Below are 72,089 nucleotides of genomic sequence, written 5' to 3' on the forward strand. Positions count from 1 at the left end.
TTCAGAAAGAGAAGCATAGCAAGACTTGAGATTGTAGGGGTAGGAATTATGTGCTAGATGATGGAGAACATTATAGGGCTAGGGTTTTGGAACTTACTTGGAAAGCAGTTAGGTTCTACTAAAGGAACAGAGTGAAGTGTCCAGATTTATGGTGTTTAAAAAAACCAACTCTGATTTTCAAACCTGCATGTAAGATTCATGAAGACAGAGAATATTTTTCTGATACATTGAATCCTCAAACCCTAGCACAATGCCTGGCACATAGACACTGAATAAATATTTGATACAAGAATGCAAGGTGGGTGGGTGGGTGGGTGGGTGGGTGGATGGATGGATGGATGGATGGATGGATGGATGGATGGATAAGTGGCTGGCTGGATGACTGGATGGATAGATAGATAGGTGGAGGGATGGGAGGAAGGCATCATATGGGCAATGGGTTGAGACAGAGTAGAGTGGATGTGGGGGCCAGTTTGGATGCAGTGACTGCCCAGATAAAAGATAATGGTGACGTGGAAATGGTGGGATAGGTGGTGGCAGCAAAGCTAGGGTAAAGTGTACAGATTTGGGGAATTTTAAGGAGGCAGACTCAACATGACTTGTCAGTGAATTGGGTAGTGTGGCTTAGAAAGAGGCATCAGTGTTGACTCCAGTTTCTGTTATGAACTCTTGGGTCAATGGAGGTGCCACTTATTAAACCAGTTAGGAGAAGGTTTGAAGAAAGATCTTAAAAGTCTCTAATGAGCTTTTCCCACCTTTCTGCAGAGAATGGAGTAAACACAGCCCGATCTCTCTCTGAAGGCTATGCAATGTGCTGAGCAGAGCAAACTCATCGGGCTCAGCAGAAATTCAACCCGGGGCTGTAGCTAGAGCTTCCTGGGCAGTAGGCATGAAAGCAGAACCTTTCTTTGGAAGTTTACAAAGAAAATTGTAGCGCTTATCTAATGAACACATTTATTTTAAAGTGAGGGGCTTATCCTTAATAGCACATTGTTTACTTAACAGATTTGGTTTTCCTTCTCATGAATTACCATATGGTATGATTCTAAGATGCAAGGATCTTCACAATTGAACATCTTGGAAGTTGGGATGTGTCTTATTGTTCATGGTGTCTGCCTGAGACTCGCTGGAGCAGCTGCAAACAGGTAGTTTACTTGGGAATGGGGTTCCAGGGCCCGATGGGGGTGAGAGAACCGGAAAGGAGAGAATGGCAGTACAGGTAGTGTTATGATTGGCCAGGGCTGTGACTTGTCCTGGACCTTCTGTGAAGAGCCTTATAAATGCGGCTAGAATCACATGCCTGAGGGCATTGTCTACAGCTGCTTGCAGGTTGCTCTGTGGGGCATGACTTCCCCACACTTTTTGTTGCCAGTATGCAAGTACTCACATTGCAGGCATCTCACACTGCAGTGTCGGGGAAATTCTGGGCATAGAGAAGAGACAAGTTGGCCAAAGACTGAAGAGAACTATGCGTGCCAAGTGGTGCACCAGGGCATCTGTGGCTTAAGGTTCAATGGTGGCTCTGTCCTTCTTCCTTAGTGCTACGTTCAGTAATGTTGTATCTTATAATTGATGACATCTTAGATTTAATGGAACATGGTAGACCACTGACCTTGCTAAGATGACTTTTGTTGAGGTGAGATTTGAATAAACAACGTTTATAAAATTAAATTAAGCTATGGGTGTCTACAGGCAGAGCTTACAACCCTTCAAGTTCTCGGGCCCTTATCCTTATCCCTTGTCCCTAACTCCTCTGTCCTTATCCCACATTGGAACTGTACAAGGAAATTTCCACATCCAAGAAGTGACCTACTAGGGAAAATACTGCACCTGAAAAGGACAAGTAGAATGGTAGCATGATATCCTGCCATAGATGGGCATGGAGAGCAGTTTTCAGGTTTGTTCCCAAAGAATTGAGTCCTCTTATTTTTCCCCCAAATGAAATATATTAGAACCCTATGTCTGCTTAAAATGGATAAAAATGGACGCATACTGATTGAAAGAGGGTATGAGGAGCCGAGGACCCCGCAGCAAACACGACTCCTTGTCCTCTCTGTGGAATGTCTGAGGTTCTTCTGTAGAACCTTAGAGCTCTGACCACAGGAGTGGGAACCTGGGGTCCACAGGAGACTTGCTCCCCCAACCCTCAGTGCATTTACTTAGTGTCCCTCTACTCTTATTTTAGACACAGTTGTAACTGGCTTGATTATTTGGTTTCCCAGCCTATAACAACTCTCTAAGCAATAAAGGACAGAGAAGGAGTAGCTATGCAAGGCTGGCATAGCGACATTCACACAGAGCAGAAGTTGAAAGTTAGGATTTTAGCTGCAACGCTACTGAAAGCCGCTTAAGAAAAGGACAGTGTTCAGGAGTATCTAGCATGTGGGCAGCAATCTAACACCTATCAGAGTACTACGGGAATATGGAGGACATAGAGTTCTAAGATCCCATTGCATCCTCTATTTCAGTGGTAGCCAACCTGGTCCCTACTGCCCACTAGGGGGCGCTCCAGCTTTCATGGTGGGTGGTAGCGGAGCAACCAAAGTATAAATAAAAAGATAGATTTAACTATAGTAAGTTGTTTTATAAAGATTTATTCTGCCAGACTTGGCGAAAATCCAACATAAAGTAACTTGGTAAGTAATTATTATTATATGCTTTAACTTGCTATAACTCTACTTTATAAATTTTATAAAGTAAAGTTACTTCCCTACTTTATAAATCACCATTACTGTGGAACTGGTGGGTGGTTAGAAAATTTTACTACTAACAGAGATACAAAAGCGGGCGGTAGGTAGAAAAAGGTTGACTACCCCTGCTCTATTTGGTATAATTCTTAAGGTACCCAAGTATATAATAGATAATAATTCTCATTAAAAACAGCTTAATTTAAATAGATTTGACACATAATGTGTCAAGTTTCAGTTAGATGGGACATTTAAGTATTAGGTATTCTTTCATTGCTAAGCGGTAGAAAATCTAACTGAAACTGGTATATAGACAAAGGAGGTAGTTGCAGTCAAGAAGCTTCAGGTGGGGTTTGATCCAGTAGTTTACTCATGTTGTTAGGACCTGATTTCTTTCTGTTCTCTGTTTTGCTTTTCATATTCCCTGTAGGGCTGCCCATTTTGTGGCCACAAGAGGGTTGGTTGTTTCTTCGTTCGTGTCCAACAGAGGTGGGAAGGAGAGCGTTAAAAGGAGAGAGAGAGAAGAGTTAGTTTTCCTTCCTCAATCTCTAATAAAGAGTCCTCAGTCAGACTGGAACAACACAGTTCATGTGCCAATCCTTGATACAATAACTATAGCAGTAAGGATAACATTACGTCAATTATTTTGGCTAATCAGGCCCACCTCTTAAGCTCAAGATGGCATTACGTCCTGTGGGCCCCATGGTGACATACATGGAGAGAGAAATGCCTGGGATGGTAATAGACTGCACCCACACTGTTGTTTCTAACGCCAAGTATGATCAACTGACTAAGCTCAGTAAAGCCAGGATCCTCTTTCTCTTGTTCATTGCTCTAGCCCCTACATGGGTTACGAGGCCTATCATCAGAAAACCTTAATAAATACTTATTCATTGCTAAATGAACAAGGGAGTTTTTTTCTGTTTGGAGAAATGCACAAGATACTAATTTTATTTTTGTGCCTCCTGGTGCTCCCTAGTTGCAATTGTAGAAGGAGGAAGTCTTGGGATCAGTTGTTGCACAAGAAACATTTTCTCCTAGGTTGTTTAGCACTATTTCCAAAGCAAAAGAGAATGAAACCATTTGGAATAAGGAAAGATTAAGTCGATCACTCATCTCCTCGATTATGAGTATCAAAAGGAAGAGAGAGGAGAAAAAGAAGGTAAGAGGAGGGAGAGGAAAAGAGAAGAACAAATGAAGGAAGCACAAAAGAAGGAAAGGAAGAGATGGAGGGAGGGAGAATGGAAGGAAAGAAGGAAAGAGGGATGGAGGGAGGGGGAGGAAGGGAGGGAGGGAGGTATGGAGGAAAAAAGAAAGAAAAGAAAGAAAGAAAGAAAGAAAGAGAAAGAAAGAAAGAAAGAAAGAAAGAAAGAAAGAAAGAAAGAAAGAAAGAAAGAAAGAAAGAGAAAGAGAGAGAGGGAGGGAGGGAGGGAGGGAGGGAGGGAGGGAGGGAGGGAGGGAGGGAGGAAGGAAGGAAGAGAAAAGAAAAAGCTATAACTAGAATCTGGTTCCAGGGCAAAGACACTGAGACAGCGGTTATTCTATGACATGATTTTGCTAAGTGGGTATTTGTGTGTCTCGTGTGCATGTTTTTCTTTTTTGATAGAGTAAATGTCAAGCCTAGTTTGAGGCTTTAAAATTTACTAAACAGTGATGAGAAAGTAGATAGCAAGTTATAAATCACCCAGTCACTTGGGTGTGGATAAAAGTCTTGGGCCAAATACCTGAGTGTCCACTTCATAATGAGAATAATAAGGCTATTTGAAAACATGACCCAGACCCCAAACTATAGTTGTTGTTTTTTTCTAAGAGGACTGTCTGACATGTTTATATACACATATTAGAATTGTATCCAAGGGGAAAGAAAAACAGTTGACTTTCTGATTTTATTAGTCTGTCATTGACTTTTAAGGTATTTCATGAAATGAAGTAATAACTTCAAGATCAAGGGCATTTTCCTTTGGGTCTTCATCAATTATTTTACTTTCTCTTGGCAATGGCCTCCACCCACTTCTTCCGAAATATCAACCACCAGGCTGACATTGCACTGGAAAAACTTACTCTCCCTCTCTCGCTGCCTTCCTGAATGTGTGTTTCATGCATTAAATTGTTTTAATCACTTCAACTTTTACTAGAGTTTGGCAACCGGTACTTTGCAGAATTGTGTGTTCCCAATTTAATGCTTTTAGAACGTATTTAAGTAAGTTCCAATACCCTTAGTCATTGCTATTCAAATGAGAGAACCATATTTCAAGGACCAGAGCTCAGGGAGAGAGATGAGGTGAGTAATGGGTAATAAGTGAAAACCATCTATCAAGACACATTGGAGGCTGAAACAGATGGTGAGGAAAAGCCCCCGAGTCCATTCCCCCGGCCTCAGAGGGCCCATCAGTTTTATTTCCAGCAAACATACACCTTGGCTGGCTTCCCCTCATAGCTTCTGGCTGATCTTCCCTATTTTAAGATCTTGGAGAAAGTAGGAAACTAACTTGTTTCTCAGACCTAAACTCATGAAAACGGCAGCCCCATGGGGAGCATAAAGGCCAGTCTCAGGAGCCCCGAGCAGGTGCTGACATTTATAGAGAGAGGGCTGGCAGAGATTCCATCCTCAGCACTGGTTTCTAATGGGCGTTAGTGGGAACAGGACAAAGGAACAGCTGAAGGCAGAGATATTCAACGTAGCTAAAGCTTGTCTTCTTCACCCCACTTTGATGACTGATCCTCCAGGTGCCCTGGCATTTTGTGACCCCATGACGCCCAGGTTTCAGCCTAAACTTCTCTCTTTCTTTGAGAAATTTACCCAGCTTTTAAGCCTCCAAGTTCTCACATATAAAGTGAACAGGATGATGCCAACTTCTCAAGAATGGTGTGTGGCTGGCCCAAGGTGATGTGTGTAAGGAACAGTGCAGGGCCAGGCACACGTTAGGTGTATTTTCTGGCCCACAGCCTTTCTGCCTTGGCCTTTTTATACAGAACCTGGGAGTTACAATGAGCTGAAAAGCAGGGAGACGACATCCATAACTTGGTGTCTCAGACTTAAAATGTGAAAAATAATGTCTCGGGCAACTCAGCAATTCGTATCCAATCAGCGGTGAGTCAGCCAGCACAAGCCTGTCTTTTAGGAGTTTGTCCTAAAGAGACCATCACCCACGTCCATAATATGTGTATAGAAGGACCCATGTCACTTTACAGTTTCTAGTGACAAAGAGTTACAGGCCACCTAAATGACCATCAAGAGGCTCCTGGCTAAATATGGTGCATCCATGTAGTGGAAGAGTGTTCAACGTCTAGAGTGATGGGGTGATCCTGTTTTTTTGATGCTAACATTGGTCTGTATCACACATTGCAAGGTAAAAAATGAGTTTACAAGTCAGCAGGTATACTGTGCTGGCACCTGTGAATGCACGTATCCATAGCTGCCACATGCATACTTACAGCTCTGCAGGATCAGACACCACAGAGAGATATCGGGAGGGGTGCTAAACAGGGTTTCTACATTGTTTTATCTCTGAGGAGTGGCCTTTGAGGGTAAATTCTACTTTTTCCTTTGCACTTTTATACCCAGTGATTTAAAAACAAAACAAACAGACAGACAGAAACAATGGGCCTATGCTGTATTTATCCCAAATGCTAAGACTGTGTGTCCCCTGAACATTTCTGTGCCAGTGTGCAACCCGGATCAGAGATATTTCTATCCCAGTCTGCGCTGAACTGCGCCTCATCTGCTCTCGACTGCGGTACTTACCTAAGTAGCTGATTATTTTCCCATGAGACTGCAGTCTCCTTCAGAATCTGCATTTTGCCTTGACCCCGGTCCTCAAAGCCGCACACCGCTGCACGAACTGATACTCAGTGAGTGTTTTCAATTTTCAAATCTAGAAGTCTGGTGATCTGGAAGCTATTCCAGATTCTGACATTGCCAGGCAGTGAGGTCATCACGGTCAACACCTTCTCCAGAGAAGGCTCATCCTGAAAGAACACTGGGATGCTCTCGGAGGTCCCGTCGACTCCTGACCTTGTCCTTCTGAAACTGAACGTGCCCAGTCTTCACAAATCTAATGAAGTCAAACAAGACAGCATCCATAAATCAGCTTTGTTGACTCTACAAAGTGCTATAAAAATGCAATGTGGGATTACAGATAAAAAACAAACAATACCAACAAGAATAATAGTGACCCATTATGTATTGATGCCAACAGAGAGAGCAGATTTTAGTAAGATCTAAATAATTTCAAATTGCCCTTCATCTCCCCCTGCCCTCGCCACTGAGCCTGAGCTCCCTGGGGGGTTGCCACCAGATCCCTGGTTTGGGGATTAAAAGAGGCCCTGACCTGGATTTGCTCCGCATCGCCCCTGCCCTAGATTGAAATGTTAAAGGACTGGGAATAAAATAGTTGCATTTGCAGTAAGGGCTTCACGGTAACTGGGGAATTAATGTCAGCCAGGCAGTGATTTCCCAGTGGTTGGGTTTGTAGCAAAAGCCTTCAACTTTTATGTGTGGCCTGTTTGAAGGTTGAAAATTGTTGTTAGACTCTCCAAAGTTGTTTGAGGTGTCACTCATCCTTCCCCTTTGTGTGGGGCGAGAATGTGCAGCACGGCGGCTCGGAAGAGTTCCGTGAGTGCCACCCCAAGGCAGGTCTCTGCCGGGGCCCAGTCGAGCCCGTCTCCTGGGGAATTCAAAGCTTTCAGTGCCATGCGGCCCTGCATCCCTGTGCAGCCTCGTGACCCCCACTCCCTCGCAGGAACCTGCGCCCAGGAAGAGGGAGGCTCCCCGGCCCCCGCGGCGTGCCGTGTTCGCTTGCACATCTCTGTCAGTTTTATTCCACGTAAATTTGCACTCCCGGGATGTCCTTCTTCAGAGAGGCAGCAGCACAGGAAATAACAATGATAACAACAGTGACATAGCAATGGTAATAATAATGCCAGCAGTGAACACATTATTTAGCACGGATGATAGGCCAAGAATTTACATAAGATGGTCTTGTTTGATTGTTTTGGTCACCCCATCGGATAGATGCAGTATCTCTATTTTATAGACGAAGCAATGGAGGCCCAGGGAGCTGAGATGAATTAACCAAAGCCATCCAACTAATAACCTGTGATAGACATCCTTGAGTCTGACTCTAGAAGCCCTGTGCTCTTTGTCATTGTCAACACGTAGGAAAGCACCATCTTAGGAGCAGAGAGACCTGCCTTCCAGTCCTGTCTCTTCTACCTATTGACGTCTGACGTTGGTCAGGTGTTTTTACGTTAACACCAGGGCACCCACACCTACAAGATGGGGTTTCTACTGTCCCTCTTGCAGGGTCGCTGAGAGAATCAGAGGTAACATATAAGCAGATGCCTAAACAATGAATGGTAGCCACTATCATTGACCATTATTCATTCATTCTAACCATTTATTTTTAGGTTGTGCCTAAAATAGTCATTTGGTGCCTAAAACACTCAGTCATTTCCGGCTCCTTCCTCTTGACCTTGTGTTACTTAGCAGTGGTTTTTTCCAGGGGTGTGCAAAAGCAGATTTATAGTTTGGTTTTGTTTTTTTTTTTTTGTATGGGAAAATATATAATACAAGAATCAACTCTGTGTTTTGTGTACTCACAACTGGAAACCTAGTTTTGTCCACGCCTATATTTATCCTTAGCACAGACAAAAGGGCTATGATGAGTCCACACCTACCGCTTAGGTGTTCCTCTGCTAATGAGCCTAAAAGAACCACATATCTCAAGAACTGTGGGCCTGAGAAGGTTGGGAATTACTCTGTCCCACACAGATGCCTGCCAATGTAGGGTACGGGAGCAATTCAACTCCTGGACTTTGAAGTCGGGGGTTAAACTTTGGCGCTTCCAGGCTCTGGGTGAGGCAAATAGCTGTTACTGTAAGACGGTGCCTCGGCGCCAATTCCAACGCCTTGCTAGTTTGACAGTCCTCCTATAGAGCTTGCCCAGACTCCCCCGCAGTTAGGGCGTCAGCGGAAGACTCAGAGGCAGCACTGAGTGATGGGAGGTGGTAGCTCCGAGCAGGGGGGCAGATCTTCACTGGGAAGGACATTCCATTCTCTTCAGACAGCTGTGGGCCCCTTCCCAGTATCCAGCCCCCACAGAGCCAGACCTGCTGATTGGTGGACAGTGGAAGCCATGGTGCAGGTGGGCCTGTCTTCTGAATGAGCCTGCACCTGGCTGGTAGGACCCGAACTCAGCTCTCTGGCCCTCTGTGAGCTTCCACAGCTGTCTAATATCTTTTAATAAACCGTTCCCGCTAGAACCAGCTGTGCAGGCTTCTGTTTTCTACAACAAGAATCTTGACTGATACAATAGAAGTGTCGCCATGGACTGGAAACTTATTGTCTGTGAGCCCCAGTCTCCTCTTCTGCCGAACAGTGATGATAAAAGGACTGCCTCAGATGAAACGGTGCATGTACAATATTTATCCCCGTGCACGGTCCGAATGAGCTCTCGCAGAACTTACAGGACAGTAGTGAGGACAGGCAAGTAAACAGAAAGTTACAGTTAGGTAGGCAACATAGCCAGGGCTAATGGAGCTCACACAGAACCTTGAAGTCCAAGGGAGGAACCCCAACCACGATTGGAAAGGCTTTTGGGAAGCAACAGAACAAAACAACAAAACAGTGTTTAGGTTGAGGCATGACTATAAGAGAGCTCTGGGTGGGGAGGGTGGTGTGTGGCCAGGCCTGCCTATCCCAGGAAGAAGGGACAGGGCATATGAAGGCCCACAGAGAGGAGACACACCTTGCTTAAAGAACCGAGAGACGTTCATTGTGGCTGTAGTGGAGAGTGTAAGGAAGAGATGAGGACAGGGTGTAGGCAGACCGCAGACAGATAGTAAAAAGCATGAAAAACAGCCTCAAGGGGTTTGGAATCCATGGGGCTTCCCCCAACATATCACGTGAAAAACACTCCTTTGTGGAATTCTTCATTCTGCTTGTTCAAGTCACTTTTTTATAAGTAACCACAAACTCAATCCAAAGGGACTGGAAGCTTCCAGAGGGTGGGCAATGCATTTTCTACTGTTCAAGGCCAGTGTCTTGCCCATGTAGCTTCTCCGCACATACTTGGCAGTTGGACTTGGTGTTCAGCAAAGTTTAATGTAGCATGTACTTTAGCCTGGAGTACTTGGCGGAATAGCAAATAGCTTTCTATTTGGGTAAGGACCTCTGGGTCCCACCCAACACTCATTTGGAAAGTTGTTCCCTTGAACCAGCATGTGTTTGGTGTGGTGAGAGCTGTTTACAAAGTGAAGGACTTATGGACAAAGTCCCTCTCTCTTTGACCTTGTTTGTTTTTTACTTTCCAACTATGACATTAATTATTTCCTAGCTGCTTGAGGGTGGTTTTTTTTTTTTTTTTGGCATAGAACTCATACCATAAGGTTGAAAGAGTCATGTGCAGATTTTTTGTTTTTGTTCTGTATTTGACTCCTAAGACTTTTGTTTCATAAGATGGTATTTCAGCATTCCAAAGAACACTCGAGCTCAGTGAGATCTTTCTGATTATGACTATTGTCCTGTGGACTTTTGGGGACATCCTGGAAGGACTTTGTAGATTCCTATGGAAGAATTTAGACTGAAATTAAGAGGCATTTGGTGGATACTCAAAATGTTGTCATTTCTTAGGCTAAGTAGAAAACAGAAACACTTTGGTCTCCAATAGTGTGCTAGAGCTGGCTCCCAACAGCTTGTAAAAACAATGATTAAGCATTCAGGAATTTTTCGAGCCTGTCAAACCATTGGTAGCTTGAAGTCATCTACAGTGGGAGTATTTACACCATTGAAATTGGCAAATGTTATGAATGAGGGGTTCTTCCTTCCCTTCCCTTTCTAGCCCCTCAGAGCTGGTTTGTCTGTACACCACTGGGTCTAGCCCATTGAGAGGAGCGGTGTTTTGTAGATCCAGACAGAAAGCCTGTGCTTGGAAGCACTGGGGGGAATATGTGGTGGTTTAAATTCCACGTGGGCAAGAACCCCGTGTGTTTCCTTGTAGAATACTTCCTGGAACAGTGCATAGCCCTGGGCCTGTCACATCATAAGTGCTCAGTGAACATCTATTGAATGGTTACAGTACTGGGGGCTGCTAAGCACCTTTCAGCAGCATCCGGTCAGCCCAGACCGGTCTCCTATAGGCATCCGCCTAAGCCACACATTCTGCAGAGTCGCTCGGGAAACCGGATTGCCACTCTTTTAGAACACTGTGCCATTTACTTTGTATAGACTTGTAGCTCTGTCAGTATATCCAGCAGCCACAGTAGACTTTAAGCTCTCAGAGGCAGAACTTTTCTGAATCCATGCTTTTAACATAGCAGATGCTCAATAAAACTGCACAACTGGAAAAAGCATGAATAATAATTTGGGTGCGGGCACGACACTTCATGGTTTCCAAAGTATCTGATGACTGTTGCTTTGTTGTTACCATGACATCCCTGTGAATAGACAGACTAGAACCACGGTCTTTCCCAATGGCCAAAGCATGCCCGGCACGTTGGGGGAACTAAACAGTTGTTGATTTCATTATTATTTAGTCATCCATGTCACAGCTGAAGAAACAAGCTTGAGGAAGTCACCTGAAATAGATCATTTTTTAGAGAGTATAACTTCTATTTACACTATTCGGCCTCTATTTTAATAGTTCCTTAACTTTTAAAAATGCCTTTTTGCATATTCTCCCATTTATTTTTCTAACGGCTCTCTCAGAATGGCAGGTATTTTTATTCATGTGGTAGGAGTGATAATACTGTGACAGGTTGTTTTAGAAACACGCTTGGGAAACACAGGGACTTGAAAGTAAAGGCAGTATTAAAATCAACGTCGTCTAAGAATTGTTAAGCTCGACTGTGCACTGTGCATTCTACTGTACTCACTCATCCTTCGAAGACAGAGAGATGGTCACGGTAGGCTAACAAAAAGCACTATGCCTCAGCCCATGCAGAAATACCTTCTAAATGTCGTCACAGGTCCCCCAAGCTGGTCCCTATACTTGAAACACCTTAGAACATGCTGATGATGAGAATTTGTGCTTTGCCACTTAGGTCTCCCAAAGACTGAAGTTGAAGTTTCAACTATAAATTACAGGAAATTACCTACTTTCTCTTTTGTGAATGGAATTTCGATTTTTTTTTTAAATCATCCGAGAAGGTTCTACTTTTCCACGAATATGGAAATTCCATGGTTTTTTCTTTCCCTAGGACTCTAACATTTCAAAATGGCCACAAGACCTCCTGTATGAATTACGAAAGGGATCCAGAATTCAGCATGATGACTTTTAAATTTATGTTGTAAAAAGCCGATGTTATTTCCAGCACAGTGCCTCATTTCCGAGGGAAAGCCCGCTGCCAGCTCCCCATTCTCTCTGTGGCCGGTCTCACCACTCAGTTTCTAAAGCCACCAGACACTCATAGAGTCACGCATGATGTCGTTTTGCAATGTGGGGGGAGATAATTTTGGAAATGGGAGCTAGCTAACGTTTCTAAAACATGTTTTGTGTGTGTTTTTATAAATCCCTGCCTTTCCCTTTTGACCTTCCTGAGGATGCATGTGGGTGTTAAATTGTTACCAAAGGGAGGGGCTTGCAACGACAGCAGGATCCACACACAAAGACACACTTTCCCACACACAGGACTTGGCCGGGCTGCACGCTCATGGAATGCCGCATGGAGAAGAGGCAGGGTGTTTTTGATCTGCAGGGAAACTCAGCCAGGAGAGCGTCATCATTTTTATTTAAACAGCCGGATTAACATTCGAGTTGGAAGGCAATGTGTGTGAGAGGTGTGGGTGTCACTGGCAAATATTTTTCCTCTTTTTAAAACCTATAAACTGAATATAGCCCGTTTATAAACACTTAAATAATGAAGAGGAAAAATAATAAAGTGAAAAGTAGACATCTCCCTTTCCTCATCCCATCTCACTGCTAAGAGTGACCGTTGAATAGTTAGATGTTTGTACGATGTGTCGAATTTTCTTCTGTTGGTTCAAGAACCACGTATTGAGATTCTGTCATTCATGTTAGTTATCTCATTTGAGGGCAAGAATTTGGTCCCCCAAAATGTACCTTATATACATTTTATTCTACAACTTGCTTGCTTTTTTTTTTTTTTTTTTTCATTTACCATTTTATTCTGGGTATTTTTTCTGTCAGGATAGACTATGGCCATTATTTTTTAGGGCTGTGTAATGTTTAATTGTATTGGCTGTGCCTCCTTTACTATTTGTTAAAGTCCATTCTCTACTGAGGAGCATTTGGATAACTTCTAATTGTTCCCCATTACTCAGTGTCACTTTGAATCTCTGTCTTCACACAGTGGAGTTGGACTTCTTTAAGACTGTTTGCTGGGAGAGGATTTTTTGGAGGGTGCAGATTACTAACATTTGTAATTTTAGGGGAGAACATCTGTTTTTTAAAAAAAGGGAAGAATTTTCATTGAGCAACACAGAAAGACTGAGTTGCATATAAGACAAGACGAGCTCTAAGATTTGTTCTTATTACAATGTTCTCAATACTGGTTCCTCACAAGATTAACTTAGGAGAGGAAGAGCCTGTTGAAGCAAAGCTGTACCTTATATCTAGACATTACCCTGCCAAGTTATATCAGAATCTCCGGTGCTAGAGTTCAAGTATATGTATGGATTATTTTAAAGCTCCTTAGGCTAGGCCCTGGCCAGTTGGCTCAGCGGTAGAGTGTCGGCCTGGCGTGCGGGGGACCTGGGTTCGATTCCCGGCCAGGGCACATAGGAGAAGTGCCCATCTGCTTCTCTACCCCCCTCTCCTTCCTCTCTGTCTCTCTCTTCCCCTCCCGCAGCCAAGGCTCCATTGGAGCAAAGATGGCCCGGGCGCTGGGGATGGCTCCTTGGCCTCTGCCCCAGGCGCTAGAGTGGCTCTGGTTGCGGCAGAGCGACGCCCCGGAGGGGCAGAGCATCGCCCCCTGGTGGGCAGAGCGTGGCCCCTGGTGGGCGTGCCGGGTGGATCCCGGTTGGACGCATGCGGGAGTTTGTCTGACTGTCTCTCCCCGTTTCCAGCTTCAGAAAAATACAAAAAAAAAAAAAAAAAGTTCCTTAGGCTAGATTAGGAGCCACTGCTCTAGTGAAAGTACCCCCAACATAGCCGTGAAGGTGCTATTTTTATTGTTGTATGCCTGTCTACATGTATGTATGTCATGCTCAAACACATACAAGCGTGTATGTTTTAGGTAATTAGGATACTAGGATTTTTTTTTACCTTTCTTTATTATTAATTTTAATGGGTGACATTGATAAATCAGGGTACATATGTTCAGAGAAAACATCTCTAGGATTTCTCTACCTTTTGCTTGGCTATTTGGTACATGTGGCCTCAATTGCCATCAACTATCCTAAAAGTATAGTGTCAGGTACAGTTCTGCATACAAATCAGGACCAGGAGGTGATCACAGAGGCAAATGAGAACTTTAATGAGGGAATGGTGAGAAGTCCTAGATGTGATTAAAGAGAAGATAAAAGGACCATTAAGCAACTGTGCAGAGTAATTTTTAGACTGAAAAATTGAAGATGATCCTGTGTAAACAGAATCCATACAGGGCATTAACTACCGAGGGAAATGACCCTTTGTCGTCTTCCCCTCTATTTCTTCGACTTGCAGAGTTTGGTTGGCAGATGGTAGGACGCAGGCTATCTCAACGAGCGCATATAGAGGGAGAGAGGTGTCTTGTGCGGGACAGGAGCTCTTAGGACAAATATTGTACTTTATAAATTTGTAGTTATACTTTAAAATCAATGAGTCCCTAACGTACATTGTATATGTGACCCTCCCATCAGTCTTGGAGAGAAGAGGATGGTACTTCCACTATTCAGAAGAAGGAACTGAGGCTTAGAGGGAAGTGATGAGACCCAGACCCATATGCCAGCATATGGGAGAGATGGGATAACATTTTATTTCTAATGCCCGTCTTCATTGGACTAGCACCTAAGGGTTCTGATTCCTAGTCTGTGTTCCTTATTCTAGCATAAAATGTCAGTGGGGTCTTCAATAGCAAGTGGTGTGGACTGTGGCAATTAAGAAAGAACATGCCCTGTCTAAAGGCATTCAAATTTAAAATTTTCAAATACTGCATGAAAAAACAAAAAACAACCCTTTGGGCAAATACAACAGAAAGACTTTCAATTTGTGACTCTAATTTTAGAAAGACTAGATTTTGTGTAATAGAAAACTAAAAGAAGAGTGTCTTTGAAGGCAACAGCAGTATTTCTCCTAAACACTGGGTGAAGGTTTTAAACATAGATGATTTATTTGTAATGCTCCTTTCCTCCAACCTCCTCTTTGTGAGAAGACCTTGACATTGCTGAGCTCGGTTCTGTCACCCTGGTATTTTCAGGTACGTGACTTCCGCCGTGGCCCAGGGATTGCTGTTTGTTGCCTGGAGAGGAAGCATATCCTGACCCATTTCACCACGAGTTTGGATTGTTTCCCCAATTAGTCAGTAATCATCTGGCTGAGAAAGAACAGGTCATCATATTGGGATAAGGGACCAGCCATTGAAGAAGTTCTGGGGACTGAGAGGGAGGGAGCAGCTTGAGGTAGGAAACACTTGGGTGGGCACAGCGAATGCAGCATCCCCCAAACCAAGGTGGAGAATGGGGGAGCCCAGTGGACACAGCCCAGGTGCAAAGGCTGAACTCTGAAGGTGAATTCTTTTACCTTGACACATCAAGGAAGCACTTTATATTTTTCTCCTTAGAATTTTCTCAGCCATCCTGTGAATTCAGTGGGGGAAGGTAGTATTAGCTCTAAATTTAAGATGAATGGCATCAGGAAATGGTTCCATGACTTCCCAAGGGTCAGGGTATGGCACTAATAGCACAGCTGAGACCAGAACTCGGGACTGTGCAGAAACCCCATCCCAGCGTCTCATACTTCCTGTTACACAACTGGATAGGGAGGGGGAGCAGATGGCTCTGTGGCGAGTCTATCTGGTAACAGACTCTTCAATAAACAAAAGGACCTGTCTTCGGGCTCGCATTTGGGACCTTGAAGAAGAAGAGGAAGTAACTGCTTCAACTCAGCAGGTGAAGAGAAAATGACAAATGAGCTGAAGTCCTCTGAGTGAGGAGAGAGATTTATTTCTCCCAGACTGCTGGGGAAGGGAGGAGGGGAGGATAACAACATGGTGTGGGTGTGGACCTGGAGCTTGTATTATGTTGTTAACCAAAGCTGTTTGTAATCTCTGAGACTGTTTCAGGAACGAGAGCCATGCCAGAACGCTAGAGGCAAATAAACACGTTAACGATTAAAAAAAAAACACAAAAAAAAAAAAACACCAGAAAATTCTGGGAACTATAGACAGGAACTTAATTTTAACTACTCTTGACCAAATTCTAGGAGAAGCTGTTGACTAAAGAAGCTTTGAAACTCTGAGCAAAGAATGTGGCAAATTATAAGAGCAAACACTGGTTCACTAAAAATGAAGGAAACAAGACTAACAAATTTCCTTTAAAAAAAAAAAGTATTACCACATTGAGAGATCATGGGATACAATTCAAGGTGATCTAAATTTCAGTAAAGCTTTTGTCAGAAGGGTTTGGGGGGAAAGTATGGTGGACTACATACCAAGGATTCATTCTGATGCCTTGTAAACGTGCTGAGTACTCGGCAGTCTTAAATGAGTCAGTGGCCACGTAACTGAATTCCATTGGGGCTGCACTTTGGACACGTCGGTGCATCTACACCGACGGTGAAGCTCAACATGGGCAGTCGCTTAGGACACTCCAATACTATGCGAGTAAAAATGACCTGGGTCAACCTAGAAGACGGTGTTCATGGGCACCACATGATTCTATCACTGATTCATTTCCACTGAAAGTTTTAGCAAGTATCTGCATAAACGGGCGCTGATGAAATTTTCAGACCAAGCAAAATCTGAGCGGACTACTGATATGATGTGATAGAGGATTGAGTTATCAGAAATTACTCATAAGATTTAAAGTTTTTAATTGATTATTTTAGAGAGAGATAAAGGGAAAGAAAGAAATATATAGAGAGAGCAATGTGTTATTCTACGTATTTATGTATTCATTCTTGTATGTGCCCTGACTGGGGATCAAACCTGCAACCTTGGTGTGTGGAGACGGTGCTCTCACCAACTGAGCTCACTAGCCAGGGCTGCTCATGTGATTTTAAATAAGAAAATAAGTTAGAAAAAGAAAAAGAAATGGCGTGTCTGGGGGAAATGGACTATCTGGGACTTCGCACACTTTCCTCTGTGTGGAGTTAGGGATCTGTATTCTGCGGCTTCCACCCCCTCCCACTCCCTACCCCACAAGCATCCTCAGGTTGCCCCGTGTGGCTGCAGGCAGAAATCTTAGCGGGCACCTTCAGCTGAAGGGCAGCAGCGTGATGTGGGGGAAAAAGAAGAATATCTGGGGAGAAAGCCGCATCGTGGTGCAAAAGCATTGCAGAGAGGAAGAGAGTGTAAGAAGTCAGATAGAAGACAGATTTGAGCAGCTGTCCCGAGTCAGACATTTTGAAAAGGAAGACATTAACTGCAAAGAACTTTAGAGAAATGTTTTACACACTACTACCTTTCCAGAAACTTACAGTGAGAATTTTACCTAATTTCTCAAGAATTTGGAGTGAAACTGTTAAATAGTGGCATGCTCCACAGAACCAAGAAGGCCATGTGTGCGTCTCAGTTAGCTCCGGTGTATGCTATTATTGCAGATAGCAACACTGACTTTCATGAGGATATGAAAATGGGAGCACCCCAGGATTGCATCCTGCCCTCTTATTTTCTCTTCTCTTCTTAGGCAGTCTCCTTCATTTCCATGCGTTTAGCTCCCAAGACATATACCAATGACACTACTTCTATTGCTCTGGCCCAGACCTCTCTCCGGAGTTCCAGCTTGGAATTCTAACTGTCCACTGGACGTGAGCATCCCAGCCACCTCGAGCTCTGTTAGGAAAACAGTAACTCCACCTACTTGGGAGGGATGGCTGCGGAGACAGGCACACTCAGTTCTCTTAACAGTAAAATGAGAAACCTCAGTAATGAGCTCTCTAAGCTACTTTTCAACTGTAAGGTTTCATGAGAAAATGGGATAGTTTTGTTCTTGGTTCTGGAAAGGTCAAGATAAAAGTTGCAAAGAGGTGGATTTAGATTTCAGATTAAAATGTACAACGTTTCCAATAGAGCTGCCTCTAAAGGTGGTGAGTCTACCATCATAGGAGGTAATTAATTCAGACTAACTGTGGAAATAGCATGGGGTGGATTTCTCCCTGCAAAGAGGATTACACTGATGGCTTCTGATGTCCCTTTTGGCTCTAAAAGTTTCACATACTTATATATGTTTGTGTGTGTGTGTGTGTGTGTGTGTGTGTGTGTGTGTGTAATTTAAACATTTTTTTACATAGTTATAATTATGCAAGTTTCTCATGTAAACCCATTCTACTTGTATGGTAAATTTTATAAATTCCTAATTATCTTGTTAATTTTCTCCCCTTTTGACAATTGAAAAATATATATACTGTATATTCCATCACATTAAACCTTTCAGGCTACTCCATTTCTAAATGTTTTAACAATTCTGCACAACAAAGTAGTTCCTTTTATTAACTACATCCCCTGCCAAAGTCACTAATGGAGCTGTTAAAGCTGTTTCTGCTGCCGCTGACGTTGGCACCATGGAAAGTAAGGAAGGACATCATGTTAACCAGTGCAAGCCTGTCCCAAGTAACCTTGGTCACAGGGTCTCATTAATCACAATCTATTTTCCATAGCAATGAGATTGTGCATTCAATAAAAAGAAATTGCTCTTAGCAAGACTGAAACCCCAGGAGATGGAGCAGGAGAGCAGTATTTTTTATACTAGCTGGAAGACCTACATCCTATTAGACGAAAATACAGGAGGGAGAGTGCGGTATAAAAAATGATGCCTTCCTGCGAGGGGCGCCGGTGGATAGCTGAGCATGCTGGCTGTGTGTGGGAGGGGTTGTGCTTTCTGTGTCTTTCTAGGTAAGGGGAACAGCGATGTTCAGAGGTCCGGTGATTGGTCTGGTCTGTCACATGGCAGTGTCTTACCCTAACATTGCAGTGAGAAGTAATAATTGCACTAGTAACAGCTGATAGCTTTTATTGTGTCTACTGTATGCCACACTATATGAAGGTCTTTGACTCCAGGACCCACACTTCCAGCCAGTTGGTTATATTGTCTTCCCAATCCTGTGCTCCAGCTTATCTCTGACAACAGAGGAGTCATTGGTCGTTGGGGGGAAATCACTATTATGATCGTTATGGTCATTATGTCTCTTTAAAATTCAACTGGCGGTTTTGAATCTTCAAGTCAAAACTCTTGAAAGGGATTGAAGAATGTCAGTACGAATAGACCAGAAACAGTCTAGTTGTAAAACATGGCCTCTGGCCTAAAAATCTTAGCATAACCTATTTATTCTATATATGCAACCTGATTGGAAACTGGATTTTGTGGTCCAAATCTGAAGAACTCAGAAACAGTGGAGTTCAAATTGAGCTTTTTAAATGGAAACTGTAATGTGTCCTCTCATGCCTCTATTGGAATATGTACTGGATGTGTAGACATTGGCTAGAGGCATTGACAGGTGCATCTTAGGGGATGGAAGGAAAGATTGCACATCAGGTTGACTCCAAAGTCTGGGCAGGATTTAGACACGTGTGGAGACAGGACTGCAGCTTGGAGTTGATCCATCTGCATCTGATTTGGAACAGGGATATGGATCTCAGTTTGGCTACTGTGTACAGTTTGACTAGCTGTGTAATGTGGGGCAGGTCATTCATTCCTCTGAGCATTCGTTTCCTCAGTCTTAAATTCATGATTGTAATTTCCATTCTGTTGAAAGAATAAAATGAGGTGATGTTCCTCTCTAGCTCTGCTCCTGGCTGAGTCCTCGTCCTTCAGGTATCAGACCATATCAGCTCCTCAGAGAGAACTTCCTGGGTTCCACATGTCAACCCTTCACTCCGGTCCACACCACTGTCTGCTCCATTGCCCTGTTGCATGTGATTCTGGTATTTGTCACTCTCTGTGCCAAACATATTGATATATTTGTTTATATACATATATTCATTGGCCTATCTCACCTAATAGAATGCAAGCTATTTGAGGTTGGGGAGTTTGTCTTTTTGCTCACATATACGTCCCCAAGCTTAGAACAGTGACTGCCACCAGTTAGTACTTAGTGAATGTTGATCTGACACATGATTGAATGAATGAAAACATAGAAGCCAGAAGAAAATTTGTTAAAAATACAGATGCCCCCTGCCTGACTGGTGGTGGAGCAGTGGATAGAGTGTTGACTTGGGATGCTGAGGACCCAGGTTTGAAACCCCAAGGTTACCAGCTTGAGCACTGGCTCACCAGCTTAAGCATGGGATCATAGACATGACCCCATGGTCACTGGCTTGAGCCCATAAAGTTGCTGGTTTGAAGCTCAAGGTCACTAGACCGGCTGGAGCCCCCCACTTCCCGGCCTCATCAATGCATGTATGAGAAACAATCAATGAACAAACAACTAAAATGACACAACTACAAGTTGATGCTGTTCATCTCTCTCCCTTCCTGTCTGTCTCCCTCTCTCCCTCTCTCCCTCTCTCTCTCTCATCCTCCCTCGTGCTCTCACTAAAAAAAAGAAAGATCCAGACGCCCTTGAGACTCTAAGTCAGTGGGTCATTTGGGGGGAGGACAGGAAATGAAACTTCTACAACATTCTGCATGTGATTCTGACACAGCACTGGGTTTCAGAAAGATTATATTTTAAAAATCACCTCTGACTTCAAACAACTTTCAGTCTTCAAGGACAGATAATATCACTGTTTAGGGAAGAAAAGCAAAACATCCCCATCAGTTGGATCACCACAGGCCCACACCTGGACTCCTTTGGCCTTCCTGAATTACAGAAAAAAAAATCTAATCAAAAGAGGAGCAAGAGAGAGAGAGAAATGCTTAAAAAAAAAAAAAAAAAAAAGGAGATGGTGGAAATGGGAGGAAAAAAGTCAAGACGGGGCAGGATGAGTAAGTACACATTAAAACACCCCCCTGCAGCAGCCTGTTAGAACAATGATAAAGAAATAACAATGAAAATGCAGAGGAAACAGATGTAGCTGCCAGAAGTTAAATACACATCTGTTAAGAATGCTCTTCTCATATGCAGGGTCAGAAAAATATGTACAAATGTAGCACCTCGCTGATTGACAGAGAAACCTCAGTTCTGGCTCCGGGAATCTTGTTTTCTTGACAGCACTTTGTTTTAAAGCTGGAGGCAGAGAAATGTCTTATGCATGTCCTTAAACTGGAAGGCCTTTTGTTCGGGACACTTATACCATTTGCAGTAATGATGTGCATAGCAGTTTCAGCTGTCTGCATATGCATTTTTATGTTTTTTTATGACAGCTCCGCGTACTGAACTAAAAGGCCATTTAGAACTGTCAGGCACTGACAGGCATTACCCTTTACATTTACAATTCTGTTAGCGTGCATTGTCAGGTGGGCTCACCAGACTGCAGAAATGTGATTTCCTTTGAAACCTATGTATGACTTTAATTTAATACAGCAGCCTCAAAAAAAAAAAAAAAAAAAAAAGACTGGGAGCCCAAGAGAGCTTTATTAAGTATTCTTTCTCCATTAATCTCCTACTTTTTTGTGTTTTGTTTTTTTTTATAAGACCATTCCTTTCTTGCTCGTCTTCTTTCTTCCTCTTTCTCTTCCTTCTTCCCTCTCACCACCGCTTCCTCCCCAGCCACCCTTCTAATCCTCACGTCAGGCAGGCAAGAAGCCCGTCTAGGAAAATCGACTTTACCTGTCCGCGCCACCCAGGCCAGCTGTTTTCATATGGCCTGAGGTTAATTTTTAGTCAAACCAATTTTTAAAAGATGTTTGACTCAGTCAAGGGCTGGGCAAACATTCAGGACGTGGATGGGGGGGGGGGGCACGGGAAGCATCAGCTTTGTCCAGCTGATGACACAGTGCCTGCCAGGGCTGCCACCTGTCCTTGGGAGTCCTTTCCCCCACTCCCAAACACTCACTTCAGCAGCTTGGAGAGCCTGTCCTATAAAAGACGCTGACACGTGCTCTCTGAGGGGCACGAACGCGATAGGAAACGGGGTTTGCACTGTAGGATGTTACCTGTATACAAAGTCCTGCACCTGGGGTGGCCGGCCGCGTGCGCGTGCAACAGTGACATCTCCACTCCGACGAGGCTGCCCTGGAAAGCTCACCTGTGCTGTGCTGGTGGAACAGGGGTATTAAAAGGCGATGAAGCTTGAGCCTCTGCAAGCTCCTCCTGCCTGCCTGACGGGGGTGCGCCCAGAAGTGGTCGGGACTGATGGGAGTTGTAGGTGCAGAGGGGGAACTGAGTCGCAAACAAGTAGTCATTTTATATATATAAACATTTCTTATAAACTGCTTAAAGAGACCACTGGATAAAGAGGGCTTGTTATCTCCAGGCCCCTGTTGGGAAGCTAATTTTGTACCTGTGACCTCCTAAAGGATTCCCATCTTGTATAAGCCTCAGGACCCATCCTCCTAGACCTGTTTCTGGGGGTTCATGAAGCACCGACCAATGTGGTTGGGTCCTCACGGTCGATTTTCTTTAAGAAGCTTGTCTTAACCTAGCTTGTAATAAAGCATGGGATGTAGTTGGGTACAAGGAGGAGTTAGGCCACCATCAGAGATTAAAGAGTGTCAGGAAAACACTAATCTATACATAAAATGTTGAGGACCAATGTTTTTGACCACAGATAATTTTTTTTAACTTTCTGAGAATGAGGTATACCCAAAGCACAACACGTGCCAATCTTTATCTATTTATCTATCTATCTATCTATTTATTTATTGTTTGTTTGTTTGTTTGTTTTAACTGCAAGGAGGGGAGATAGAGAGACAGACTCCCACTTGCCCTGCTGCACCCCCTGACTAGGGTCAACCCAGCAACCCCATCTGGAGCCAATGCTTGCAACTGAGCTATTTTCAGCACCTGAGGCAGAGGCTCAATGGAGTTATCCTCAGTGCCCAGGACCAATGCACTCGAATCAATTGAGCCACTGGCTGTGAGAGCAGAAGATAGTGAGAAGGGGGAAGGGGGAAAGGAGGGGAAGAGAAGCAGATGGTCACATCTCTTGTGTGTCTTGACCAAGAATCAAACCTGGATATCCACGTGCCAGGTCAACACTTGACCACTGAGCCAACTGGCCAAGGCCAATAGGCATCAATCTTAAGTGTGTGGCTGGATAAATTTTATGGTGCTTGAAACCATGGAACCACACCCAGATTAAGATGTATAACATTTCTAGCTGCCCCTAAGTTTCCTGACTTCCAAATATAAAATCCATAATCCCCTCGACCAAGCGTTTCAGACAGGCAGGGAGGGGTACCAGGAGTGCTAAATTTGGTACCAGCAGATCATAAATTTTACGTTTACCCACTAATGCTATATGGCAGTTCAGAAAAAGAATTCAGTCTGGAAACATGGGGTGAGGGGGTTACCTCCCCTTCTTTCTTCATCCTAAGACGTAGAACACCGATCCTGACAGCAACGTCCAACTTTATGAATGAGTAGCAAAAAAAAAAAAGTTACCTAGTATCTAGACAGTGACCTGCAATGTCACTACTGCCTTCAGGTCCCCACTGGGGTCACAACTTTGGGTTAAGCATGGCTCTTTTTGTTAGGTTCTTAGAAAAATCGTATTTGCTACATTCAGTCTGTGAGGGGCGTTGCATTAAGTTCCAACAGATTTCTTTTAATTTGCTACGCAGTAGCTTTCTTCTTTGGCCAAGAAAAGGAGGGGAGCTCCTGATGTAGTGGGGAGGAGAGAAGAGCTGTACGGGGAGCAGAGCAGGGTGAGGGGTGGTGAGCATGCGTCACAGAGCCATGGCCCAGGCCGCTGCCCCCGCCCCACTGTGAGCCAGGCTGGTTCAGACCCGCTCCTGGAGGAGAAAAGGTAAAGAAAACAACACACCAAAATTCATAGAGTGTACTCCCATCGGCCCCTCCTCTGCAGTCTCCTCTGTGTCACTAACCTGGAATGCCCTGTGGGAACCAGTTACAGTATCCTGATGAGTGCAGTTTCCAATAGCGGCATTGGCGGGTGGGTTACCTCCTCATCCACGAGCTAGCCACTGCCACCTCATCTCACACCACCTGCCTGGTGCTTGCTGGCTGCCTGGGCATCTCCCTGCAGAGTCACCAGGGACAGAGGGCCACAAGGATGGCTATGGGGACCCTCCTGTTGGCAGAATGCAGAGGACCCTGGGCCAAGCCAGCAGGGAAATGTATCAGCCAGTTTGGGGGCTTCCGACAGGCACAGTTCACCTGCTTGAGATAGTCTTGGGGGACTGAAATGAAAAGCCACTTTTTAAAATAGCCCCTGTGACCTGGATGTGATTGTAGAGCAGGGGTGACGAGTAGTGGTCAGGAGCATGAACATGGGAATTAGGAAGAGTCACCTGAGATTAATCCACCACTGTCTAGCTGCGTGACCTCCAGCAAGTTCCTTAAGTCTTGAAATGAGCCTCAACCTAACCATCTGTAAAATGGTGATAATAATAGCCCCTACCTTGTAGGGTGGTTGTAAATGTTAAAGAATAGTGTATGCAAAGCTCTTAAGCGTTTTTTTTCCTTGGCTCACTGATGAAAACAAACCTATTGTTATTCTAAAACAGGTTGGTCTGATCAAGATGGGAATAAGACGATCTGACTTTGGGTGATGGGTATGCAACATAATTGAATGACAAGATAACCTGGACATGTTTTCTTTGAACATATGTACCCTGATTTATTGATGTCACCCCATTAAAATTAATAAAAATTTATAAAAAAAAAAAAAAAGATGGGGATAAGACCATGGGTGGATTCTTGTCATTCACTGGAAAAGCCCTGCCCCCTTCTCCTGGCTCTGCTATCTCTGCCCCAGCCTGGTCCCAGGACTACTGTGGGGTCCCCCTCTATTCTGTAAAGCCATTGCAACGCACTGGTACATCTCCATGGATTTGGTGGTAAACTCTCCCAGACTTACCAACTGGGAAAGATACTTTTTTTTATTCACGACATAACATTCCTAATCAACGCGGAGGAATGAAAATGCATAGAAAGGCATTGACCACAGTCTTCCTCAGGTGGGACGTGGGAATGGTGGAGGTGGAGCAGAAAGGAGATGATTTCGCATTTAACTCTGACTGCTTCCGGATTGCCCACCTCTTTCAAAACCAGAATGTGTTCAAACATTTCCTGTCAATTAAAAAATAAATAAGAGGCGTTTGTGTGGTCCAGAGTTAAAGGTTGTGGTGTTGCTGGTCAGGGTCTTAGAGGTTCTTCATACTCTGCAGCAGCCTTGACCCCAGCCCTGAGCCCCCCCCCCCCCCATACCTCCTACAAAGCAAGCCACGACCCTCCGTCACGCTGCCACTTGTCACAACTCCTTATTTCTTGCAGCTTTACAGGAGATTGTGTCATTAAAGCCTATGACCCTTTACCCATTGATTGTAAGGATTTTGGAGTTTAATAATCCTTTGAAACATTTTCCAGAGAGAGAGAAAGAGATTGCTTCCAAATTGCTTGTAAAGAAAAATCTAGATTTCCAAATAGAAAATTTGGAAACTGATTATTGCAGTAACATTGCTTTCACTATTTGGCTCCCTTATCCATGGACACATCAGCTTCCTGATCATTAGTCCCAGGAAGCAGCATTGGTCAGTGCTGGCAATCAAAGATCAATACCAAATGCCGATAAAGGCCCCCAGTGCCGAGCCCAGTCAATGAGAGCCAGGAATGGGTCTGCAGATTTCTGAGGGGGACGGATGATGCACAGTGCTTCTCTTTTTGGTTTGCAATCATACATTCCAAGTCAGTAGAGAAATCAGCATCTGTCTTAAAGAGTCTGTGGTCTGTCTGACCCTCTAAGTATGTGAAAAACCACAAACTTCTTAAGGTGCTTGTCGTATGGACGGGAGAGAAGACCAAATCCACAGAGCGTCAGTGTGACAACGGTGGATGCTTTGAGGGTAAGAAGCTGAACGCAGAAAGCTAAGGAGAAGATGCCAGCCTTCGATGAGTGTCTGAGCCTGCGGAGAGTAAAACAGAGAAACAGAGGCTAGCTCAGGCGTGGCCAACAGTTTTTGCCCCCGGGCCAGATTAGAAAGAAAACTTTTTTCACAGGCCTGACGAAATATTAAAATTAAAATATGTTAAATACAAAAATGATTTGTTTAAGTAAACAAAATTTTATTATGTAATTTGTTTATGAATAAATGTAAGTGAGTGAAAAAAGTTTTAATATACAATATTATTTTAATAAAAATATAATTACATCCGTATAAATATCCAAACTGTATCGCAATCAATCGAAACAATATTTAATTAATAGAATGAGCTTGAAGGGGTTATATCGCAAATAAAACAATTATTTCGTTTTACAAACAGCCTGGACACGTTTTCAGCTATCAACTGCAGCTGTTGTCTATGCTACAATGCCACTTGATTCAGCACACCTGACCACAAAAATAATGAATTGTTTGACCTTGGGTGCGCACTGGCAAACTCCGCCTAAAAGAATGTGGGTTTCACATTGCCTCTAAACGTCAAACAGTTCATATCGAGTACAGGTGAGTACAAAAGTTTGTAAATCTTTTTATAATGAAAATTTTTTTAAAAATAAAGAAGTATCACGAATCTATTCGACCAATTATTGGAAGTTAACCCTAGATTAGTCACACGCAGAATTCTTTTCTGCATATCACTATATTCTTAAATATCTCGATTTCCAATAATCAAAGACGCTTCCACTTCTGAATAGCTGAAATTTTAAAGTAGCGGAGAATATTAAAAATTTAATCGCGGGCTGCATAAACTCATTAGATGGGCCGGATCTGGCCTGCGGGCTGTATGTTGGCCATGCCTGGGCTAGCTTCTCCCTACCTCGTCCTCCAGCAGCCCTGCCTGCCTGACCTAGCAACTTTGCATAGGCTGTTCCCTACATCTCCAACACTGTTCCCAATTCATTGCCTTACTGAATCCTGCTCTCCCCTCAGGTTTTAACTCCTAAGTTTCCTGCTCAGGAATGTTACCCTTGACTACCCAAACACCCACCCACTTATAAATTGTTCCTTTGTTATTTTTTCCTCTCAAACCCAAGTTGTTTCCCTGCATAGCACTTGTCAGTCACAATTTAGAATCGCATATTAGTTTGTCAGATGGATTTCTTTAATGTCTGTCTTCCCGAGACAGATTCTTTGGACATGGGATTCTTAATTGTTTTTATCTTCCTGTTAGCACTTAGTACCTGGAGTCTAGTAGATGCTCAATAAGTTCTTGTTAGATGAAAGGATAAATTAGCCAAATAAATGAATCAACCAATTGCTGTAGGTATCCCATAGCAAATGCTTATAAGTCTTTACTTTCTGTGCTTTATCTCCCAGAAAGATCTTCTCTGGCTTCTCTATTGATTAAATGCCCCTCAGCCTCAAAACCCTCGCTAACAATGACTGGTGGTAAGGTTGATGATCTTAAACACCTCTGGACCCTGTCCCGACAATATGATTACATGTGATCTTATTCAGCCTTCATAACTCTATTGTTATTGTCCAGGATCAAAGCACAGGCACTCAGGGATCTTCCAGGAACGTATCCTGCATCTCAGAGCCCAGGTGTGCAGGGTGGGGGTGGGGGTGGGGGTTGAAACAGTGAGGACCACGGCCTGGCTCTTTGTAATTTGCACGTGGAGTCTCTCTCGTGTGTCTGTAAATTAAGCTGAAGGGCAGTGCTGCAGCGTCCTTGCCTTTGTCGTTCTCTGCAGCACTCTGGGACTGCTGGATTCTGCTGAGGAGTGCAAAGCAGACACAGACATGTGACTGCTTTCCTGATGCTTTTGGTCACTGGGTCCTGGGGCGGGGTACAGGTATGGAGGAAACCGGGGATGTGAGGTGGCCCTAGCCTATTAAGATATAAGGTGGGTGATGGAGAAAGTTGTTTGACTTGTGAAGCAGTAAAAGACATTATTCCTACCCCCTCATTCATGGACCCCACCTCCACCTTTACCACCAGCTTCCTGAGTACCGAGGTGGCAGGGAATGGTGTCCTCAGAGGCCAGTCTGCTGTGCACAAGCAGCCCTGGCTGTGGACCTCAGCATCTACACTGAGAGCCTCAGTCTCCTCATCTCTAAAATGGACGTGGAATCATTCACATCCCATAAGGCTTCATGAGGATTCAACAAAATAGCGTGTGTAAAACCTTCGCATAGTGCCTGGTACAAGGCTACATTTTCAGCAAGTGTTAGTTATTATTTGTGTTGTTTATTTATTAAGTGCCTAACGTCAAGCATCCACCTAAATTCAAAGTCAAATCTTTCTGATTCCTGTGTTCTTTTGGAATCACCCCGACTGCTGACGGGACTGTTCGCCTGCACTGTGAACGGATAGGGGAACAGGCAAGATTAATTAAGGAAGAGTTGTAAAAAAAAAAAAAAAAAAATCACTGAATACCGAACGAGTGTAACATTAACATACATAATTACTTCTCAACTTCAGAAGCTATATCAAAGATAAAAATCATGTCAACTTCAATCTTTTTCTCATTGTAGATTCAGACCATTACATTAATGACTAACTTTCTGAGCTGTATAATTTCCTCTTGGAAAGATAACTTTTTTTTTCTATTTGGAGCTAAGCACAGAATCCCATTCCCAGGCACACCCTGGACTTAAGGGAGGAAGGGGAACCTCCCTGTGGAGCTACTCCCCTCCCCTCCGACTGCTGTGATTGTCAGCGGGTCCACGCCCTTGGTGAGGAAACAAAGGCAATTAATCACACGGGCAGCCAAGTCTTGCCTTGGCTGTGCTGTGCTGTTGGCTCCCAGGACTTCATGGGAAGCCGGGAGCCCCCCGTGAGTGACCCCATGAGGGTCCGTGCCTCAGAGGCCGCTCCAGGCATAGCCAGCCTCTGGGCGTTGCCTGGTTCCGAGAGAAGAGGTCCCCAAGAACTTCACTCGCACCTCTACCTCCTCGGCCGTCTGGCCCGCACCTTCCATCTGGGTGACAGCAGGACTGTGGGAACCACAGTGTGGAACTCTCTGGAACCAAGTCGGTGCCTCCTCTTGAGAGGAAAGAAACGAGAAGTGTCCTGGGCCTCTTTGCCATGTAGGATGCAAGCCTAGCATCCTCTGGGTCCTTCCCTTCTTTTCAGGACCTCAGAAGAGAACTGGGGAAAGGGAGGGGACCCTCTCTCTCAGACACCATGTGAAGAAGCTCACACAATGTCAAACTTGCTACTAAATGGAGCCAGAAGTTAACAGCCCTCTGAACCAATGAGCGGAATGGGAAGTAAAGAAGGTGGTTTGGTTTCTTCCTTTTTATTTTATTTTTCTTCTGGGGTGCATCCCTCCTTCCAGCCGCCCTCACTCCCCCTTTCATTCAGTCCCCACTCTGTCGCACTGGCTGCTCAGAGCACCCCCTTCCCAAGTAGCATCTTTTCTCTGGACCTTTCTCCCCGATCCTTTGCCAGATGCAGTCTTTCTACTTGTCCTCGGGTTCTTTGTTTCTGTTAGCTCTGACTTAGCCAACTAGTACGGAGGCATACATTTCTATTTGTTCATCTGTTGCCCCATTACAAAAAAAAAAAATGCTGATAATGTTTAAGATGGGCTGACTTATCATGAAGGCTACATAAAATGAAGCCCACAAAAGATTGGCAAGATTTCTGAAGAGCAGCTGAAACAGGTTTCTGAAGCATTCTGTGTGATTCCACTTGCTCCAGGGATGCTCTGAATCCTGAGCTGTTCTGCACAGAGAAAACAAATAGCACCTCTTCCTCCACTCAAATCAAGTCTATCCTTGACTTGGGGCAAGAGGATAAAAATGGAGACCTGGCCCTGGCCGGTTGGCTCCATGGTAGAGCGTCAGCCTGGCGTGCAGGAGTCCCGGGTTTGATTCCCAGCCAGGGCACACAGGAGAAGCACCCATCTGCTTCTCCACCCCTCCCCCTCTCCTTCCTCTCTGTCTCTCTCTTCCCCTCCCGCAGCCAAAGCTCCATTGGAGCAAAGTTGGCCTGGGCACTGAGGATGGCTCTGTGGCCTCTGCCTCAGGCACTAGAATGGCTCTGGTTGCTACAGAGCGGTGCCCCAGATGGGCAGAGCATCGCCCCCTGGTGGGCATGCCAGGTGGATCCCGGTCAGGCACATGCAGGAGTCTGTCTGACTGCCTCCCCGTTTCCAACTTCAGAAAAATACCAAAAAAAAAAAAAAAAAAAAAAAAAAAGGAAACCCAAGTACCGTATGTCCCAATATTTAAGTTACAGCTTCAGTTAACTATTATCATACTTCCTTTTCCTAATTTGACAAATACATCTTTTGGAATCACCCCGACTGCTGACGGGACTGTTCGCCTGCACTGTGAACAGATAGGGGAACAGGCAAGATTAATTAGGAAGAGTTGTAAAAAAAAAAAAAATCACTGAATACCGAACGTTCGGTATTCAAATAGCATCCTATAAGGTACATTCTATTTTAGAATTCTTGGACTCAGCATGGAAACATGGAAAATCCAGGAGAATTGACCCATGGTGCCTCGTCCTCGGGGCCCTTCCTCCACTTCATACATACTCCTCACCCCTACTGTGAAGCCATTATTTAATGCTGCCCCACTGTGGGGCCTCGGTCTTAGTCGGTTACCCAACAGCTGTCCCGCTCAGACTTCGTGCTGTGTGAGTCTGTGCCTGTGTTCCCAGAGGAGAACAGAGGAGAACAAGCCTATTCAGCTTCTGAAAGAGGACTCAGAGGAATTTGGTTAGAAAATTCCAAGGATTTCAATTCCAGAGTATGTTCTAGAGGGAGGCTTGGTGTAGGCTCCAGATGGGCACATTTCCATGACCTTGTGGGCAAGGTTTAGGAAGGCACCTCCTAAAGCTCAGAGCCTAGGGCAGGATTCTCCTTACCCAAGACTAATGACGGTCCGCGCCGGGAGGGCTGATAGTCGCTGTTGCATGCATGTATTTGCAATCAAACTGCTTCTCATATGAGCAGCCCCGTGTTGCATGCTCTAAGCCGTTTAACTCCAGAGATTTGTTTTAACAATGGTTAATGAGACTTCTGGGCAAAAGGTTGAGGAGCAAATGGTTCACGATAAGATAGGTGACTCTCCCTGGATAGCACTGACCAACGCATAGTAGGTATTTAATAAATGTCTTACGTGCGAATAAATGAATGACCTACCCCTGGAATACTATAGAATTTCCTCTGTGAGAGGAGTGACCGCTGGTGGAAATTTCAGACACTAATAGCAAACAAAAGAAATTTTGGTTGATTTGGAAACTTTAAGAAGAACCTGCTTATCAGAGGTGAAAACAGAACCCATTTCTGCACACTAAGTGTTCGTGGCTGCACCCAGCACCCATGGTGCTACCGAATCACAGATGTTTAAGGCAGGATTTCTCAACCTATTGACATGTGGAGCGGGATCATTCTTTGGTGTGGGGGACAGTCCTGTGCATTTTAGGATGTTTAGCAGCATGCTTGTCTCTTTCCCACCAGATGCAAGTAGCATTGTCCCCCCCCACCCACCCACCCAAGTCATGACAACCAAAAATGTCTCCAGACATTTCCATGTGGTTTTTCCATTGGCAAGTGTTCCTGGAGGACAAAACCGCTCTGGGTTAAGGACGACTGTTCATAGAGGAACTGAGTCTAGATAGCTTGCAGTCATCTGCACCCAGCCACAGTTCCCACCAAGCAGAATCGCATCCGGCTTCGGATGCACCCAGATTTATTGTCGAAACAAAACGAGCATCAGGGGAAGCCAAACTCCTGCCCTGCCGCCATTTGCTTTGTTTCATTGCTCTCTAGGCTAGTATAGCAAATGGCGATTGGAAGCTAAAAAAATGAAAATGAGGAGTAATGGTGTTCAAATCTCTTAGAGCAATCGCTCTACTAATTTCTGTTCTTTGTGTTGTTAGTGCTAGAGAATGAGCCAGTGTGAATGTGCTAAATGTTCAAACGCAGAATGAGATAAACACAGAATGAGAAACTGGGTGCCCAAAGCATCTCTCCTTTCTGCCTCACAGAAGCTCTTTTAGGGAATTAAAGGGTTACTTTATACGGAGGCAGTCCCCCATCTCCATGAATGTCCTCTTGGCCTTTTTCCTCCTGGTCCTCCCATCTCTGCTACTTCCTGTATCAAAACAGGAAGTGGTGACTTAGTGGTGTGCACATGTGTGCCTCTCATTGAAACTTGGACTTCATGAAGTTTCAGCCCGAGTGGCTATAAATGTTATTTTGGGTCCAGGAATCCCCCCCTCCGCCCCCGCCATGCAATTAGGCGTATTTACTCGTGTGGCAAGGACTAAAATTATTTATGCATGAGAACACACAATTTTGCCTCTTCTCCACTTTTTTTGGAGCAGGAAAGGATTGCTTCCTGCTAAGTGAGCTTCCAGAATCTTTTGTTGTCTTTGAGAACCTAGTTAGCAAAATTAAAGAAGGAGCTAATTTAAACTACATAATAAAGAGCAGGAGAGGGTAAAGAACAGAAGGACATGCTTGAAAGAAGACAAGGAAGGGGAGAGAGATTTGGGGGAACAGCTGCCACACAGATGGAATATGCTGTCAATGGTCAAACATTTTTAATTTAAAAAAATTTTAACATTTAAAATTTTTAAATTATTTTTAGGCATTTCATTGTATATTAAGACTACTTGGAGTAAATAATAGAAGTTCTTTAAAATAAAATAAAGATTAGCTACAGGATTGAGGTTTGTTTTTGTGGGGTTTTTTTTGTATTTTTCTGAAGTTGGAAACGGGGAGGCAGTCAGACAGACTCCCACATGCGCCCGACGAGGATCCGCCCAGCATGCCCACCAGGGGGAGATGCTCTGCCCATCTGGGGCGTTGCTCTGTTGCAACCAGAGCCATTCTAGTGCCTGAGGCAGAGGCCATGGAGCCATCCTCAGCGCCTGGGCAAACTTTGCTCCCATGGAGCCTTGGCTGCGGGAGGGGAAGAGAGAGACAGAGAGGAAGGAGAGGGGGAGGGGTGGAGAAGCAGATGGGCGCTTCTCCTGTGTGCCCTGACTGGAGATCGAACCCGGGACTCCTGCACGCCAGGCCGACACTCTACCACTGAGCCAACAGGCCAGGGCCAGAATTGAGTTTTTAAACTTGAATACTACAGCGCCAAGTCTGAGCCATGGGGGCTCAGGGCTCACTCATCCTACACTTGGAAGTGCCTATAGTAACTTGCGGTCAAACTACTCCTCACCCCTACTGTGAAGCCATTATTTCATGACCAATTCCTCTCTTGATTTGGTGCCTTGACAAGAGGCCTTAGGAAAGATCTGTCAGTCAATCCACCATATCATTAATTAAATACAGATTCATTAAATGACCATGATGATGATGTCTTGTGAGATTCTAGTGACACCTAGGAGAGCTTACAGTCTTGTTTATAAATAATTTGCTAATAAATATATATGGCTACCCACCAATAAGCTAAATGTATGTTGTTAAAGAAAGCTGGCATTTTCATAACAATAGAGCTCATTCCAAAATTGTACATAGCCTTCTGTAGAATCATTAGATTTGTAGAATTTTCCAACCGAATTAGATCAGTGTATGCAAAGTGAAGAATTTCATTAGAACTCCTCCAGTGTTCCCAGTTTTTGGACGGCTCTAAAATAACAGGATTCCGAAAGATGTTTACTACATTCTGTACTTTCTCTGCTGGCTACATCTGATATGGCTCCAGCAACGAACAACACATCTTTTTAACATAATGACTCAGACTCTCAGAGTCAACACAGTTTCAGAAGCAGGACAGGCAAGATGAGAAAATGCCTCAGCCTGCTGCATGCCTCCATTGTGTTTCAGCCTGATGCCGCATCAAGCTCAGTCTCTCACTGATCCTTAAACTAGCCGTGGGAAGGAACCTTCTGTCTATTTCCCCCTCTGGGTATGGGGATATTCTATTCTATTAGCAGTCGCTCTGATTTTTCATCTGAAGCTCTTCCCTTGCCTTGGATACAGGCTAACATTTTCCACTGGTCAGAAACTTTGTTTATACAGCTGATCAAGTTAACGGTTCATCTCCTCTGCTCTGTTGGGGCTCCAATTCTACCGTCATCGTAACTAGGATCGGCTATTTTACTTGGCAGAATTATTTTGGTAATACAGGATAACCAAATTGGATTGGTGATTGATCCATCGTTTGTCCAGTACTCATTCCACTAAATGAAACCAACTGGGCTCCAAATGGTTGAATTGTTATTGCAGGGGAGATACAGTGTGATTCAAAATTTAGAGTCCTCAGGGAATTTCATAAAATGTTACCCCGCAACCAGATGATTGTCCTGTAATATAGACCGTACAGCAAAGACCCCATACATTTCAGCCTGTCTCAGTGGCAATAGCTAGTTTTCTGTGGATGCATAGATGAGAAATACCACCCTTAGAAACCTGTGGGACTCAGGGAGGAACCCAAGGGTCTAAATGCTGTTCCTCCAAACTGGTTAATAGCTGGCTCAAGAGTCCCCATACTTTTTACACAGGGGGCCAGTTCACTGTCCCTCAGACCGTTGGAGGGCCGCCACATTTCAGTGCTCCTCTCACTGACCACCAATGAAAGAGGTGCCCCTTCCGGAAGTGCGGCGGGGGGCCGGATAAATGGCCTCAGGGGGCTGCATGCGGCCCGTAGGCCATAGTTTGGGGACCCCTGACTGGCTCATTTTGCTGTTTTTGTTTCTGTGTAAAATGGCAATATGGAAAGAATTTGCAGGGTCATCATAATTTTTGCATTGACAAACACAGAAGACTGAGTGTTGAATCATAAATAAATAAATCTAATTTTTCAGTATCTTTTGAAGAGAAAAGATGTATTCTTTAAAAAAAAAAAAACTTGGTAGGGACCTCACAGACTATTACATAAGATGTAACAGAGAATTTATCAATATACTTCAAAGTGTGTTTTTTTTTCCAACAAGACAAAATAAAATTCCAAGTGTTAGAGAGAGCTTTGCCTCTGGTTTGTTATGTGAACTTAAAACTTAACTTGTTCTGCACTTCATTTCCAGTAGAGGAAAAGTAATAATTATGGTTCCCCAGAGTTATCATGAGAATCAACTAGAACATTGCCTGGGGGGGGGCACTTTAAGAAGCCTTAAAGAGGTATGAAAAGTGTGGACTGTGAGCAGGGCCTCCCCAGTAGTGAGCTACATTTGAGGAGAAGAGAGGCATGCTGCGGCCATGTTGAGGGATTACCTTTAGGAAACAGACATTAAATAGTGTAAAAGTACCTGGTGAGAAAGTTAATCCTTTTCCAGTTCTTGGGCACCCTTTCTGATTCCTACAGAAGCAAGTCTTAACTTGAGGGCTAGCACGTCTCCACCACCTCTTCAATCTTGCTAATCTCCCTTTCCTTAAAGAGGGACCCGGCTTCAAGCATGAAGCCTTGACTGGACAGATGTATTTAGCAAGATTTTAATAGCAGGGCTTAGTTTTTCTTACTTGTGTGTGTTGTTTTTTGTTTTTGTTTTTTTGTGGTAAACTGCTTAATGGCAAGTGGTAATTAATGTTTTTTCATTGATAGCAGTCAGATGAAGTTTTATTTCGCTGCAACTTTACCTAAGAGGGGAAAAAAAGAGCTACTTTAAAGAAAAATATTAAATAATAGTGAAGTGATAAGCAAATTTGACAAAAATTGTGAACGTGAGGTGAACAAACCTCTTTGACGTTTGGGGATATATGCCCTAGTTAGAGTAAAGCACTGGCCAAGACCGGAAGCATTTGTCTGCGAGGTAATTAACAGCTAACTCTTTTTATGTTGCTGCGGTTCATGCCTTAGCATCCGTACAAGAAAACCCTGGGGGGGGGGGGGCAAACGGAAATTGGAACTTTCAGCTGCCATTTTAACTTTGGCTGATAAACCATCTTTTGAGAGAATCTAGGCACTGGAATCCCACTTAACTCTTCCAAACTTTTCAACATTAAAAATTGGCAGTGTTGACTGTGCTACAGAGACAACCCCTTCCCCAAGAGTCCAGCTTGTCTCATTAACCTTGGAGGGGGCGCCAGGCACAGAGACCGACCTGGCACGTTGGGACACACATGTGTAGTATATCAGCCTCCTTCAGAATGGGCTTCAGCACTCGGATGAATTACATCGTGCTCTAGAGACCACACAAATCCACAAATAATTATAATTTTGAAGCAGTTGTGGGTAAGCTTAACGCCTGTGATCAGAGAATTTTCTCATCGTTTTTCTGTTCTCTCTCTCTTTCTGTCTCGCTGTCTCTCGATCGGGAAGGGAGTAGAAAACCCTTGACACAGTCGTGCCAGAACAAGGAGGCCATTCTCCGGCCCGGAAAATTTGGTGGTGGGTTTTAAAAATACTGTTTCTGCAAATGTATGGATGAGCTCAATTTAGAAAAAACGGGGAAAGCACACGATGACACCCAGGCAGCTCGGAAGTCTGTTTTTCTCCCCATATAATGTTGTGCTGAATAAAATCCCAAAGTAATGATTTCCACTTGTTTATAAATAATTCTTACTTGAAGTGAGGATGTCTTGAAGGAGAAGAAATAATAATAAAAAACACCTCTGGGATCATCGTTATGTCTTTGAAATATGTTCAACTCCATCTAACCCAGGAAAAAATAACTGAACCCCTTATCCCAGTATGTAAGGCTGCCTCTTGTGTGAGCTGTTGTTTTTTTTTTTTTTTAATTGGTCTATCCTTTCTCCTATAGTGTTCTAGCCTGTGTTTATGTAATTATCATTGTGATGTAGGTAGTTGACACATTAATAACATATTATTGCCCTGGAAGGAAAACACACCCTCCTATACTACTCTCCTCGCCTGGGTATAAGAGCTCCCCTTCAGAGCAGATGTTCGTTGCTGTTACAGAAGGGCTTGAGAATGCTGGATTCAGATGAACTTGGAGGCGAGCACCACTTATGTCATATGGTGTTGGTGCCCAGTTACAGCACTAATAGGACCAGCTTTTCTATTATTTTTAATTTTTTGGTTTTAATTATTACCATGTATATACTTCAAGGCTCTCATTATGGAAAGCCAGAATTAGAATAGCTTTTTTTCTTTATTATTATTTTTTTTTTGCCTAAACAGGACAGGGCATTTTTTTCATAGTCTGATTTTAGGAGTATCAAGAATATCTTTAAAAAACAAAACAAAACAAAGACTACAAAACAACAAAAACCTCCCCTATCGCCTACTCACTGGTGACCGAAAGTATATTCTTGATGTCTGGCATGCATGCCATATTTCCAGTAAATTTGGATTGCGGGGATTGATTAAATAAATAAACTAAAACTATTTTCTAGTTTTTACTCAGTTCAATTATAGGCCTTCCATGCAGGATCTGGAAACATTTATATTTAGATTACCTTTAAAAAATGAAATAGTGGCTCCTTCATAGGAGGGCTTTTTAATCTCATAATATCTGTGTTCTTCCCCATTCCTATTATCGTGAGTGTACCTTGTGTAGAAATAGTGGAAGTAAATGTGTTGGGAATTTGGTGGTTTTATTTGGGGGTTGTTTGTTTGACTAGAACAGGGGTCAGTCAGCCATGGCCCGCCATGCCGACTCAGTCCACTCCATGATTTTTGTAAATAAATCTTTTTTGGAATACAGCCATATCTGGTAGTTCATGGTAATTGATGAGAACTTTGGCTCCACGGTGACAAAACTGAACAGTCACTTCAGAGACCAGATAGCCTGCCAAGCCTAAAATAATCACGATCTGGTTTTTTATAGAAAAAAACATTTTCTGACCTTTGGACTAGAGTAAAGGGAATTTTAAGAGGTAGATAGGGAGTTAGAATAGTATTGTATTCCTCAAATTCTATTTAAAGTGTTAATTCCATGTTTGGCTTTCTATTGACTCCAAGATAGATATGCTTGCCCTTATAAAGTCTTACTATAGCTTGAAATATATCAGTTTGTTAACATTAATTTACTTTGCTCCCATTTTTTAAATAATAATGCAAGTAATAATAATTGTGACAATTTGATGGATTGAGAGGATAATCTTTCCCGGGGATCAATGAGGTAAAATTTGCATTCACACAAGTCACCTACCTTCCTTTGCATCAAGATTAGACCAAATGTATAAATGTCACAAAGTCATTCAATTTGTACCTTCCTTTCTCCAAATGGCTTAATTTCAAATGGCAGCATCAGAGGGTCTCAGAAAGAGCTGGCAGTTGTCTTGTTTCCTGCTTCAGTGCTATCGTACTTGCTAGAAAGCATAGCAAAGTGTGGTTTGTGACCACAGTACTGCTGCTGTCAGAGACCTGCTGGCTTACTTGGGGAGCTCAGCTGCTGGGAGAAGAAGTTATGTGACAAGGAGGATGCATTTGGTTTTCTCCACTGCTTCCCAGCCAAGGCCCTGAGGCTGTGTGTCTCTACTCACCCTGTGTGATGCCCCTGGACCACTGAGCCTGCACTTTAACCCTTGTGCCATGCATGATTTAGACATAGCACGGAAAAGAAAAGTAAGAAATTTTGTCAAAGTGCCCAGCCAACTCATTCAAGAATAGAGTAATAATTAATGACCATCTTCTTTGTGTCTAGTGTATGCCAAGCTCTGACCTAACTAAATCTGCCTTGTAACTAACAGCAGTTCATTGAGACCTGTGCACAATCCAACAGTATATGGTTATCCGCATTTAAAAATAAGGAGACTGAGGCTCAGAGAGGTTAAGTAATTAGCTCAAGGTTACACAGCTGGTAAGTGGCAGAGTAAGGATTAGGCAGTAAGGACACTGTTCTTTAAAACGCTATGAGAGGGACTCTTTTGCAGAGGATTGTGTTTCATGAGTGGATGATGTCATTTCACCCCTGACCTGGAGTTGTTCAATATAAAAACCACCTCTTCAAGGAAGTTATACTAGACGACCTCAGGCAGAAAGAATGTTTGCTGTTTTAAGTCTATGAAAGTTCTCCCTGTCCATCTGACTGGGCTATCCTGGGAAGCAAGGAAGTTAGTGATCCTTCCCCAATTAGAGTCAGGCCAACCCCAGCCCTGGTCCTGGGTTCGATCCCTGGTCAAGGCACATATGAGAAGCAACCAATGAGTGCACAACTAATGGAACAACTAAGTGGAAGAGCAAGTTGATATTTCTCTCTCTCCCTCTCTTTTTCTCTCCCTCTTCCTCTACTTTCCTCCCCACCTTGCTCTCTTTCAAATCAATGGAAAAACTTTTAAAAAGAGAGAGAGAGAGAGACAGTCTGACGCCCTAATATGAGAAGCACCACTGGACTGCCTGCTTTTGACTATACAAGAGCTCAGGTCAGAGGAGCGCGCTCAGCACTTCCCAGCTTGTCAAACAGATGGTACAGCAGCCCCAGAATCTCCGACTCAAACGCGAGAGTTCTTAAACCTCTCCAAACTCTCCCTGAAAACCTATGGGTCTGCTCCTCCTGCTGGCAGGGCATCGAAATGGGGAAAAAGGAATTAGAAATGGTGCAGGCTGGAGGGGAGTCGCACACACCACACACCACACGATAATGCACACGCACACATCTCACACACATGCACGCATCCCGGATGTGTTAGATGAACACACACTCCATGTTAGATGTGTTAGGTGGATCAAGGAGCCTTTGCTGGAGCACTGGCCCAGGGGTACACGGTCAAAAAGATGGGCAGTGCTCACCTGCACAATATCCCAGAAGGCTGGGGGCTGGGCTCATTCCTCCGACTCCATGTTTGATTCTGACCTGTGTCCCGGATCTCGGGAAAGCTGTGATTTCAGAAGGGCTCTCAGATATTTTTGGGTCTCTGGGAGAGATCATCACAGAAGCTGGGGGTCCTCTGAAAGGCCTCTCATCTCCAGGATTGAGATTTTATTTTCCAGAAGGAAGAGACACAGGCAGCCCCTTTCCCCCAATAACCATTACCACTATGCATCACAAGGCACAGTGATCCTGATCAGCAGTGATTAGCCGGCATTTAAAGATCACTGCGCCAGGCAGCACGCTGCACACCTACGTGCATCCGCCTGTGAAATCATCCCAAAGAACCTACGAGTTTTGTGCTGCTGTTCTGTTCATTTTAGAAAGTTATTGAGGTCCCGGGCCAGCAGAGCAACCACTAGCCCTGTGTGGCGTTTGCACACTTGAGATATTCTGTGAGTGTGAAACGCACACAGGATTTCAAAGACTTAGTACGAAAAGTAAAAAGAATGCAAATGTCTAATGGATACATTTTAATATGTTATTTATTGACATGATAATATATTGAATATATCAGATTAAACAAATATATTATTAAAGTGACTTTCTTTTGAACTTTTCCTAATGTGGCTACTAGAAACATAGAAGTTACATAGGTGTCTCACATCTATGGCTTGTGCTCTATTGCTATTGGACAGCTCAGGTCTAGGGCAGAGCTCCGCGAACTGCAGCCCTCCGGCCAAGTACAACGGCAGCCTGGTTTCGTGCGGCTTACAAACTAAGAATGATAGAAAGGTTTTTACATTTTTAAAGGGTTGTAAAATTAAAATGAAAACACTATGTAACAGATATTGTGGCCTACAAAGCTGCCAGCCCTTTACAGAAAAGGTTTGCTGCCTCCTGGTCTAGGTAAATAAGGACACTCTCCAGCATAGGATCACTGACTCAAAAATCATGCTTCATCCACTTTGAGCACCAGATGTGTGCCAGATGCCAGACGTTGAGTGGAATCTTTACACACAGTGCCTCATTTAGTTCTGAGATTAGGTAATATTAATTAATAATGTTTATTAATCATGTTATTATAGTATTATATAAGGTTAATATTGCTATATCCATTATCTAGATGAGCAAGTCTAGGCTTAAAGAGGTTCAATAACTTGTCCAAAGTCACATAGCTAATCAGTGATGGGACTTGGACTTGAATCCGCTTGTCTCTGAAAGGTACAACTGTCGACCCCTGGATAGGCCATTTAGCCTCTTCGTTGGTGGCACTAGTCACCTGCTCCCTGAGTGTTTATCTGTGGCAGTTTGGTCTTCCCTGGTATGGTTTAATCTAAGGATTAACAAGCGATGGCCCACAGGTCAAATGTGGTCCCACTTTAAAAAAAAAAAAAAATCCTTTTGTTTACACATTGTGGTGGTTTCTTGCTCCAACAGGAGTTCACTGATTACACCAGAAACCAGGCATCCCATGAAGCCAGAAACATTTACTATTTGGGCCTTTATAGGGCAAGTTTTCTGGCCCCTAATCTAACTTGCTTAGGACAGGGACCACATTTGACCCACAGTGCCGAGTACGGTGTGGAGTTAGCAAGGGCCCAGTAAACATGGAGTGGGCGAGCGACAAAGTGAGTGAGTAGTGAGGGGGGGGAGGAGGCGGGAGGGAGAGTTGGGAGAGCTCTCCCCCCTCTGCCTCCCAGTGAGTGCAGGGCCTGCTTTGTCACTGCACACATGCAGCCACCCTGAGACGTTGCCATCTCTCTAATCGCTGATGTTGGGATTCTCCCATACTCTTTCCCCACTTCCTTCCACAATAGTTACTTGACCAGGAACATGTGGATTAGATTTCACTTAAAATACACAGGGAATTTAAAATTAGAGGAAAACATGTTTGGCAAAAACTAAACTACTTTGCAAACCACCTGGGACACTCTGGTGTTTGTACTGGAGTGGAGGCCACTGTCCTCGTGCAGAAGTGCTTCTCATAAAACCCTCATTAGTTTCAGGACAATGGGACTCTTCACACTCAAGTGAAACCAACGGGAGTGTGCACTGTTGGCCTCACTATGGCTTGGGAACGGAATTGGCAACCAACCGCATGTGAAACAAAGGTGGTGATTCAAGAATATTTCGGGGAGAGCATGGCAAGAATTGTTGCAGGAGGCTGCCATGTGCCATTTCCAAACTCTGTACTAATAGCTACCATTACTAAGTATTTCCTATGTTCCGGGCACTTCTCTAAGCACCTTCTACCCTTTACCTCAATTAATCTTCCAACAACTATATGCAATAGGTCCTGTTACCATTTGCATTTCAATCCGAGGAAACTGAGAATTAGATGACTTAATATATTTTCCCCAAGGCCATGCAACTAGCAAGTGTCTTAACTCCAGAACCATGACCAGCGAACTCCAAGGCCTGTGCCCCTTATTATTATTCTACATGGAACTGCCCATACGTTCCACTAGCTATGTTCCCCATGCCTTGTGAGCTATGACAGTGCCAGTCACATGGTAATCACTCAATAATGACTCATTTCCTAATTTGTATATATATATTTAAACCTACTTTATGCCAGGCATCATGGTAGATGATAGGCATTCAGTGGTGAACTGAGACAGATGGTTATAAATAAAATATACTAATAACAAAGGAGGAATGGCCCTGGCTGGTTGGCTCACTGGTAGAGTGTCGGCCCAGCGTCTGGATGTCCTGGGTTTCATTCCTGGTCAGGGCACACAGGAGAAGCCACCACAGGAGAAGCTAAGGATTTGAAAGAGCTTCTCCACCACTCTCCCTCTCCGTTCTCTCTCTTTCCCTCTCTTTTTCTCTCCCACAGCCATGGCTGGGTTGGAGCAAGTTGACCCTGAGCATTGAGGATGGCTCCATGGCTCTGCCTTAGGCACTAAAATAGCTCGGTTACTGAGCAACGGAGCAATGGCCCCAGATGAGCAGAGCATTGCTCCATAGGGGGCTTGCCAGGTGGATCCCAGGTGGGGTGCATGCGGGAGTCTGTCTCTCTGCCTCCCCACTTTTCACTTAAGAAAAAACAAACAAACAAAAACAAAGGAGGACCTAGCAGCTACTTCTGTTTCAAGAGGAGGCAAAATGCCTGGAAGTTTTGTGTACTTTTTTCCCTTGCTTATCTGTCTGTTCTTCCTTGGAGGACGGTTTATGTTTCTGTCTTATTTTTCTTTCTTGCTCTGCCCTCGTCCTCCTCCTCCAAAAACCCCAGCCCTCCCCCCCCCCCAGAACAGTCTACGTATTATGGAAAAAAAAAAAAGATTTCTTCAGCTCACAGGGGTGATGTAACTCCAGGCCTGTGCTTTCTCTCTCACACACACATAATATTGGATATGAGTGAGATTTTTAAAAATTGGTTTTCAAATGTGATGAAAAGAGTGTCCTTTTCACCAGAACAAAACAACCCCTCACCCTGAAGCCTCCTTCCTGATATGGTTGGTTTCCAAAGATGAGGAAATCCGTGCACTGGGCCACAGCCTCCAACCAAGTGCAAGGGGACATGGGGAAGCTAAGGGTTGGAAAGAGCTTCAGCGTTGAGAGCGAAGCCGGACGGTCCCTTTGGGCTCCAGAGGCCGCAGTGAAAGACACAGCCCTGTATTTAGACAGGCCGCGGCCCAGAAGGCTCGTTCACGATCCAGCTGATATGACAGGGGTTTTGCCATGGAAAAGTGTTTGCATCGGGCTGTTTCTCTGCATGTCACTGGCCATCAATTACTTAAGAGTCAGATCTTGGCCAGGGGCCCCCCTGTTCCACAGAGTATGTCATTCTGTGTTCACAGAAATGGGGTTTACAGTCCTGCCGCTAAATTAAAACTGGTACTTGCAAATTAAAAGCAGACAGGACAGATGTGCAGGGAAGAAACGGAGACTCACATCTTTTGTGAATCAGCGCATCACAGTGCCAGAACTTGAAATCAGCTTTTCCTGCTGAGGCCTCAGCTGCACCACACCTATGTAAACCGCATGAAATGAGGTGGAATTCACATACTTACCAGAGATTTCTTTCACTCTCCATCTGGGGAAGGATAAAGGGCCCAGGGAAGTCCCAAACCTCAAGGACTCTGCACCATGGGAACACGGGGTCCACACCTCAGCGTGGCCACGGCTAACTTGTCCCCCCCCCCCCCCCATTGAGCAGTACAGAGCCATTTAGGACACACAGGAGTGGATGAAAAAAGCACGTGAAGACAAACAGGCCCCTCGTTGTGACAAAGGGCTCAAGCACTGTCCCTCAGCTTTCCACTCCTCAGGGGACAATGATGAAAACTCAGGCTTTCAGTCCGCTGCCTGCCCCGTTAACCTAGTTAGGATGGAAACATTAGCTTTCATTTATTGAGCACTTATTATATAAAATTTGAAAACCTTCAGTATGATCACATGACTCCTGCTTAAAAGCCTCGGGGACTTCCCGTCGCCCTGACAATAAAGACCAGCATCCGTTTGGGGGTCTCCAAGGCCTGGGGGTCTGGTCCTGCACCCTCTGGTGCTGCTCCCTCCATCCCCATGCCCCAGACGCATTGACGGGTTTCCTCCACGCGCCACATTCTCTTCCATGTCTAGGGATTCCCTCTGCTGCTGTGTTCTTCCACCCTCTTCTATTTTTCACATCTTTATGGAGAAATAATTCATATACTGTAGATTCATCCACTTAAAGGGTGCAATTCAGTAGTGTCTAATATACTCATGGAGTTGTGCAAACATCACCACAATATATCTTAGAATATTCTTGCCCTCCCTAAAAGAACCCCCCTCTCCATTAATAGTCACTTCGTATTCACCCCCTACCTCCTCCACCTCCAGCCTTAGGCAATCACTAATCCACTCACTGGCTCTGTTCTGTCTTCTCTTGTGGGCATTTCATACAAACGGAATTACCAATCTGTGATCTTCTGTGTCTGGGTTCTATCACTTAGGATTTCTTAAGGGTCCATCCATATTGTGCTATGTATTCGCATTTTGTTCTTATTGTCACACAATATTCCATTGTATGGATATGCCACCTTGTGGTTTTCCATTAATCAGCTGATGGGCATTTGAGTTATTTCTACTCCTTGGCTATTATGAATCTTAACATACAAGCTTTTGTGTGCTATGTTTTTATCTTCTCAGTATATTCATAGGAGCAGAATCATTGAGTCATACTCTCACTCTGTTTAGCATTTTGAAGCAAGCGTCATCTTTTTGACCTAATATAAACTACTGCTTATTTTTTATTTATTCATTTTACACAGGAGAGAGACAGGAAAAGAGGGAGAGAGAGAGAGAGACAGAGAGAGAGAGAGAGAGAGAGAGGGAAGGGAGGAGCAGGAAGCATCAACTCCCATATGTGCCTTGACCAGGCAAGCCCAGGGTTTCGAACCAGTGACCTCAGTGTTCCCGGTCGATGCTTTATCCATTGCGCCACCACTGGTCAGGCAATTACTGCTTATTTTTTAAGCCTCAACAAATGAATTCCTTTTCCTTGACTCCCTCCTGAGTTGAGTGCTCCAGTTATGTATTTCCCTTAACTTTGTCTTTTCCTCATTGTACTAGTTAGTTGTTATATTCAGTGTGCATAGACTAGACTATCTGACTAGTCTAGTCTCTCTGACTAGACTATGTTAGATGGCTCTTTATCTCATCACTGCATCCGCAGAGCTCATGAAACAATACTGTGGTAGCCTTCAAGATGGCCCCCAAAGATCCTACCTCCTGGTGTTCATACTCTTATGTAATACCTTCCTCTTGAGTGTGGCTAGACTTAGTAACTTCTTTCTAACAAATGGAAGAAGGTGGAACAGACAATATTTTTTTTGAGGGACTGGTCTCTCTCTCTCTCTCTCTCTCTCTCTCTCTATCACTTGCTCTGGGGGAAGATAGAGATTGTATCATGAGAGCACTATACAGAGACCCATGTCATAAAAAACCAACATCTCTTTCCAACAGCCATGTGAGTCAATCATCTTGGAAACAGAGCTACCAGCCCCAGTCGAGCCTTCAGATGACTACAACCCCAGTCCATGCCTTAATGGCAGCCCCACTAGGGATCTTGAGCCCAAACCACACAGATAATTCTTTAAATTCCTGACCAACAGGGATTGTGAGATGATAAATGTTTGTTGTTTTAAGCTACTAAGTTTAGAGGGTAGTTTATTACACAGCAATAGAAAAGGATTATAGTTATACCCACTGGAACATATGAAGAGGACAGCAAATGATGAATGAATGAATTAATTAATTAATATCTTAGTTTTCTTAAAAATAAAGATATTAAGATTTTCAAATATAATGTTCTAAACCTGAATTCAACATCTCTGACCCTCCCCACCGACCTGCTCTTCCTCTTCCTCCTGTGTTCTCCATCTCAGTGATGGATGTCACCAGGTCCAAGGCAGAAATCTGAGCAGCTTTCTCATCACACCCCCCCCCCCGCCCCTACATCATTCACATTCAGCCCCTTTTATCTTCTTGCTGGAAAATATTCTCACTGACTTTCCCTCTGTGTCCGTATGTGTGCCGCAGCAACTCTTTAAAAATAAGCCAACTTGCTTACGATCCTAATTAACAACAAACCAATGAACCCTGCTCACCAGGCCTTCCCTAATCCAGTGTGTGCTCTTGCCTGAAGCTTCTACAGTTCACCACCCTCCACTTGAATTGTTAGCCCAGTGGTTCTCAAAGTGTGTGCCAGGCTGCACTGGTGCACCCTAGAAGATTTCCAGGTGTGCCCTATGGTATTCCAGAGAAATATGTGCCTGTTGGGGACCAAAAAACCAACAGTTTTTGGAGTCTAGATTTTGGGGGGACAGAGGTGTGGGGAATTGGCTGTAAGCTGACAGTCTGTCCAACCCCCCACCTCACTTGTCTGATTAGGTTGCAGAAGGCTGTTAAGCTGTGGTGCTGGATTGTTTACACTACCCCCCATGTTCCCCAGAAAGACTAGAGGTGAGTTTCTTCTATCCCCTGTTTGGTGTAAAGTTAAGATGATATGTATGGTGGGGGGTTTTCTGCACTCAACACAAGAGTAAAAAGAGAGGAATTCTTCAATGTATTGATGAGGAAATGAGAGTTTGCCTTTCAAATATATACCCAAACATTGAAGAAATCACTAGGACACATCAGGCTCACATTTCCCATAAACACAAGGATGAAAAAAACTTAACACATTTGCACCAGGACCTGCCAAATTTACTAAATCTTACTAAGAATGTATCTATATATATAAAAAGGTAAATTTTTGGCATTTTTTTTATTTTTTAATCTCTTTTTTACAAATTCTAAAAAGCATAACTCAAAAAATGTAACATAAAAGTGTTTTTTTAATTCATTTTAGAGAGGAGAGAGAAAGGGAGAGAGAGAGACAGAGAGGGAGAGAGAGAGGAGAGAGAGAGAGAGAGAGAGAGAGAGAGAGAGAAAGTGGGGAGGAGCTGGAAGCATCAACTCCCATATGTGCCTTGACCAGGCAGCCCAGGGTTTCGAACCGGCGACCTCAGCATTTCCAGGTCGACATTTTATCCACTGCGCCACCACAGGGCAGGCCATAAAAGTGTTTTTTAATGTCAGAATAAATTTAATTTTGTCATGTTTATTTCATTTAATCACCATAAAAGCACGCTTGGACTTTATATTTTTTCTTTAATATTTGACTTAATTATTATAACATATTTCTCAGAAATTTGTATATAGTGCACCTACAATTATTTGTAGGATTTTAAATTCGCCCTGACTTCAAAAAGTTTGAGAACCACTGCTTAGCCAAATAAGCTTCCTCTCTTCCTGGAAACCACTGTGACTTCCCGTCTGCTGTTCCCTTTCCCAGAACACTCTTCTCTCTGTTATCCCTTAAGACAGCCAACTCCTGCCCTCCCAACTCTACAAAAAGAAGAAAGGAAGAGACATGTTAAAAGCTGCATTTATTGAATGTACTCCCCAGATTTGTTTATATCAGAATCTCATTTAATGGCCATGTCATCCCTCAATGGTACAACACTGACCTGCATTTTACTGGTGAGGAAACTGAGGACCAGAGAAACTAGGAATAAAATTAGACCTGGGTGACAGCAAATCAGGGAAAAAAATCACACCACCCTGCCACCTGGCACAGCAATTTCTTGAACCATCGAGGGACATATATCGACAGTCATTCCAAGACCTGGAGTCAGATGAGGGATCAATGACATAGACCCATAGTATTACACTTTCAATACTTTTGTTTATTAATTTATTTTTGATATTTTTTTATTGTTGAGGTGAAATTTATGTAACATAAAATCAACCACTTTAAAGCATACAATTCAGTGACATTTGATACATTCTTAATGTTGTACAATGATCACTTCCATCAAGTTATAAACTACAGGGTGGGGCAAACACAAGTTTATAGTTGTGAGTATGCAAGACACAGAGTGTATTCCTGGGTTATTATTTATCAGTTACTGTAATATGTTCCATATGAAGAACTGTAAACCTACGTTTGCTCCACCCTGTATATTAATTTTTTTAGACCTTGAGTGACTCAGTTACACTTCTCTTAGTTGTCTAATGACTATCTTATTGTTTACCCATGCTTTGGTTTATAAAACCCTCATGCCCTTTCCAACGCTGATCTTCCATTTTTTCTCAACATTAAAAAACAACAGCAACAGGGCTCTACCACTCATCTGTCCTTAAAGAGGAAGCTTTGCTTTTAAAGAAAAAGTACTGAATAACGAGTCAAAAATATTTTGTTCTAAACCAGGGGTCCTCAACCTATGGCCGAAGGGCAAACCCAGCCCGCGGCCTGTTCTGCAAATAGTCTATTGGAACACCGCCACTTTCAGGGGTTTGTGTATTGTCTGAGGCTGTTTTCTCACAATAAGGGAAGAGCTGAGTAGTTGTGACAGACACTGCGTGGTCCACAAAGCTGCCATCTTGCCCTTTCCTGACAAGGGCGGCCAAGCCCCGCTCTAAACCACAATCTGTCACCTAGAACTCTGTCTGATCATTAGGCAAATCTTTCCACCTCCTGGGCCTTAGTGTTTAGTTTCTGAAATTGAGGCCATGCTACCAAAACTAATTTTTAGTTCTCTTTTTTAATTTTCTTTTTTACTTTCTCTCTTCCTTATGCAAAGGAGCATTTTTTTTTCCCCCAACAACACATGCATGGGAAAACCCAGTGTGGGAGACACAAAAGTGACAGATCGCTGGTAGAAGCGGAGTTCTGCCCGGCTGGCCTCCCCCGGTCTATCTCCCCACTAGCCTCTGAGATGCCATATTGATATTCCAGGGCCTTGGGGACCCCTGGAGAAAAGAAACCTGCCTCTTAGAAACTTTCAACACCACTCCGCTCTGTGGCATCCTCTTTCACTTCCGACACTTTTCTTGTTTATTAATTTATTTTTGAGGTTGTTGTTGTTGTTGTATGGTTATAGGGAAAGTGATAGATTTTGGAATTAGTTTAAATTCCAGCTCTGACATTTGCTGTGTGGCTTCAGCCAGTCACTTGAACCTCCCAAGCCTCAGTGTCCTCATCGGCGTGAGAAAATGAGGGTACAGAATCTTGACATCACATGCTGCCTGTGAGGATGTAAAGTAACAGTTCCAACCCTCCTGCCACGGGAGTCTGCACTCAATGAACCGGGGCCACGGAGCACAGAGGAGTAGTGTTCACACGGGCGAGTCCGTGCGATGTCGTCGTTGTGTGTGCTGGTTGTGGACCCTCAACCAGAGGGTACGTTCCTTGAGTTCAGCGATCATCTGAGTTTTAAAAGGCTTTCTGGGTATTACCACTAGATCGGAAAGATCACCCTTTCTGTTTGGATGGAAGTTTGTTACTTACGTGCTGTGATTTGGAAATGCTCCTCAATATTTAGCTCTGCTTCAAAACATGACCCCAGTGGCTGGATGAGTGCTTGACCTCCGCCATCAATGGTCAGCTGACTCAGGGCTAGGGAAGTGCATCTTCTTCATCCGTAGCATGTCCCAGGCAGGAATACCATGGTAAGCCATTTTTTTCTGCAAGGGTTTGGCTTTTGTTTTAGTTCGAAATGTATAAAGTTTAAGACCTTGAAGGAAAGAGGCATAAACGAGGCTTAGGAAAGGCCCACGATGGGTGTAGCACCTTCCGAGGAGACAATAAGTCGTCTGTAGAGTGGAAAGGGCTCTTGTGCGGGTCCTCCTGAGTTGAGTCTGCCCTCCTCTTATACAGGCTTTGCGGTGGGAGGCAGGCCCCCTAACCTCTCCAAGACTTCATTTCCTCATTCAAACAAGGGTGGGAGTTCTGACTGACCTCCCAGGGTCACTGTGAGCATCAGTGCCTGGTCCACTTCCCGACAGTCAGAGCTTCCGGGATGAATCAGTACAGTGTCACAATCAGTAGGAAGAGAGCACTTGGAACATCTGAAATGATCGTGTAACACGGAAGCTTGGTGGAATGCCATATTCAGAAGCATTGATAAACTGGCGGTCCACTGGAGGGTTCCAGGCACCCTGGGTGCCCTGAAGAGGAGAGAAGAGAGATGCAGAAAGGGAGGGACACGTTGCTAATGGGGAGAGACAAACATGGCTACTAGGAGGACCTGGAACCTACCACGGATCATGGCCGGAAGCAACCCCCGGTTTGAGAGTCAGAATTGCACTGAATCAAGTCAGACAAGCACTGAGTCAAAGTAGTAACCATCACCAGAGCACACAGTGGGCCCTCGCCATGTGCCAGGAACCATGCTAGTGTTCCAAACACATCGTCACTTAATCTCTTTACAACAATAGTGGGATTTAGGCACTTAGCCTAATGTACAGTAACAACGTTTTCTGCACAGCGAGATAGGAGTGCTAGAACCAGCTCCGGCGGAAGGACCGCGTGTGGGAAGGCTCTGAGCCATGCCTGTTCGGAGGTAGGGGAGAGCCATGTGCTTCACTCACTTTCTTGTTCTCTGCTGCAGTGAACTCGAAAGCCACAGATGAACAGGGCATGGCCAGTTCCCGGGTAATAGCTCCCAGATCTCTGAGTTTCTCGATAGGAGAGAAATCCCTCCACCTGCGTGAGTGAGAACTATACATTCACTGTGCGAATCCACTGAAGTCTCAGGGTTTCCTTTTCACTGGAGCAGAACTTGGTCCATTTTGAGAAACAACAACCACCCCTGGCTGGATAGCTCAATTGGTTGGAGCATCATGCTGAAGCACAGAAATTGCTGGTTTGATCCCTGGTCAAAGCACATACAGAGACAGATTGATGTTCTTATCTCTCTGTCTTTCTATCTCTGCCTCTTTTACAAAAGGTTTGATCCCCAGTCAAAGCACATACAGAGATAGATTGATGTTCTTGTCTCTCTGTCTTTCTATCTCTGCCTCTTTTACAAAAGAGAGAGCAAGAGACAGAGAGGGGGGGGGGAGAGAGAAGAAAGAGAGAGAGAGAAAGAAAAGAAAAGAAAAGAAAAGAAAAGAAAAGAGAGACAACAGCCAATGTATAATTAGTGCTTGCTACCACCTTCAGGACTTTATGCATATATTTAATGTTATTTCATCCTCACACTCTTTACAGATAATGAAACCAGCAAATTATCCAGCAATACACACACAGTTAAGATGTATCAGACCCTGAATTTGAGCCCAGGGCTGCCTTCTGAAACACTACACTTACTTGCTGCTTCTAGAAGGAATACAGTAGATAGTTGAGAAGTTAAGGAACTTGCCCAAGATCACAAAACTCAACAATGGCAGAAGCGTGGTTCAAAGCCAGGTCTGTCTGGTTTCCATTCTGTGAAAGGTGCTGCTATTCTTTGCACGCTGCTTTGCAGCTTTGATCCAGGCTGATCCAGACTGACCATCACGTGTCTTTCCCCGGATTTCCCACTCACCGTCCAGCAGGCAGAACATGCAAAGATGTAGTGAAGTGTGAGGAGCCAGGCAGACAGGGAGAGTGGCGTCCCTCTTACCTTGTACTCAAGTACTGTTCACAGGGGTCTGCAGATGCTGTGGCCGGGCGATGACACAGCCTTTCCTCTGGGCAGCACGTCCCACACCACACGCTCCTCTGTGCAGGCTTGCAGAGCTCAGCGACACTGCTGTGGGCGGTCCCTGGAGAGACCCTGAGTCCTCTTATTGACAGGCCTATTGACTTTCAAAACCACAGTGTTGGAGCCTCAGGGCACTCTTTGACTCATATTTTCTTCTCGGTCTCTAATGCTGTGAAGGTCCAGGGAGACAACGGGAAAGTCAAGCACGGCCCTGCTCGTGTGGGTAATGAGTGGACTGTGGCTCACAGGGAAAGAAATGAAAGAGATAATAAGAATGTTCAGCTAACGTTCAGGAGCCCATGTGCCAGGCCATGTTAAGCTGCTCTGTGGGCCCAACACCATGGAATTCTCACAGCAGTGCGGAGAGATAGGTGTGATCTGATTTTACAGGGCAGAAACTGGAGATTCGGAGAGATCAGTGACCTACCCAAAGTCATACATCTAGGATTAGAAATTATGTTGGATTCCTCTGGAACCCGTAATCATCTTTGCTTGACTTTCTGAATGCTGATTTGCTTTGGAAATGCTTTTCTATGTGGGTTCACTTGACAGTTTTGCTATAGTGAAGCGTCCGTTGGGGTTTCTCCCTTGCAAAGAGTGTATGTAAATGTGAATTTATTTCATCCCCACAACAGCTTTGTGAGATGGGGAGGATGTATCTAATTTCCTATGCAAGGGCATAGTGGCACAGAGAGGGAAGCTTCTCCCCCGGAGTCACACAGCAAGCAGCGGAGGCAGGACCTAGAGCCCAGGTGTTCTGAGGCTCAGTTGGATGTCTTCCCATGGCCACCAACACACCCCTCCCCCAGTCTCTCTTCTTGAAAGCCCGAGATTGTTAAGTGGCCAAGAGCCTAGGGGCCATCGTGGGCCTGGGTCCTCGTTCACAGCTCAAGAGCTGTGTGGACCCATGCTATATAAAGTCTTTCTCAATTCAGGTTTCCTTCGTCATAAGGTCAGAAGAGTAATAGTAACACCCTCCCCATAGTTATAATGAGTAATCAACATAGGTTCCTGTAAAGTCAGCATTCGATGAATAGAAGCTATGATCTTCCCACGACTATAAAATCTCTTCCTCTGACTGTTGCTGTCTGTGAAACAGCGCGTTGAGAAAACCCGTCATGACTATGATAGAACCCGAGCCTCCCATCAGCACGGGTATGTTTCGTCCTCTGAGATGTACAGGGAGTCTCACTGTGTTCCATGCTGGCTCTGTGGCTCCTATGGAAAACAGTGCCATTCGGTCCCCTCCCCTCTGCGGTCTGGCCCATTCAGGAGGACTGGTTGGGTTCGGGCTGCATTAAGACCCTACCCAGCCATGGACGGCCCCACGGGCTCATGAGCCTGCGAGCAGCTGGCTGTCCCTCGGAGCGGCTTCAGCGGCCGTCCTGATAACAGTGTTATTCTCTTTGGTCTTCTGGGAGTCCCACCAGCATCATTAATCAAAGCACCGCCTTGCTTACTCGTACTGAAGTATCCTCACCACCTCATCAATCATAAAAGCAGCAAAGGGTGTGCTTTGGGTTTTGAAGGAAGGCTCCAGACAGCACCAGAGGGGGAAATAAAAGTGTGTGTGGGGGGGTGAGCTTAATTATCAGCTGGTCCTTGGCCCATCACTCACGCTGGAAATGTCTTTACAGCTTTATTTGGGTTGCGTCTCTTTTTAAATCCCAGTAAACAGCCGTTAAGCTAAAAACTCTCATTGCTCGGCACCAGGAGCCCCACTGGTTTTCAAGCTATTATTTTAATAAGGCCTATTTTACAATTAAGGCACCATGGGCTTTAAATTACATATAAAATAAAACGTGGAAATTGGAGCATTAAGTGTGTGACTGCAGATAGAACAATAGCAGCCGCTCTTTGTGGTAAAATGCTGTCTGGGGTAAAGCGAAGAGAAGGCTGGGGTTGTGTGCCACCATAACACCCACACACACACACCCACACACACACACACACACACACACACACGGCCTGTTTGTGCTGCCACAGTGAGGATCTGGGGTCGTGCCTAAATGGAGCTAAATAATAACAATAAAGACAAATGAAAGGTGGGCGTGGAGGTCACCTACCTGGAGTTCAGTGGTGGCAAGAAACAGAGCCTGGAGCTAAACCCAGGTCAGGACCCTGTGTTTGTTGTCACTCTATTTCAAGCCCAAACCCTTTATTGTAGCAGATGTTCTCGAGCTGGGCACTAGGCTGTCCCCTGTTAAACGGAAACAGCCATGGTGCATGCCCTTGTGCAGCGTTTATAACCTAGCAGGGGGTGCAAAGGATAGAAAGGAACCAAGTGGATGAGCTTGAGACTGTTAGGTGGATTGTGCAGAGGAAACAGCAGGCTGGAGTGATGGAGAGCAAGGTGGAAGCCTCCTACTTAAATAGGGTTCAGGGAGACCTCTCTGATGTTGAAGCTCAAGGAGAGGACTGAGGAGGAAGCACCCAGCTGCGAGGTGAGGCACAGCCTGTGCCACCGCCTGACAGCAGCATAGCGTTTGGTGACTTCGGGGGCTGAGGGAGACAGGCTGGGGGACATGAGTAAGAGAGAGAGTGGAGATGAGAGTCAGGAGCCAAGCAGGCGTCAAGCCACTCATGACTGCACTACGGAGATGGCCTTATTCCCGGTCTCGGGGGAGATTCAGGGGTGGGAGACTCCTGCTCCAACTTGAAACACAGTACCTGGGCCGCTTGTGAGGACGGGGCAGAAGTGGGCACGGGTGAGAGTAAGCAGACAAGTGAGGACGTCGTTGCGGTGTGGCCAAGGAATACCGAAGAGTTGGTGGAGACTGGATGTCATCACGCTGCCCTGGGGAGGTAGAAAGAGCAGGGTTTGGTCAACTGCCCGTCTTCCACGGCAGCCGTCAGGCTCTGTTGTGCTGTCATCTGGTCCTTGTCCTCTCAGAGGGGCTCTGTTCACTCCCTCGAGCAAAGCTTCATGCTCCAAACTGTTCTGCTGTGCCCTCCCTGCAATGTCCACGGGCTTGTTCAAGAGCTTGGCTGGTCTTGCCTCCTAAAAAAACAGTGAGGTGAAAACGGTTTTTAAGCTGCCACCACTCCCATGACCCTCTCATGGTTGGCGAGAGGGTTTTGAAGGTTTGGAGGATCCTCCTGCCCGTAAGTGAGCCACGTGCCAATCAGACCTGCCTCCCTCTGTAGACAGCTATCGGCAGAGGATGCCCACACACTCATCTGTCTCTAGAAAGCCTCACAGCCACGTGGGAGCTTACGAAGCAGCACTGAAGGGTGGACAGGGACTGCATCTTCTCCAGGGGCCAAGGTGCGTGTGGTGCCAACCCTCTGTCCTCCCCCAGGAGATGACCCTCCTCCCCGAGGAGCAGAGGGCGTGGCCCGCTGTGTCATAGACTTGGAAGCCTGACGCTTCTTGCCCACAAAACCCAGCTCCTGGGTGGTACTGAGTCAACTTCAGTAACATCTGACAGCTGTTTGGTGGCTTACGGAAAATGACTTGCAGCTTCGTGGTGTGATGCCCAGTTTGGCCTTTCACAGCCGAACGCTTCTCTGGCAACCATGATGGAGATCCAGGGCTGGGGTGAGGGATCTTCAGAAAGGAGTGGGCCTTTCAAACTCTTCGTTCCTCTCAGTGGCAACAGGAAAGCTGCAGAGGTCAAAGTTGGCAAAGCAGAGCTTAGAATAGAAACTTCTGGAGATGCTCCATGTGGGCCTTTCTCTCCTAATGCTCCTGGAAGTATATTGGGAAGATTCTCAGCAGAGCTATCGATTGAACTGTTTGTCAGGTTCATCTTATGTCGAATGCTTCTTCCATTTTCCAAGAGCTGGTTCCCTCACCCCCGACCCACATGCTTCCGGTAGAGAAACCCTATTTCCACAGGGGACCCTCTGCCCTGGCTTCAGCTCACGGCAGACCAATCGGACTCCCGGGCCTAGGAACTAGAAATGAGATTAAGGCCTCCATGGGGCTGGGCTCCTGAACAGAGGAAATAGACTCTTACTAGCTGGGGAAAATCAGGTTTTTCCTCAGGTAGCATTAGGGAAATTAGTGTTATCTACCACAGTGAGCGAACCCCAAATCTCAGTGGCTCAACATCATGTGAATGTGTTTCTCCTTCACGCCTGCAGGAATACCACCTGAGCACATGGCCCTCAGGTTGCCATGGCTGAAGAAGAGAGAGTGAGAGGGTCACAAGGGATGTTTCTATGGGTCAGGTCTCACTTCATTTTCATTTGTATCCCATTGGCCAGCATTAAATGAGATGGTGCAAATAGAGCTATGCGAGGCCGAGAAATGGAGGAAACACAGTTTCCACATGCTCAGGAAGAGGAAATGCAGTGACTGTGTAGCACTGGTTCAGCACGGACATGGACCCACAACGGAAGCCAGTTCCCAAAGGGAGGTGGAATGAAGTAGGCGCATGCTACAAACAGCGTCTCTGCACTGAGCTCCCACTGTGGCCTGAGGGGTCAGGTCAAACCCAACTCTCACAATGATGAAATGGTGAAGTTCTGCAGGCTTACAATTCTGGGCTTCTCACCATAAATGACCTTGAGGACACAGGTGTTCTGGTGCGGTGGATGGGGGTCTGTCAGCTCAGGTTTGAAAAGATGAAACTTTTCATACCACCAACTGAGAAAGCACCCTTCAATGCAGTCACGATTTCCTTTTTTTCTTTTTTGAGAGCATCCTGTCCTTTTGTAAAGGTCGTGTTTTTTTTTTCGCATTTTGGGCCGAGGGCTGTGGAGTAGGAAGGAAGCGCGAGTCCAAGAGCAGAGCAAAGGAGACAGGTGCACCTTTAACATCAAGACAGTCCCATGTGCAGAAGGAATGGTGGCGTCCTGGGTATTGGTTTCACCGCTGTCAGGAGAACTTCACAGGCTCCCACTACTCCTCCCCGAAACCTCATCCTAAGAACTTCATTTATTCCGTGGCTTAAGTCTGAACAATTCTTCCCAACCTCATCGTCTCGCACGCAACACTCTGAAGCTGGTGGTTCCTGTCCAAGTCCCGAGGCTCACTCCAGTCTGTCACTTTCTGCCCTGCTGCCCTGCCCTCTCTCTCCCCCAAATGTCCTTGGCCTCTCTTCCTCATGGAAAATTCCACTCAGTTTTCTCTAGCCTTCTTCAAAGAGTTCCTGGTGTGGCCAAAGATGACCACTCCTCTGTGGCACTGTCACCCCCATGATCTCCATGGTTGCTCTGTCTTGTAATTATTTGCTTATCCGTTGGTCTCCCCTGCCCCTGCCCTGTCCCCCAAACCTCAGCCTCGGCACCCCTTGATGGCAGGGTTTTCATCTTACTTATGATTAAACTCTTGTGGAATCACCAAATATCTGACACAGAGTAAATGCCCAGTAAAAAATTGACTAAATAAACGAACAAGTGAATAAATGAATGAATGAATGAATGAATCTGTAAAAATAGTTACTTCTAGGAAGGATAATCAATCATGCCTTAGCAGATATATAATTAAGTGTTAATCAATTGTTTTGAGCTTTTTGGCTAAATGAGGACAGTTTTTGTTACTGTTACTAGAGACATTTATTTTTTTCTCTCTGGCTTTACCCTATGGATTGGTTGGCTTTCAGCTCCTTCTTGTAGTATCTGTTGGCTCCAACTTAAAATTTTTCCTCTGTGCCTGGCAGTACTCTTGAGTCTTGTTCCTAAACTTGGGCACACAAACTCATTGCCGTACCTGACAGTATTAGAGCATTGGTTTCTCTGGGAACGGATTGTGCCTGTCGCGGCTGTCCCTGCACCCAGGACAGTACTTGGCACATAGGAGCATCTCATTTAAGGCTTGATGGGGTCAATGAAAAAAAATCAACAAATATATAAAAGAATAAAGCCCCTCTTGTTAATATGCTATCGATCTTAGTCTGGTTTTAGATAGCATTTCCCTCCTGTTATAAGAGGATGATAAATTGGTTTTATCTCATTTAAAACTCTGATCAGCTGGAACACTCTAGAAGAATTCCAATTGAGTTCAGTGGGAAAAGAGGCCCGTGATGGATTAATGATGTATGTCTTGGAGAAAGTGGGGATGCATGTTTCATTCCCGAACCAGACAAAATTCGGGCTAACACATTAAGTAATCATCGATTGTGTGGTTTAGGCGGTAGAAATCTGTGGAAAGTGGTGAGAAATAAAGGAAGACTGAGAGAATGAAAATGTCTATAGTTACCAGACATCATGAATTTGAAAAAAAAATTGGTAAGGAGTTTTTAAAACAAATTGATTTAAAAACTTCTATTTGATCTACAAATAAATCTATCCATTTAAATTGCCAAGCACTAAAATACAGACCTAAGAGAGAAAGAGAGAGAGAGAGAGAGAGAGAAAGAGAGAGAAACTGCTTAATCATATTGTTCATAGACAAAGTAGATGTTTGGGTGTCTTGGGACGGATCACCTTGAAAGAGTCTCTATGATCTTCCTTAGTGACATTTGTCGAATAGGTCCACCATTTCTTCTGCTTAAGTCCATGGTAGGATCATGTCTTCTCTGGCTCCTTAAAATTGGGTGTGATCATAAGACTTGTCCTTGACCAAGAAATGTAAATGGAGGTAGCATGGGTCCCTTTTGACACAAACCCCCAACATAGGGTTTGCTTTTCTTGACCCCTCCCATAGCAACCAGCCAAGCTCTAGAGAGTAGGTCCTTCTTGAGCCTGAATCATTGCCTTAAGACAGCATGGAGCAGGGAGGGTCTCCAACCGATCTCTCCAGTGCACATAAAGCAGGAACAAGAAACAAGCCTTCATGAGCATTATAAGCTACTGACCCGTGGACTTTATTGATTGCTACAGTGTAACTGAGCCTGTCCTAACCAATCTATTCTCCATCTTGAATTTATATGTCACAGGGCAGGAGGGAGATAAGACCGGCAGATAAAGACCAGTTTCTTGGCTAAGCAACCCGTTCTCTACACCCAGGAGCTTCTCTTCATCTGAAATGCGTAGGAAAAGAATCAATAGAGGGAGAAATGAAATCTCGACCTCCCACCGCTCCTCATCATGAACCTTGTGCTCCAGCTGAACAAAGCCGTGCACGTTCTCTGTGGTCACCTGGGAGTTCTCATCTCAAGCCCTTGTTCCCACAGTTCTCTCTGCTTAGAAAACCTTGCTATTGCCTTGTATCCAAGTCGCCTAAGGACCAGCTACAATGCCAACTCCTCCAAATGTCTTCCCAACAGCTCTGCGTGAAGCAGTCTTTCTTTTCCAAACTCTCCAAGTTCTTCACCATGATCTCTCCTATTATTCTTTCTTTGTCTACCATATAGGTTTATCGAACAATTGTGTGAAGGAATAGAGAGAAGGAAGGGAGGAAAAAAGGAAAGAAGCAAATTCAGAGAATTATGCGTGGCAATATGAAAAAATATTTGCAAATTTTGGGCTTCCTTCTGAGAATTTCTTATGCTACTCACCTTCTGTGCTGCCCACACTTTTCCTGGGCCCACAGTTGCTTTCTCCTAAGTCTGCCTGCCTTCTGATTAGCTACGATGGGTTCATTGCTCAGCTAAGTTGCATCCTTGCTAATGGGGGAAGAAACCTCTGAGCCTTCCTGTTTAACATAACGCACACTTCTGTTGGCCTTTTCCTCATCCTTTGGTGGCTCATGGTACCCGCTGGTGGCAAAGCAACATCTTCAGGATACACTGCTTGAAAAATTATATCCTTAACTTCTTTCATCACCCCTTGAAAGACACAAAACAGTTTTTACCAACCCAGTGCCAAATGAAAATTCTAGGTCTCTTGTTGGAAAGTTACTGAGAATTTCAAAATGGCAACAGCAGAGCTCTTGAAGCAAAGCCGAGGCCCTTCCGAGTACGGGCTCTGTGCTACTGCATGGGCTACCCACCCATGAAGTCAGCCCCTGTGGGTGAAGTGGGAATTGAGTGCTCAATGCCTTTGAATCCTACCATACTGGTGACAGTTTCTGTCCTACAGAGATCCTCTCCAGTGGCAGCACCTTCCTTTCCCCCTTCCCATCTACCAGGCATGTCCCAACCTGCGGATGAAGACACTGACTTCCAGGAATCAATTGTCCGAGGAGCCTGACCCCCTGCAGGAATGCCACCTGCTGTGTCTGTTCTCTGCAGAGAAATGGTGCTTTCCAGCATCCAACACACAGCTTTGCCCAGCTGCTCCTAACCGACCACCTTTTAGATAAGGGGTCGGGAACCTATGGCTCGCGAGCCAGATGTGGTTCTTTTGATGGCTGCATCTGGCTCGCAGACAAATCTTTAATAAAAAAATAATGTCAAAAATATAAAACATTCTCATGTATTACAATCCATTCATTTCCTACCACTCATGTTCATGGTTGCAGGTGGCTGGAGCCAATCACAGCTGTCCTCCGGGACAACACCAAATTTTTATTGGATAATGCATAAGGTACCCGGGTCGTTGTATGGCTCTCATCGAATTACATTTTAAAATGTGTGGCGTTCATGGCTCTCTCAGCCAAAAAGTTTCCCGACCCCTGTTTTAGATGCTGCTGTTGACTGAATGTGCCCCCCTGCCCAGAATTCACAGCTGGAAATCTAATCCCCAGTGGGATGATATTAAGGAGGTGGGGCCTTTGGGAGTGATCAGGTCATGAGGGTGGAGCCCTTACACAGGGGATTAGTGTTCTTTGAAAACAGGTCCCAGAGAGCTCCCTCGCCCCTTCAGGAGTCAGGCCCCCAGCAGGGATCGAATCTTCCAGGGCCTTAATCTCCGACTTCCCAGCCTCCGGAACTGTAAGAAGTACATCTCTGCAGTTCATAAGCTACTCAATCTATGGAATCTGTTACAGCGGTCCAGAGGGACTGAGGCTGATATCAGCCAAGGAAGAGCCTGGATCTGTCCTCATTTTCCTTGAACGGTTTGCCTGCGTGCATCTGCCAGAGCACTTACCTCCTTCTTCACAGAGTTGGAAGTTTGCCCACATCTCCTAAGAACAGTGGTCTTGACGGTCTGGGACTATGTTTTATTTTATCTTTAAAAAAAATTTTTTCCCCTACTTAAATCAAAAGGCGGTTTGAGAATACTTTTAGCTTGTGTTGTCTAACTCCTCTCTAGTTCAGTCCCACATCAAGGGAACAGAGAAGCGGAGGTGTGTTCTCCAGGAGGGCAGGCCAGCGAGGGGCGGGGGGGCTCCCAGCAGGGGCCCGGACGCTCTGTGATCCACTGGCAGCTGCGGAGAGGGCTCCACACAGGGGAGGACTCGTCTGCTCCTGTGCAGGATTCCAGGGAGCACCAAAAAATCGCTGCAAGACCTGGGAGTCATCTTGCTCTTGTCCTCGCCCTGCCTTTGACGAACTAAGTCAGTGAGTTCGGGGAGGGAGTGCACAGGGCGGATGAGGCCGAGGTGGCAGCTTCGGTCCCCGTGGAGCCAGGATGCTCTGGTTGGCTGCACTGCTCATGCCAATTCTTGTCTGCAGTGGCGAGGCCAGCATCCATCCTGACGAACTGCGCTTTATGTTACATCGATTGTTAGATCGTGTTTATTGTCACCCCTGGAGCACACCACACACCCGTTTGCAATTTGGTGTCTCACTAATGTGCAGCTGAGGACCGGTGGACTAGTGGTGTGTGGAGCCAGCTTGTCCTGGCTCGCACCGCTGTTCCCAGCCCCACGTTCAGTGATGCAACATTGGTAGCTAAGAGTCAGCCATAGTGGGAGTATTTACAACCCAGAAATCAGCAAACGCTACACACATTGGGGCTTTCTTTGTTTGTTTTCTCTCTTCAGAGAACCAACTTATTAATTCATCATACATCTTCGATGAGAGATTTGTGTAGTTCCTCGTTATTTCATTTGTTTAGTTATTCATTATTTCATCCACGACACAGTCAAAAACATGGATTACATATTTTATCTCCCACAGGAGGACATTTTCAAGAGTGAAGGGCGATGTTATGGGGAGTTGACACGGGGACAACCCAGGGTAAACAGAGACTGTCTTGGGCCAACGCGAATGTGTTTGGCATCATCACATACTGCCTCCAGGCACTGTGCTTATTATTGGGAATACAACAGTCAGATGACAGGCATGACTGCTATCCCTCTGACACTGCAGAGCCCAGTGGGCGAAGAGAATATATCAGTAAATAGCATTACTTACAGCTTCATCTCCCATGAATAAAATCAGGAGGTTTGAATCAGATGCTGGAAGTCCAGCTATGTAAAAACGGACTTTACCTTAGCCTTCTCGCTTGAAGAAACGTTGTGTTGTGACTCTATAATGTGACCGTCTTACAAAACAAACCAGGCAAACATGATCACGTCCAGTGTGGTCACCCCGAGGCTGTATATTTGTCCCAGTGAAGCTGTCATCACGGGAACACTCACGTCCCCCGGGTATTTTGAGTGGCTTTGATGGTAGTCAGTCTGCATCCATGGAGTGCTGATTCACCTTTTGGCATTGAGCGAGATGGAGAAAGAAAGTGACCAGGCTGGGGAGAACACTTTGTTTTAAAACAAGGTGGACTTGCAGGTCAGGAGATGACGTTTCCTGTGTGCTTAGCTAAAGTGGCTTTGCCAACAGACGCGCCCAAGGAACTCTACAACAGTGGAGTTTCATTCAACACATTTGAATAAACAATCTTCACTTTCAAATCACCCCAAGAGTGTCGGCCACATCTGACACAGTTCACAGGTATGGGAGAGGAAAGAAGAAATCCTGGTGGTCTGATACGCATGTCACAGTGTCACAAAACGTTTACTGATAATTTATTTTTCAATCTAGTACAACCATTAAAATAGCGAGTCAGAGTCAAAATGCCCTCAATATATACTGCTCACAAAAATTAGGGGATATTTCAAAATAAATATGAAGTGAAACAAGTACATCAGAAAAGCAAATGACAAGTCAAAGAAAGTTGTTCAATTATGCAAATGAGATAGAAAACCAACTTTTATTTCATTGGTCAAAACGCACTGTACAAAAGGCTGAAAGTCCTGGAGGATCTGCACGTTCCCTGATCCCCTAATTTTCTGAGCAGTGTAGTTGATCTTATTTCATTGCCGCGGTGGAGAGAGAGCCGTTGCCGGCTTACTGACATTTAGAAGATGCTGCTCCTCACACAGATTCCGGTTAGTGGGGACTGAGCCCCGGCCCAGATCCTGTTCCACATCCGTTCAGTCGACACAGCGATGTAGCAGCTCCCATGCGCTAGGGCCTGGGTCGCAGCGTGTGTGGCAGCGAGGGAAAGTCACAGGACTCCTACTTCCTCGGCAGTCACCGCCTAGCAGGGAGAGACAGGCTTTGCTCAAACGATGCCCAAGGGGAAGGAGGGTTTCTGTCTGCTGTACTGAATGTCACAGGAGGGAAGCGCAAGGCTCTGTGAGAGGTACACCCTGCTGAGGAGGAGGGGTCAAGTCGGCACGTGGTGGATGCACGGGAGCAAACTGGTCAACAACAAACAAGTTGTGGTGAGGAAGCAGCATGTGCCGACACCCAGGAGCTCATGTCAGGATCAGGGAGTTATTCTCATTTGGGGCTCACAGCACCCAAGGCCTCTTTTGGTAAGTGGGGAAAAGGGAAAGCTCAAGTCTAGGGACCAGGCGTCCTGACTCCTCTCTTATTTAGGACGTTTCCCACACCTTCCTGTCACTGCTGGAGTTCCAGGAGTGTCTGGAGCAGGAAGAGAAACTGAGAGCTGGTGATCAGCAGGTGTGGCCCCTGAGGTTAGAATTTAGGGCTTGAACACACATACACACACACACACACGAGCACATACAGAGAAACACACGTGTGTATACATATATGAATAAACACCTATATTTACATATATTATACATACACATATGTATGCACATAATGCACACCCCTACATGCATTTTTTTGTTTGTAGAGTGGCTCTTTATCTACATCATATTAAGCAGCAAGGCAGAATAGCAGAAAGAGCACTGAATTCCACCCCTGTCCATACTGGTACAAATCGCTACAGCAGTTCATGCCTCTGTTTTCTCATTTGTAAAGTAGAGGCAAATAACAAATGTTATGGTCTAAATAGAAAGGTGCTAATCAGATGATTAATATAAAATCGTTACATATACGCAATACATTATTGTATTATTTTGAAGCAGCCAGAAAATGAAATGGTGGTTTGGAGAGGTCTCTTGTGCAGTGACACTTTGCCTCCTCCTTTGCCTGTTAATCTGGAAATTCTTCACCTCCCTGTGGCCACTTGATGCAGGTCTCGAGCTCTGGCACCATGAGAACCGCGCCCCCAGGCCCGGCTAGGAGTCCTTCCAGGGAGGGCTCAGGGTCACAAGCTTTGGGGTCAGAGAAAGCCAGACAGCTCTCCCAGCCCTGTTACTTTCCAGCGCTGTTGCCCTTAGAAAAGCTACTCTATCTCCCTGAACCCCAGTCTCCTCATCTGTGAAATGTGGATATTAATATTTCCTCACGGGCTTGTGAGGGGCGGAGGCTGTTTTGGGAGCCCCCGGGGCCGCTGTCTGACCCGCAGGAAGCCCCAGGGGGCCACACTTGGCAGGGCAGGGCTCTGCTCCCTGCGTCAGCCCCGGGCACTGCCACACGCCTGGAAGTCTCACGTGTCTATTGCTCCGTTACCAATCTGTCATTCTGTGAACTTTAAAAATCTTTCAGGGGTACTGCTTATATTTTTAGTCTGTCTCATGTCTTGAGGTTGATTCTGTTCTTTCTTCATTCAACAAACGTTTATTGAGCACCTACTATGTGCCAGACACCCTTCTAGGTGCACGTCACCGAATCTACGTGCCATGAGCAAGATAAACAAAAAGTGTCACTCTTGTGGAAGAAGTCACACAGTGTACAGTAAATGCAACATACTTGTAAATTCTGTAGTATGTTTGAAAGCGACAAGATATGTAGGGAATAAAAAATCAGTTTAGTCACTTAATGAGTGTAAGTTTTTAATTATGCAAGATGGATAAAGATCTGCTTACAGCATGGTGAACCAGACGGCATCCTGCACTTCAACATTTGCTAAGGGGGTAGATCTCCCGCTAAATATTCTTACCACACACCCCAAATAAACAAAAGCAGAGGGGCACAAGGAGGTAATGGTGTCCTGGGTATTTGCACAAGCCCAGAGTCATCAAACTGTACACATTAAATATGTACAGTTTTTTATATCTCAATAATATATATAAATGAATTGTTGTAGATTAAATTTATATGAAAGAAATATATCAGTTATAGATACTTTTTTTTTTTAACAAAAGCAGTAGTGTAACGTTATCAGGAATGCCAACGATGGGGTGGCAGGTGCACCTTTACTTAGAGTGTCAGGGTAAGCGTCATTGGGAAGACAGCCTCTCAGCAAAGACTCCCAGGAGATGAGAGGGTGAGCATGTGACTACCTGGGGAGGGAGGAGGAGGAGAGCATTCCAGGCAGAGGGAGAGGAGCGTGGCTGACAGGTCAGAAGAATAGGAAGGAAGCCAGTATGGTGGGTGCAGAGTGAGCAAGAGGGAAAGTATTCCGAGAGAAGGTTCAAGAGTCAACAAGGCTGGACTGTTGTGAGCTTTGTCGGCATGACTTAGACGCTGGATCTCACCCTGAATAATTTATCCATTTGACAAGTATGTACTGTATTGGGTTTCTTTTCCATGGACAGCCATGCGTTAGGAGCCATGGAGGCCAGGAAGAAGTCAGAAGCAAATAGAAATAATCTGTTGGTCCTTTTGCTATTAACTAGTGAATAGGGAATGATCAGGGACATCTATTAATGCACCTCGCTCTCTTTTTTTAATCCGTTCAGTACATAAACCCTTCCTTTGATGGTTGTCAGGACACAGCAGTGAGAAAAAACAGAGAGTGCCCCTATCACATGGAGCTTTCTCTTCTTTTTCTTTTTTAAGTGAGAGGAGGGGAGATAGTGACTCCCACATGCACCCTGACTGGGATCCACCCAGCAACCCCTCTCTGGGGCCGACACTGAATCGACCAAGCTTTCCTCAGTACCTGAGGCTGATGCTTAGAACAACTGAGCCACTGGCTGCTGGAGTGGAAGAAGGAGAGAAGTTGGGGGGAAGGGAAGCAGATAGTTGCTTCTCCTATGTGCCCTGACTGGGGATCGAACCTGGGACATCCATATGCCAGGCCAATGCTCTATCCACTGAGCAACTGACTAGGGCTGACATGGAGCTTTCAAGCTAACAGGGTCTCTCTATCTTGGCGCACTTAACATTTTGGGTCACGTAATTCTTTGTGGCGGAGGCCTGTCATGTGCATTGTAGGGTATTAGCAGCTTCCCTGTCCCTATGCATTAGATGATAGCAAGACCCTTCCACTTGTGACAACCAAAAGCATCTCTGAACATCATAGATGTCCCCAAGTGGGGACAGGCAAAATCATTCCCAGAGAATCACCTAACAGGAAAGACACAATGGCCTTTAGTCCCTATTTTTGGTTGGTAGCAGATAGGCCTTTTTTTGTCATTTAGAATCCCCCACCTTATGAAAGATGAAGGCAAGGAGAGTGTACCTCTTTCTAAAGAATCTGAAAATGCCAGAAACTTGCTTTCCAGAGTCCCCGACAGCAAGGGCACGCACCTAAGTTTGCCAAACCAGATGCCAACCACCTACCCCTGGTTGCATACTGGAATATAGACTGCAAGGAAGCAGGGCCTGTGAACAGTTCTCTGGTATGCTGGTGGGCATAGTAAGATGTAGTTCCCAGGAAAGTAGAGCAAGGGTGGTCCCCAAGACAGCCCAGAGTCCCCACAAGGAGTTCTTAGTCCCTGAAGGAGCACTACTGGCTCACACCTTTCCGTGACTAGTTGGGGTCATCTTCCAGGCTAATAGTTTCTGAGTTTGGTTCCACAGATGCTTTACCCTATATCAGGGGTTGGGAACTTTTTTGGCTGAAGGAGCCATGAACGCCACATATTTTAAAATGTAATTCCATGAGAGTCATACAATATGTTTAACACTAAATACAAGTAAATGTGTGCATTTTATGTAAGACCAACACTTTTAAAGTACAATAAGTCTCTGAATTCTTTTTAATAACATTGTTATACTGTTGCTAACCAATGATGAATAAAGTACTTCTTACCATTAATGCGACTTCTGGTGCTGCATGGTTTTGCTGATGGCTTTGTAGTCTGGTTGATACGTGGTGAGGTTAAGCTTCATGCAGGCGTTGAGACTTCCATCCGTTAAACGTGATCGTAGGTTGGTCTTAATGTTCTTTAGATGTGAGAAAGACTGCTCACATGCATACGAAGAGCCAAACATTGTCAGTACAGCAATACTCACACGCTGCAGTGTGTGGTATGTGATGGGAAGCGCGTTCCAAGTTTTGACAATCAGCTGGTCCATGGGTTGAAGTTTTTTTATTTCTCCCCACTTGTGTTTGCTCGCCAACTCTGCTTGCTGTCATGCAAGTCTTTCCAAATCTTCATTCAGTGACTTGAACTTATTCACCCACATGTCTGAGGCCTTTAGGTCAGCAGCTTGTAGCTCAAAATCTGACAGAGACACCGGGGATGTAACTCAGGTTGGCGCTGTCCACTGCACACTCGTGTGGATGGGTGATGAACTTAAGAAGACAAGTGCGCTCACAAAATTCTCCAAAGCATGTTTTGAATGACTGCAGGAGATTAGATGTGAAGCCCGCTAGCTGCTGGAGATCAAGATGTTGAGCAGGGTCACTTGCTGTGCATGCATCTTTAAACTCTCCCAGTTTTTCAAAGTGTAGTAAACAACCTCTTTCAATGTTGGCGATGAAGAGTTCCAGCTTGTTTTCAAATGCAAACACTGCTTGTTGAAGGGATAAGACTGTATTTCCAATGCCTTGCATTTTCATATTGAGCTGGTTCAGATGTTCAGTCATGTCCACGAGATAGTAGAACTTCAGGAGCCACTCAATGTTAGCTAACTCAGGATGCTAGATGTTTTTCATTTCAAGAAAAGTCCGGATTTCGCTCAGACAAGCTGCGAAATGGTTGAGCACTTTCCCTCTTGACAACCAACGCACATTGCTGTGCAGAAGCAGACCAGGATAATTATTCCCAACTTCATCCAGCAGTGTTTTAAACTGGCTATCATCTTAAGCTCGGGCAACAATAAAGTTGATCACCCGAATGACCAGCAACATCACCTCACCAAGCTGCTCACCACACACCGGAGCACAAAGTGCCTCCTGATGTAGGATGCAGTGAAAACTTAGGATGGGTCTCTTTTCATGTTCACGAAGAAGCGCTACGAATCCTCTGTTTTTCCCCACCATGCACAGAGCACCATCAGTACACACCAAAATAAGTTTATCCATCGGTAGATTTTTTTTCTTTAGCGAACTCAGTGAAAGACTTGAATAAACCCTCCCCTCTTGTTGTCTCTTTCATAGGCAAAACAGCAAGACTTTCTTCACATAGTGTGTCACCGACAGCATACCTTGCAATCACGCTGAACTGGGATAAATGGCTTACGTCTGTTGACTCATCCAAAGCGAGAGAAAAGAATGATGTTGCATTTATGTCCTTCACTTGTGTTGCCTCAATTTAATTTGCCATCCTGATGGTACGATCGTGAACAGTTCTTGCCCACAGAGGCATGTCTTTTATTCGTTTGATTATCTTGTCTTTATCCAAAAAGTTGTCAAAAAGTTCATTGGCAACATCAAGTATGAATGTTTTGGCATACTCCCCATATGTGAATGACTTTCTGTTTCTCACAATTGCTAAAGCACCAGCAAAGCTAGCCAAATTCCAGTCACCTTGTTGGGTCCAAACACAGAATTGCTGCTGACTAGCTTGCACTCTGCACAGTAGCTCTTGACATGCTTTCTTCCTGCTGTCCCCTGATGGATATTTTGATGCAAATGTAGTATGGTATGTGTCGAAGTGCCGCTTTATATTTGACTGTTTCATTGATGCAATTTTATCATTGCATATTAGACACACTGCAGAACCTGCTGTCTCCACAAAGGCAAATTCTTCTGTCCATTCCTGCTGAAAAGTATGATACTTCTCATCTTTTTTTTCTTTTAGCCATCTTCTTCATCCAAAGGGTTTCTGCAATTAGCTAGCTTACTACTTGATTAAAAGGAGGGAAGTTTACTTCCTGACCTCACAACAACCCATGTACTTTATGCATTATCCAATAAAAATTTGGTGTTGTCCCGGAGGACAGCTGTGATTGGCTCCAGCCACCCGCAACCATGAACATGAGCGGTAGGAAATGAATGGATTGTAATACATGAGAATGTTTTATATTTTTAACGTTATTATTTTTTTATTAAAGATTTGTCTGTGAGCCAGATGCAGCCATCAAAAAAGCCACATCTGGCTCGTGAGCCATATGTTCCCGACCCCTGCCTTATATCCTTTGAATATAATGGATGCGTTCTCTGCATCCATCAGCCCAATTTAGTTTCTGTTGCTTGCCACCCAAACTTTGGCTGCAACAGAAGCCAAGACATTGAATAAACTATTGCTGATTTTTGAAGATTGAAGGGGTTGGTACCCACACGTTGGGCAGAATGAGCTTCCACAGGGTGTCACCTCCGAGAACTCACGGAACCCTACCCATCACAGCCCCCAGACTTGCCTTGAACTACAAAACGGTGGCAGCCGTTTTTGCTAGATTATCCTGTTGGTTTGGCTTGTACCAGTCAGGTGACTTTCATGACCTAAGACCTTGGTGCTTCTGTGTATTAATTACTATGTTTAAATGTGGTCCTTGTTTGGGTTCTGTGGGAGAATGAGATCCTGATGTCTTAACACACCCTTTGTATGTAATGAGAGAGAGGAGAGAGTTAACAAATAATGATGATGATGATAATAAATAAACATTAAGAGCTAATTCTGAGCACATTCCTGCATAAGTGCTGCACAGGCACAGCTGTCCTTTAACCTTCACCGGGACAGCATGAAGCAGGAACTGCTATGATCTTCATTTTGTAAGTGAGAAAGCTGAGTTGGTGCGTGGTTCACTAACTTCTCCATAGTCATGCAGCCAGTGAAGGGCAGAGCTGGGAGATTAATGATGGATTGGTTGATTGCTTGATCTGGGAGCACCCAGACTTTTTAACACGATGACTAAATCTTCTGGTCTTGAAGCCATGGGTTCAAATGCTAGTCTTACTCCTTACCAGCTATGAGATCTGCCTTATAACTTGATTTTATCATTGTTAAAAGTAAGCAAAAGCGTCTAACCTCATAGAGGCGTGAGAAGATTAAATGAGTTTGCGCACGTGGAAACTTAGAATGGCGCCTGGCACCAAGTAAGCATTCAATAAGCAGCAGCTAACATTATCATCATCATTATTATTTCTCTGTGCACAGCTCTGGCAGGCTGACTCCACAGCATGAGTTCTAACTGTTGCCCTGTATCGTTCTTCATCCTGGACTGTGTCCGCAGTTTCCGAGCCGAATGATTGACACATAGTAAGTAGTCAGTAAATACTTGATGAATAAATGAATGAACAAATACATGAATAATTGAATGAGTTAGGGAAAGATGCGGAGAACTGGGTCTGAGCATACTGTGTGGAGTTTGGAAAGGGAAACAGACTAGTCTATTTTAGGAAAACAAAAAAGAATCCCCTGTGTTGGCTATCATTAATGGATTAAGAAATAGGCCTTCCTTCAAAGAAAGGTCCGCAGGCCATTGGACCCCAAGCCCTCCGAAGCCTAGTCCAGCTCCCACTTCCTCCTCTCGGCTTCTTTATTTTGTGCCCACCCCTCCCACCCGGCCTGCGCTGTGAATTTCAAGGCCGTAGCTTATGCCAGTAAAAAGCCTTTCATGCTCTGCTAATGTGGCGTTTGTTTGGTAATACGCGGGAGAGAGCATTAAAAATAAATCCAGAAATGGCATCTTATAAATTTGGATTTTCTGTTCTCGTAATTTATAGGGGTTCGCGTTAGAGAGCACTGTCTTATGCATAAATACAATTTCTTTGTGAGCTGATGATGGAATTTATATCAAAGGAGTTCGAACGTATACTTCATGAACTCAGCATCGGCTATTATAAGCTATTTCATGTATAACTGGAGACAAATGATCTCTCCCCCTGTTTGTCTTAACTTAAAATTCAGTTGGTTTGCTTGAATTCATTTCCAAGGCACAGGAGTGGGGGAAGGGAAGTCAAGATTTATACACCTTTAATGTAATCAATTCTAAACGTATCTTTAGACAAATAATTTAAAAATCTATGCATCACGAAACACCTCTATTAATTTTAGGATACAGAGTTTGGTGAATTTTTATGTGATTGTGGATTTGTGTATTTAAGGAGATTTAAAAAAAAAATCCATCCTCTCTTTCTTTCCCCCTCAGAAAGAAATTTTAACAAGAACGTTTTGAAATAAAATCCCACAAGGAAACAATCCCCTTAGACAATTAAACTGGGAGAAGGTCCCCCGGGGCAGACAAAAAAAAAAAATCCGTAGAAATAACTGCTGAGCTGGGTTTCTGCTGTGTTTTGGTTGGGTGTGAGAAAAGACGGCGGCGCGGGTGCGCGCACTCACGGGATGCGCGCACTCACGGGACGCGCGCACTCACAGGACGCGCGCACGCACAGACACACGCAGCAAGTGCGTTTCTCCAAGGAGCAGGCTTGTCACACTGCTAGGTGTAATTACCTGGCCACACTGGCGGCCTTTCTGGCAGGTTGCGATGATTTGGAGACTGTAGGCCATATAAAAATAACAATCAGGTCATTTACAAGCTTCTGCCAAATATTAACCTTCTACCCCATTCTCCTCCAACCTTTTGGAACCCTAATGGGAATCAGACCAGCTCCCACACCACTTTACAATATTCTGGAGTGAGGGGTGGCAAGCCATGGGTGAGTGGGGATAGCTGCTCCACACTTATGAGAAATATTTTACGGGGGTGGGGGGTGTATTTATACCAAGATAATGATGTGGTTTGTTGTTGTTTCTAGTGCCAGAAAGATTGTTTAATCGCCCTCTCTTTCCTTAGGGGGAAACTTGAAGGTTAATTCATCCAAGAAAGTGGGGTTTGCATTTGCCCTGAGGATAGCCGAGTACCTCGAACTGTGGTCCAGGGTGTCGGAAACTGCGGTGTAGGGCCAGGTGGCTGAGAGTGTTTTGGCAGGGAGGACTGACGTTATGGTTTTATGTGAGGGGATTGCTTTAGACAAGAATCATGCCGTATTGCGTTTAATGCCACAGTTAGGAGTGCGCTCCAACAGTTAATATTGTATTCACATTTATTTTTAACACAGTATCATAATTATTTTTAGCACTCTAAAAGAGATCACAGATTAGACCGTGACCTCTGCTTCTTCACTTCTTGTTTTTTGTTTTTTTTAAGCAACCACTTGTGGGCTCTTACCAAGTGCCAGACACCACGGTTGACATGCGTTGTAGTTCTGCTTAATCCTTACAACAGCCCCTGGAGGTGAATACTGTTAACATCTCCACTTCAGAGACAAGGAGGTATTTTTCCCAGCTCAAGTCCCACGGACTATGAAGCTGCATGCAAATCCCCCTGCCCTGGCAGCCTGTACTCCCGGGCACAGTGAGCCTTCCGTGGCTGGATCTTTTCTTCAGGTTTTTCTAGTCTTGTCTTTCAAATGCCAAGGAGGCAAAGACAACTGAACTAGCCTGAGCCATGTCACAGGGAATCGTGAAGTCAAATCGTCAGTGATCACTGAGATCCAAAAGGGAAAATCATTCCTAAGGGTCCCCTCTGTTTGACGACTGGGTTTAATTCATTCTCTCATCTTGCTGTGTACATCCCAGCCAAGTTTTCTTTCCTCTCTAAAGAGTGACCACACCTTCCTACTGAAGGCCTGGGAGAAAGTTGGTGCAA

This window comes from Saccopteryx leptura, chromosome 6 (genome assembly GCF_036850995.1).
Source record: "Saccopteryx leptura isolate mSacLep1 chromosome 6, mSacLep1_pri_phased_curated, whole genome shotgun sequence".
In the NCBI taxonomy this organism is placed as follows: domain Eukaryota; kingdom Metazoa; phylum Chordata; class Mammalia; order Chiroptera; family Emballonuridae; genus Saccopteryx; species Saccopteryx leptura.